Source organism: Cololabis saira, chromosome 9, assembly GCF_033807715.1.
Source record: "Cololabis saira isolate AMF1-May2022 chromosome 9, fColSai1.1, whole genome shotgun sequence".
In the NCBI taxonomy this organism is placed as follows: Eukaryota; Metazoa; Chordata; class Actinopteri; order Beloniformes; family Belonidae; genus Cololabis; species Cololabis saira.
Window position 1 is genome coordinate 10,926,305 of NC_084595.1, and position 50,960 is coordinate 10,977,264.

The following is a 50,960-nucleotide window of genomic DNA, read 5'->3' on the forward strand; positions in this document are numbered from 1 at the left end:
GAAATATTGCAAGCCTTTTATTATTTTAATATTGGTGATTATGGCTTACAGTTTAAAATTAAGATTCCCAGAATATTCTATTTTTTTTAGATAGGATATTTGAGTTTTCTTAAGCTGTAAGCCATGATCAGCAATATTACAATAATAAAAGGCTTGCAATATTTCAGATGATTTGTAATGAATCCAGAATGTATGACATTTTTGCATTACAGAAAATAAAGGACTTTACCACAATATTCCAATTTTCTGAGACAGTCCTGTATGTATGTATGTATATATATATATATATATATATATATATATATATATATATATATATATATATATATATATATATATATATATATATATATATATATATATATATATATATATTTAGTTTAGTTTAGTTTAGTTTATTTCGGTTATGACATCACAAAAAAGAATACAAATAAGACAAACATCAAAATAGCTTTTAGAAAATTAAAAAATTTAATAAAAATGACAACAAGCAAAAAAAAAGAAAAAAATGACAACAAGGAAACATATATACTTTACAAAGAAAACATTAGAAAAAAGTTTGCAATATACAAATAACATCTTGACCGAAAAAGGTGTAGGCTGAAGCAAAGCTTATTCATTGCCTATCCTCAAAATGATTATTTACTGTAAATAGAATAGAATGAATAGAATGTCTTTATTGTCATTTGTACAGGTACAACGAAATTGGATGCAATCTTCTTTAAGGTGCATGGTTTAAATATATATATATATATATATATATATATATATATATATATATATATATATATATATATATATATATATATATATATATATATATATATATATATATATATATATATATATATATATATATATATATTAAAACAATAACTATACAAATAAATAATCTCTAAAAGGACACAAACAGGAAAACAATATACAATATTCACCTTTGGCAGGTATTGCACGATTCTATGGCAGGTATTGCACGGTTCGGTCAGTATTGCACACGGAAAAAGTCAGTTTGAGTATTTAGTAGTATTGAGTTTAGTTATGGCTCTGGCGTATAAACTGTTCTTGAGTCTGTTTGTGTGTGATTTCAGTGGCCTGAAACGTCTGCCTGATGGCAACAGTTCAAAGAGTGAGTGTCTAGGGTGAGATGGGTCCTTCCTTGATGATTTTTCTCGCTTTCCTGAGACACCGGGTGTTGTTTTATTTCATTAAAGTTAATTAAAGTAATAAAATAAAAGCAAGAAGTAAGAGATAAGACTGCCAGTCAAACAAATTGCCTCCATGGGGATAACAAAGATTCCTCAAAAAATAAGAAAGGAAAAAAAAAAGGTGCAGTCTACATGTTTCCTTCATCCTCGAATTATCAAATCAAATCACCAATTAAATGAATACCCAAATCAACATAGTAAGCATCACCACTCATTACTTTGGTAGAGAGAAATCATCCTTCTTTTCAATGTTTTTTGAATAAGGTTAAGGTTCTACTTGATTTCAAATCCCTCTCCAACTTATTCCATACATCCACCTCTAAAGAACTCAATTTGCCTTCGATATGTATTTCTTTCTATTGTTATTTTGTTCCTTATGGGATGGATCATATACGATACAAATATAACTGCCTGCATTCATGGCTGGTCATGGATCATCGTAGAGGGGACTGGGAGATTGGATTTTTGAATTTAGGATATTGTAGGAGACCGGTTTAATTATGCCTTGATCTTGTTTATTGGTGGTTTGTGTTGTATTTATTTTTTGTTATTTTGTCTTTTCTTTTTTTTCCTTTCTTTTAATTTTAAAATTTTTATATGGCATATATGATATGATATAGTGAGAAAGGGACAGTCACAGGACTAAGCGTTCTGCTTCCTCCTGTTCCCTCTGGAACAGATTGCTTGTTTTGTTGTGTTTTATTTTTGGATGAGACTGTTAAATTGTTTTCCTTTTTTTTATATTTTGATGCTTTTAATTTGATGGGTTTTGTTGTGTCCGAGACAAAGCCAACAATAAACAATAAATAAACAATTATTCACTGTTTTTTGTTTAATGAATCAAAGACGCGTGCAGCAAAACAAGCTGAGCGGTAAAGAATGAGGAGTTTAGGGGAATTGTAGTTGTTTCGTATGTGTTTTTCCATCCGCATTTCTAGGGAAATAAAGACATGCAATCAGTGTCGATCTAACAAAAAAAACCAAGTGCGCCGCCCGGGAATCGAACCCGGGTCGCAAGAATGGGAATCTTGCATGATACCACTACACCAGCGGCGCCTGATGACAGTGCCAAGAAAGCGTTCATCATACCTACACCACATCACACACTATAAACGTATATTTACGTGTATAAACGTATGTATACGTATATAAACGTATATATACGTATATAAACGTATATAAACATATATATTCGTATATAAACGTATATATACGTATATAAACGTGTATACGTATATAAACGTATACCGGTATATACGTATATAAACGTGTATATATATGTATATAAACGTATGTATACGTATATAAACGTACATATACGTATATAAACGTATATATGTATATAAACGTATACATATATATATATATATATATATATACGTATATATACGTATATAAACGTATATATATGTATATATACGCATGTTATTTATAAATACTTATATTTATACATATTTATATATTTATATATATATATATATATATATATATATATATATATATATATATATATATATATACATATATATATATATATATATATATATATATATATATATATATATATATATATATATATATATATATATATATATATATATATATATATATATATATATTCATATATATATATATATATATATATATATACATATATATATATATGTGCTTTCTAAGTTGCTGTTCTCATGCCCACACCTCACTGACCAGGAACTACACTATAAAACCTATAAACCTTCCCTGGTGTTGTGTAAATCCACATTAACCAGTTACTCTGCAGAAGTTTGAGTCGAGTACTGACAGTTTGAATCCGTAGCCACGACACAGACTGCTTCAGGGAATAAGTCTTCTATGACCTCTTTGCAGGCATTGGATTTTAGAAAACTAGACCCAGAGGAGCCCACAAATGAGAGGCTGTGTAATTTGGAGATCATGCCTTTGCCAAAGTCAACCTATTATCACCTTCAGAATATGTCAAGGTTAAAAGATCTGAGGTCTCAGCAGGACCTTGAAAAACTAGTCCATGCATTCATCGTTAGTAGCTTGATTATTGTAACAGCATCTTTACAGTCCACCTAACAAATCAGTTAGACAACTGTAGCTCATCCAGAACCCTGCTACTCGAGTCTTCATGTGGTCCAGCAAAGTGAACCACATCAATCCAGTTCTGAGGTCTTTACGCTGGCTGTCCGTCTGTCAGAGGATAGACTTTAAAGTTCTGATGCTGGTCTATAAAGCTCTGAATGGTGTAGGACCAGAATGCACCAGTGACCTCCTGATCCAGTATTAACCCTCACGGCCCCTCAGGTCATCTGGATCCAGTTTTTCATCAATTCCTAGAGTCAGAACCAGACATGGAATAGTTGCATTCAGCTTCTATGCTCCACATAACTGGAACAAACTCCCAGAAAGCCTCAGATCAGCAGAAACTTAAGTGTATTTAAGTTCAGGTTGAAGACTCACCTTGTTCTCAGCTGCATTTGAATGAAGTTCTAAATCTGCACTGATACTTTTCAAGACTTAATCATATTTTAACTACTGATTTGATCTGATTTTTATCTATTGTTCTTGTTTCTTAGTTTTTTGTTTACATTTTAAATCGTGCTTTTTATTTATGTTTTTCATGTCTTTGTAAAGCAGCTTGTTGTTGAATTGTGGTATAGAAATAAACTTGCCTTGCCTTGCCTTGCCTTGCCTTTGCCAAAACAGTCCTTTTGATTTTTTTTCTTCCAGATTAGACAATAAAGGCATCGATAGACATTGGCTTTGATGGAGGGGTTTGTTTGTTGTTTGTTCAAATATTTCTTGACCTTGTGCCATGCTGTAATCATATTTTCTACAATTGAACTTTTGTTTTTTCTTTTCTCTTGGTATCCTTCCATGGTATGCATTATTTCCATTACTTCAGATTATTTCTTTTCATACACTTTATAAGTTCATACTTTTACAAATATGTATAACAGAGTATGTGTGTCAGAGATTTGAGTTTTCCAAGTTTTTTTTGTTTGTTTTTTTTTGTAGAAAAAGAATGACATCATCGGCAGATAATGCAATTTTATGTTGCATTGTTCCATTTGTTAATATTTCTTCATATGTGTTGTTATACAAAAATGTAACCCCACCACATAAATGAAGCTGCACATAAATCTGGGTGACTACTCCACCTGATCAAAAGCCTTTTCTAAATCATAATTTGATGTTGAATGTCTGGACTTTTTCCTCTGATGCTGATTTAAGGAAAACAGAACAAAATGTAATACATTAAAGTAAAGAAAAACTTCTGAGTGATTTACACAGGGAAAATATTAGTTGCAAAACTATGTTAATACAGTACTGAAAGTCTTCGCACTCTTAGTTTGTTTTATCAAAGTTCTAATGATCATTCATGAGATACAAACAAGACATACTGTGGGAATATTACAGAAGTAGATAAAAGTAGGCCTGGTGTTTTTTTTTTATTATGTGGAATAAATAAACCCATATCAGTCGACCTCAAGATAATATGTACACAAATTATAGCCACACAATGTTCAAGTACAAAATTACTTTAGGAGGAAATTGATATTGACCTTCCTCAGAACTAGGCACAGATTTAACTCTTTTCAAGGAGGGCACCCCCCGTTCCTGATGTTCATTAGGATTCCAGGCCGAAGAGAAGCATGTTTCTTTATTTTTGTTGTATAAATATTTTTGGTTGTATTTTATAGACGGGTAAACAAATAAGTAATTAAAACTTGAATAAAACAACAAGAGTAAGGGTGCCTAAGACTTCAGTGCAGTACTATAGACAGTGTATAGGTTTGCCTATATCTGTGTGTATCTGTGTACAAATATTCTTTGCCTCAATCTTATCTAAAAGTATTTGTCAGATGCATTTTTTATGTGAAAACATTTTATTTTTATTTCCTATATTCATGGCGGATTACATTTTCATAGTTTTGGCAGGTCATGGGGGGGGTCATGTTTCGTCTCTGAAAAGCACCAACATACCATTTATATTGAAATAGATCCTTTATAAATAAAATTGAATAATCTGTTTTGTTCAGAAGGTAACATATTCAATTGTTTGTGTTTGTATTCAATCTACCTCTACTTTCTCTGCTAGGTGCTTTGAGATCACTTTTATTGAGAATAGGTTTCATCAAGTAAACTGAATTGAGTGTAATGAAATATCAAATTATATGTGCAAGAAGGGAAGAAAAAATGCATTATAAACTAAGTGTCACCCTGATCTACACTTAATCAATGCATTGCTTATTAAATACTAGCAAAACTCAGGTAGGAGAAGTAAAGCAAGCAATAAAAGAGAAGATGAAGAAGATGTCAAAAGGGAGTTGCATTTATTATACCACCATTTCATATTAAACAGTGTAAAAAGGATGAGTATTGGATTGTCTGTATACTCTGGAGAAATGTTGATAAGACTGTACCCACTGCACTGGATTGAGAATACAAGGTTGTTCTAATCATTAATCTGTTTAGACTAAAAGTTGTCATGTTCACTTTATAAACAAGTCTTTCCGATAGCAGCCCAGACATCCCAATGGAAATACAACAGATAATAATATAGAATAAGGGTTGACACCAACATATGCAGAGTAATAGTGGTAAGACATGTTATTATCAAGTCTGATAGCTGCAGGGACAAAATGAGCCCCCGTAGTGCTCCTTCTTGTAATGTGGGTTGCATGCAGCAGTCTTTGGTTGAAGGAGCTATCTGTGATGTCACCACTTCATGAGGCCAACATGTAGAGAGTTGCTTATTCAACCACTTGCAGACTCCAAAAGACCTCAGTCTTCTCTGCAGATGGAGGTCGCTTTAACCCTTAATTCAGAGGACTCAGATGTGGTTGGACCAGTCTAGTTTTTGTTAAGGTATCTGTACACATCCATCCTTTCAAGTCAGTCACGTCTCCTTTCACTTAGATGCACTGATTGGAAAGTTGGAAAGTTCACACCAGTTGACAAAGTACTCAATCACTCTCCTGTATTCCAGATTGTTTACATGCCCAACAATGGCTGCAGCCTCTGAGAATTTGATGTGACAGCTGTTTGTGTTGTTCCCTATAGACCCTCTGTATACCACACACAACGTCATCAGGCACATGGAAATAAAAGTACATTTTGATTAAGTTGATATTTTACAAAAGGGAGAGCTAGACACCAAATTAATTAGTAGTTAATTAATTCATAAACTGGCTCTGTGAGAGGCTGCTCCTCCCCAAGTGCAGGACCAACAGAGTTAGGAACTCCTTCGTCCCCCGTGCCATCAAACTGTTCAACTCCTCACTGGGGGGGGTCAAGAGGAACAAGAAGAACTTTTATTTTTATTTTTATATCTTTATATCTTTATATGGGTGTTTGGTTTTTGGAGTGTTTTATTTGTGACAGTGCTGAGTGAGTGAGATGGAGATGTCAATTTCCCCGAGGGAACCTCCCAAAGGGATTAATAAAGTCGTCTGAATCTCAATCTGAATCTGTCCAGGTAGTGACCGCTGTGCACCGGCCGTACCAGCAGATGGCGGTAATGCGCACCTTTTAGTTACCTGCTAACTAAACAGAAGAAGAAGAAATCGACGATCCTTTATGACGTCAGTGGTGGGGGCGGGGCTTCAGGGATACGGGGCGGGGCTTCTGGGGTGTGGGGGCGTGGTTTCAGTGGTGTGGGGGCGGGGCTTCATGGATGCGAGGAGGAACGTGAGGGAAACATGGCGTCCTCCACTGGCTGCGAGCATTATGCGAGGAGCTGCTTGTTAAAAGTAAGTGAACGTCGTGGTGGCGAATCATTTATTTTCCCTACAAACCTGAGGTAAATGCCGAAGGCGGCTGAAGGCGCCCACCTGAGCGAGCATCCTCGTCCCTCAGACCCGGAAACGTTGTCTTTGTTTTTTTTTTACGTGTACAGTTGCATTATTTTTTTACCTGAGCTGGTGTCGGTCATACTTGAACGTAGCTAAACATTTATGGTCGCAATGCGATTAAAACGTCACTGAATTTCCCGTCTCGCACACCTGTAACAAGGAATAATAGTTCAGGTCGGAAAACACAGTCCCAGCAAACGGTTCACAGTTTGAAAACCGTAATTTTCTGTCTTCTGGTGAGCATTTGTGCGTGTAAATCACCAACATGTCCTTATTTCAGCACTTATGAAATCGTTGTTGCGTTACCTGCCGTTTACAAAGGCAGGTGGGGTTGTAACATCACACAAAATGTACCTGCAGTTGTCATTTATTGCCACGACACAACCATTTTGAGGAATGCAGCCTGAACCACGTCACTGGTCGATTGTACTGCAGTTAAAAGACATTTTCATTCATAAAAATGGCCAATAATATGTCCACTAAAGGTCAAACGAGGTAGCAGCTGACACTGTATCCCTTCAGGTTGCTCTTAACTAGAGAACATCTGTCTTATCTCACTGTCCCAATGCTTGTGCTACTCTTTCCTGCTGTCCAAACAACAATAATAATAAAATAAGGCACTCTTCATCCAAAAGTCTCAGTGCCACAGAGCCAGTTCAAGGTTCCTTTATTTGTCACACCAAATATATTCAGACATACAAGGAATGAAATTGCGTTTCCCTCTCATCCACGGTGCAATAAAAGCAGATAAAAACAATACATAAAAACAGACAACAATAGTGCAACACGTTGTGGCAATAAAGTGCTATGAAGAGTTTCTGTTTAAGTTCAAGTGCCTTAGACCAGTGTTTCTCAATCCTGGTCCTCGTGGGCCCCTGTCCTGCATGTTTTAGTTGTTTCCCTGCACCAACACACCTGATTCTAATTAAAGGTCCTCATTAGCTTGTCACCAAGGTCTGCACAACTCTGTTGATGACACAGGTACTTGTATCACGGCGTGTTGAAGCAGAGTAGCATCTAAAACACGCAGGACAGGGGCCCACGAGGACCAGGATTGAGAAACACTGCATTAGACCAAGGACAGTAGGACCAGACTGGGGGGGAGAGCTGGCAGAGAGTTCAGCCTCCTAACAGCCTGCTGGTCCCTCGGCCTGCTGGTCCTCGCCTGAAGGCTCCTAAGTTAGTCTCCTTCCTGATGGCAGAATAGTGAAGCAGTTATGGGTGGAGTGGGTGATGCCTGTGATCTTGAGGGCTTTGCAGGTCAGGCGTGTATTGTAGATACATAGTTAAAACTAACAATAATAAGTCATAATAAGTCACCTAGGACACAGACTATTCCAACTCCTCCCCTCTGGACGGCGCTACAGAGCACTGTACGCTAAAACCTCCAGACACAAGGACAGTTTCTTCCCCCAAGCTGTTGCTCTGATGAACTCTCACAATTGATAGAGTCTCGGAGAAATCCATCACTGTGCAATGACAATAACAGTAATTTAATGGCACTCTCACGTGCTGCAACAATGCACCTTCCAACAATAATCATGTCTGCCTCATTCTGCTGCACCTTTCACTTTAAAAAAATTGTATATATGTTATTTTATTTAGAGCCGTCATTTTTCTACCTCATACTGCTGCACTTTTTTTTTGCTGCACCCAGTTTTTTGACTATATATATGTTAATAAGTGCCACATCTGTTTATTTACTGTTTTCTATTTTTAAATCTGGTACAGTGAGCGAAATAACCGGAGTCAAATTCCTTGTTGGACAATGTTCAACTTGGCCAATAAAGCTGATTCTGATTCTGATCAAACTCAACTTAAAAACACCTTCCTGAATAGAAAAGGTTTTTAGGCCAGTCATAAGAGTCCAGTGTCTGTGCCGCCCTTAGAGGGTCAGGGAGACTGATCCATAAGCGGGGCGCTACTGAGCCAAAGGCCTGGTCCCCCATGGTGTAGAGTTGGGTGTTGGGAACCAGGAGGAGCGAGCAGTTTGTAGATCTGAGGGTGCAGGTAGAGGTTTGGGGAGTAATGAGTTCTTGTGGGTACGGAGGTGCATGTCCATTTATGCACTTATTGGTGAGGAGTAGGACTTTGTATTCGATCTGGGTTGAGACAGGGAGTCAGTGGAATGAGTGGAGGACGGGTGTTATGTGCTCATATTTCCGGACTCTCATTAGGATCCTGGCAGCTCTGTTTTGAATGTATTGTAGTTTCTGGATGTTCTTGCCAGTGATCCCAGTGAAGAGTGAGTTACAGTAGTCCAGTCTAGAGGAGATGAATGTGTGGACAAGCTTCTCTTCATCTGACAGGGTTAAAGTGGGGAGTTTAGTTAAAGGTCACGTGAGGGTCAAACCTAACTCCCAGAGTAGTGACTGTGGAGGAGAGGGAAATGACCTGACCCTCGAAGGTGAGATGAGTTATGGAGGATGACTGAACCTGGTGTGGACGAACAAGGAGGGCTTCGGTTTAGCTACTGTTTAGCTGGAGAAAGTTGTTGCTCATCCATGTCTTTATCTCCCCAAGACAGGCGGAGAGACATGAAATGGCTGCAGAGGGGCAACAGACAAAGGGCAGGAGACCTTGTTGAGTTTATTGATATGAACGATATTAGTCATTAAAACAAAATTGTTCTGAGATAGTGGGAATCTATTAATGCGTCTCACTCCTACTAGCACGTGCCGCCCTTGCATGCACACTAATTTACTCACTTTGTTTGAATCATATACCAACTTACGTGATGATGTTTGTGTAAGGAAAAATAAATCTTTTGGAGTTTGGCAATGTCCCTTTTGCATTTCGTCGTTGTGTGCTACCCTTCCTCTTCTTGATCAAAACTCTACAGGTTCTCCCTGATATTTTCTCATGGCCACGTTTATGAGATGTGCACATTTATCTCTCCACTTGTCAGACGTTTACACGTCACAAAAACAAAGAAAGAGATAAGAAAAAAAACGTGGGTTAACAGACCAATTGAAGCCAGGCGAACAGGGAATGTGGGTTGCAGTCCAAGGGTGTGTGTGTGTAACTATGTTAATGTTTCTTCATGCTGCAGGCACCCTGCTGTGGGAAACTGTATGTGTGTCGGCTGTGCCACGATGCAGAGGAGAATCACCAGATGGATCGTTTCAAAGTCAGAGAGGTGCAGTGCTCCAAGTGCCAGACTTTGCAGCAGGTACGTGTGAAACATCAACTGTAACTGATGGATTCCAGTTTACATTAAGCAGCACTATTCAGTCCTCATGAATGTTCCTTTTGGTCTTTTTTGCTGTATGCTGGTATGTCATTCCTGGTACCGGTAAATGTTTAGTATCCCTCTTTTAGGCACAGCAGATCTGTCAGGAGTGTCAAGAGCAGTTTGGGGAGTATTACTGTGATATTTGCCACTTGTTTGACAAAGATAAGAAGCAGTATCACTGTCATCCCTGTGGAATATGCAGGTGAGAGATAGTTTAGGTTACATAAACACACCTAAACAGCTTTTTACATTTAATATGGATTCATTTTGTAACTTCAAAATTACTTCAACAATCCCTCAAGAGGAAATTAATCAACTTTTGTGGACGATTTTGCCACTGTAATTCATGTTTAGCTGAAAGATAATAAATGACAATCCAATACGGGCAACCTAAGATCTGCACATCAGGTGAGGGGGCGGCACAGTGGGTTTCGCTGACCTAAGCATTTCCTGCCTCTCTTCAATAATTAACGATGTGAAGATGAGTTGAAGAATATTTTAGGATCAACATGGCTTTGAGAAAATTTAGAAGAGATTTAGAGGCGAAAGGGATTAAACAAGACTTGGAGGAATTTGTTGTGGCTGCAGAGCAGAGGTGTAAGGACTTGGAAGATTCTTCTTTTCTCTTCACTTTATGAGGTAACCCCCCCATGCCCCCTCATGTGATGTTTTGCAGTTCTTGGGTTGACAGTGTTGATTGAAATTTTTTTTTTCTCATCCAAAAATTGTTCAATATGCAGTCGGTACTAATCAATACATTGCATATGTTTTGAGCTCTGCAGGATTGGGCCTAGCGAGAAGTATTTTCATTGTGAGAAATGCAATCTCTGTTTAGTCAAGGAGCTGCAAGGAAACCACAAGGTAATTTTGACAATGCATCTGTTCCTGACTCACTCTGACCATGTTCTGTTTGAGCAGATAGTCCTTACTGCTTTCATTTTCTTTTCCTCATGTGTTTCTTTCTCATGTGTTTTAGTGTGTTGAAAATGTGTCAAGGCAGAACTGCCCGGTGTGTATGGAGGTAATGACACGTATAATACATAAAGGCAGAGGGGTGTTTGATGTTCATTGCAATCTTTTTGTGTGCAATTTGATGTGATTTCATTCTTTCTTTTTTCGTACAGGATATCCACACATCCAGGATTGGCTCTCATGTACTTCCCTGCGGCCACCTTTTACACAAGTATGACCCATGATTCTCATCCATCATTGATTGTTTTTGTTCAGATTGTGCAGCTGAAGCATGTAAATATCTGTTTATTTTCTGAAAAAGTGGGATGGGAAATGTGACTAAAAGCAATGAGTAACAATTTGCACATCAGTAATTCAATGAAGTTCATTGTGTCTTGGCTTATAATTAATTTAGCTGTTTCTTTTATCTCAGACTAGGTTTTTAGGTTATTGTTTTTTTATTTTTATTGACATGTTTCGGATGAAAACTTCCGCCTTCATCGGTGTCACATGATGGTGTTTGACTCATCATTTATCAGCTGATGCAAGCAATGCAGGCGACTCATCCGTCACGCCCTCTGCTCTCCGTTCGCCCTCTCACCATCATGTGACACTCTGATGAAGGCGGAGATTTTCCACCAAAACATGTCAGGTAAACAAAAACCTAAAAACCTTGTCCAAGATTTAAAAACAAAAAGACAGCGAAGTTAATTTGCATGTCATTTAGACGATATTTGATTGATGGGGCCACAAAGACAACATTATTACATTTTGCAGTTAAGATTTTATTTTATTTTTGTTCCAATTGCAAAATTAATTTGAATTTTATGGCAGCATAACATCTCCATATCTGGGACAGGAGGAAAGGCTAAAAGGTGTATTATGTAAGGAAAAATGTATTTGCAGACAGACTTCACTCAGTATGGTATTGCTGCATCAGAATAGTATGTGTAAAATATGAATAACATTATGAAACCAGGATAACAATGTGTCTTTGCTCACGTCTTCTGCAGGACCTGCTTTGATGACATGGCCAGAACTGGGTATGAACAAATAAACATCTTTTCCCCCTGAAATATAATTTAGTATTTAAGGAACTGAGAAACGGACAGCTTTCTCCATTTAGTAATTTTATTAGATAATGAGCAAACAAGAATCCTGATATTTGGAAGCAGGGCATAGTTTGTTCCCGATCAGAGGTCTGATCAGGTTTTTTGATTTAAAAGTGAATATGTGTATTTTAAATTAATTAAGACTGTGAAAATGATTCCTGAAGCAATGATTAAAGGAGATCTGCTGCTGTTTTTGTGCATTTATTTATTAGTTTGTTTGTCTGTGTTCAGAGCGTACCGCTGCCCTCTGTGTATGCACTCTGCTTGGAACATGAAGGAGCACTGGGACGAGATAGACAAAGAGATTGAGCAATCGCCAATGCCCCCCGAATACCAGGGTGCAACTGTTAAAGTGAGATTACATCATAATTTGCATTTCATTCTTAATTTTTGTAATTTATTAATTTTCTTTAATTCTGCACGGAAAGTCCAGCAACTGCCACAATTGCTACAATCAACTTTTTTTTTTCAGTGTCCATTAAGATGGGAGGATTAAAAATTTAAAAAAAGTTTAAATGTTGACAGGCACCCCCATGCATTACTTTTTCTTTTTTCTTCCTCATTCTAGATTATTTGTAATGACTGCCAAGCCCATTGCATAGTACCCTTCCACGTGTTGGGGATGAAATGCACTGCCTGTGGCTCCTACAACACAGCACAGGATGGAGGACTCATCCAGCTGCAGGAGGATGCTGACGACGGGGACGACGTGGAGATGGAGCCAGAGCCAGAGCCGCAGCCACAAGATCAGCCTGAGTCACATGTGCCACAGCATTAGTACCCTCTCCAAAAGCTGTAAGATATTTGCACCGCTCGCATTTGACACCACGACTTCATTGTATTAACTTAAATCCGGCATAATGGTGTGTTCAAAACAAAAGCTGAGCAAAACCTTGCATTATTCAGGGTTGCATTCTCCAGGCATCATATATTCACCATTTGGAACGGAGGGGAAGAGGTTGCCTCGTAGGAATGTTTATTTTCACCATCAACGAAAAATCGCTTCTGTTGCTGCTCTGTGCCTGATGTGGACGTTTTCTTACCTTCTTGAAACACGATAATTTTCTCATAATGTAGCTTTTAATACTGAATGTACCATAAATTTCATAACTTCATAACTGTGTTTTATTATGTAATATTTCCTTTTCTGGGCTTTTATCATAATTAGCGAAGTAGGGAGAATTTTTGATTGTTTGTCGCAGTGAATTTTGTGTGAGTGGTAAAAAAAAAAATACTCATTGTAATTTCTTACTATGAAGTAAGTAGAGCAAATGATGGATGGATGAAAAGATGAGTTTAAAAGAGGTGGGCAGTAATGTAGTGTGGAGGTGAGATCACCTCTCACATGTGTGTTCAAGTTTATTTTTAAAGCACTTTAAAAACAACAGCTGACCAAAGTGCTGGACAAGGGAAAGAAAAATAAAAGCAACACAGGACAACGTAAAACATAAAACAATCATGGCGAGTTAAATGCTAGTGAGTAAAAATGAGTTTTAAGATGAGATTTAAAAACAGCCATAGGCGTCTGTGCAGCGGTAGCTCAGTCCAGGGTTTGGGGCCAGTTACTGCAAAGGCCCCTGCTCTTTAGCCTGGAGGGGGGAACTGATGGGTGGAGTTGGTCAGCTGACCTTAGAGCCCTAGAAGATCTATGGACATTTAAAAGACCTGAGAAATAAGAAGGTGTAAGACCATGTAAAGATTTCAAAGAAATTAAATAATTTTAAAATTGATCCTATAACAGACGGGGAGCCAATGAAAAGCTGCGAGCACAGGTTTAATATGGTCCCGCCCAGTACTCGAGTTGAGGGGGGATGAGGGGGGTTTGGCATCCCCCCTGAAATAAAAACGGTCAAAATCATCCCCCCTGTAAAACTGCCATCCCCCCTTTCCATCCCTTATGTCATTTAATCAATGAATGTGGTTTTACTGCTATTTCAACATTTAGAGTCATCACCAGAAAAATAACTTATTTTCACCTGTTTCAAGTAAATTTTCACTTGAAATAAGTAGAAAAATCTGCCAGTGGGAGAAGATTTATCTTCTCCCACTGGCAAAAAAATCTTGTTCCACATGCAGATTTTTCTACTTATTTTAAGTGAAAATCTACTTGAAAAAGGTGAAAATTGTTGTTTTTTCCAGTGATGAGTCTTGTTTTAAGTGTAATGAGATTTTTTTTACTAAAATGAGACATTTTAAATAGAAATAAGACATATATTCTTGTTAAGATTTTGAGTTTTTGCAGTGTTCCGTTTTACTTATCCTGTGAAGGACAGAGGCATATTGATAAGTTCAGAAAACTTTTTATTTTTGTGTTTTGATGTATTTCACGTAAGCCAAGTGGATATTTAAAGCTTACAGAAGGCTGCATTTAACTGCTGCTATGTCATTCCTGCAGTATTTCTGCAGGTGTTTTGGCCAGTGCTATTATTTGTAATATATGATATTATTTGTAATCAGCACAAATGATCTGTCCCCATATGATAAAATCCACCATCCCCCCTGATTTTCTTTTTTTACAACTTGTGGTGAGGAGGAGAGCTGCAGACGGGACGGGGAGGGACAGCTAACGCCTGCATACAGGGCATTGCAGTAGTCTAGGCGGGATGACACAAAGCAAACAAACAAACAAAAGAAAGATAAAAATGATTTAACCTTGGCCAAATCCTCAACTGGAAGAAACTCGATTTTACAACTGCATTAATTTGTTTCAGTGCAAAATTACACCAAGGTTTTTGGCAGTACCTTTGACATGTGGCTCTAGGGGCCCTAGATCTACATATGAGTCACAGGCAGCACTGGGATGAAAAACTAGGACCTCAGTTTTATTTTCATTAAAGTCTAAAAAGTTTAAAGCCATCCAGGCGTTGATGTCCTCCAGACAGTGGAGTAAACAGTGGGAGTCGTTGTGTTTTAATGGCATGTAAATTTGCGTGTCATCAGCATGGCAGTTAAAAGAGATGTTATATTTTCTAAGAGTGGATCCCAGGGGGAGCATGTAAAGGGAAAAAAAGTATAGGCCCCAGAATAGACCCTTTAGGAAGGCCAAAAGGGAGAGGAGCAGAGGGGGATACCGATCCCTCCAGGCAGACAGAAAAACGTCTGTTAGGTTATGATGTAAACCATTTCAGAGCAGCGCTTATGATGCCAGCATAGTGTTCCAGACGGGAGATTAAAATGCCGTGATCTACAGTGTCAAATGCAGCTGTAAGATCAAGGAGGATCAGGATGGCAGAATCTCCAGAGTCAGTGATTGACAACAAATCATTAAAACCTTAAGTAGTGCTGATGCAGTGCTGTGGAGGGCTTTAAAACCAGATTGGAGAGGTTCCAGGATACCATGTGTATCTAAAAAGACTGTAGTTGTTGCAGCACAAGTTTCTCCAGAATCTTGGATAAAAATGGATGTTTCAAAATAGATATGTAGTTGGAAAGTACTGAAGTGTCTACATTGGGTTTTTTAATCAATGGCTGAACAACAGCGTGCTTAAACTTCTTAGGCATGGCTACGTAGACAAGTGCTATTGTTTATAATTGCTAAAATGCTGGGACCTGTACTCTCAATTGTCTGTTTAATGAGAAGTGAAGGAACACTATCTACCGGACCCAATGAAATTTTCATTTGGCCCACGGATTTGCTTAAAGCTGAGAGAGATATTGGCTCAAACTGACTAAAAGTGACAGGGCAGGAGACAGAGATGGAGGGGTCGATAGAGGGAGGGGTTATCAGAGCTCTGATGATGGTCATTTTGGATGTAAAGCACTGCTGGAATTTTTCACCACTAACTGAGGAGGTGTCCAACTCAACAGGCTGGTGGATATTGAGAGCAGTGTTAATAGTATTAAAAAGAACACAGGGTTTGTTACAATTGCCTGCAACAATATCCGAAAAATATTTATTTTTTTCAGATTTAACAGTTTTTTTTATACCAGTTTCCTTTTAAAATGTCAAAAGATACATGTAATTTATCTTTTTTCCACCTGCGTTCCGCCCTAATACACTCTTGAAGTGTCAGTTAGCCATGGCTCTTTTTTTGTTTAAAAGGTGCAACGCTGTCCAGGATGTTTTCGCAGGTAGAATAAAAAGCAGAGGTGAGTCGTTCAGTATCAAAATGAACGGGTATTCGAACCTCAGCAGCACTTTTAAATGCAGCAGAGAAACGAGTAGCAGTAGTAGGATTTATAATACGGCACCTGCGCAAAAGCGGTATGACCGTCAGAAGGGATTTCAAATGTGATCATGTGATCAGAGAAAACCACGTCATGGACCTTTAGGTTTTGCACAGGTAGCCCACAGGATAGCACTAAATCTAACATGTGCCCCTGTATTTGAGTGCAGCCAGACACATGTTAAACAAGATTAAAAGACTATGAGGTTAATAAAATTGTTTGAAAGAGGTTTGGAGGGGCAGCAAACATGAATGAACCATTAAACCACGATCATATTTAGTCGTGATCTGCGACAGAAAGTGAGAAAAGTCCTGAATGAAATCCTTATTTTATTTCTTGTGTGTGGATTTATATACGGACTTGTTGTTGATGGGAGGAATGATTTCTTGAATCGTTCTTTGTGACAGCAGAGCAGCAGCAGTCTCTTGGAAAAAGAGCTCCATTGTTCCTCCAGTGTCATTTACTGGCTGGGATGGACTGGCCATGATGGAGACTTCCTAACTGTCTCCAGTGTCTCCATATTGTGGCCAAAGGGTTTTTTTCTTTCAGTCTTGTAGATTAGTTTGTTGATCCTGCCAGGATATCTGGAGCTGGTGCTGCTCCCCCAGAAAACCACAGCAAAAGAATGTTTGTCTTGTGTTAATTTCCAATTATGGAAACATATTACACTTTTTGGTATGAAAAGTTTTCAGATCATACTGATGCATCATACATGTCTGCTTGCACCACTGCGGTGGGACATTAACTTCCTGTTTAGTTGTTTGGTTTGAACACGTAACAGAGGAGTGTGCCAGTGTTTGCAGTTTGTTGATATATTTTAATTATAGTTTGCTCTTCAGGCTTGGAATCCATCCCAGCATTCCCTGGCTGAGTTGAAGGGGGGCACTATGGCCAGGAGGCCAGTCAATCGAAGGATTTCTGCATTGACAAGCACAGATGTTTTAAAGTCAGTCATTCTGATCTGCATGCCTTCAGACTACAGTGGGTGACCCACAGAAGCCTTGTGATGATTTCAAACACTGGAAAGTCTCGTGATCACCGACTGGGTGGCAGACCAGCACTCATCTCATGGCTGCAGGGACCGTGCCATATGTTATCTAACTGGTTTCAGCAGGATGTAACAGATTTGTTGTTTATGAAGTGAATTATCTCTTGGAAGTTTCACAGAAGACTGCTGGCTCTCGTTTGTCAGGAAAAAGGGAAGGATTCGGAGTTGTTGTGGTTTCTCTTTTTTTGTCTGTTTTATTGTATAAATCTTCTGTGACTCAGATGTTTTCTGCTTGTCTGCTCTCAATCTTTTAACATCTGATGTTAGATCCCTCTCCATGATTTTTACAGGTGAGAACTTTTTTTTGGACAAAGTTTAATTTCAGTTAAAAAGCTCTGTTTCAGACCATGATCCTTCATTTGAATGTAAATTAAGGCCAATCAATTGACAAATAACTGAAATGAGATACAATTTGCATTATTCATTTTAAAAAAAAGCTTGTATTATGGGTTAACTAAAAATGTATTAAAATCTATTCATTTGTACATGTGATTGAACATTGATTTGGATGGTCCATAAATAGATTTTTTTAATCATTTATTGCAGATTCTTAACAGATGTCACTGATTTCCAGGATCAATCACCTGCTGGAATCAGTTAACTGTAATGCAAGGCAAGCCCTCTGTTCAATATAACTTCACAAGGCTTTTTTTTTTTTTTTTTAATTCAGCCTGGAAAGCTGTTTAGTTTTCCCTTTTCAAGAATTCAAATATTCTCATGTTCATACAGCAGTCAAGTACATAAGCACCATTGTTACAGAATTACCACTCATGCAAATCTAAATAAAATCCAAGTGTACTTTGATGACAAAGTGGTCCGTTATCAAGCCAACATGTTTCCGTACAACCGCAAGCCTGCAGCTGACTGGAGTTCTGCTTGGGTCAGATGCTATCTCCCCTCGCTGGTGCTGGCTCAGGCGTTGTGAATTGGATGGTAAAACACACTGGGGCACAAGTCGCAGTGGCTCCAGCTTGGATCGTCAAAGGTCTATCTGTGGAGAAAGATAGAGTTGGTGGCGTGGCACTCTCAGGGAGATGATTGGGAACTGCAGGGACTTCCGTTTCTCTTGTTCTTTGGGTTTTATTAGTTTCTGGATGAAGCAAGGGTCCTGGTTCTGGTAGAATAACAATCTGAGTGTCAACAGAATTCCCCGCAGCATCTGAATCGGGGATACCCAGAAGAATGTCTGCACCCAGGGCAGTCTGACCCAGGCCAGTCTGAGAAGTATCAATGTCTGCACCCAGGCCAGTCTGAGAAGCATCAATGTCTGCACCCAGGCCAGTCTGAGAAGTACCAATGTCTGCACCCAGGGCAGTCTGAGAAGCATCAACGTCTGCACCCAGGCCAGTCTGAGAAGCATCAACGTCTGCACCCAGGCCAGTCTGAGAAGCATCAACGTCTGCACCCAGGGCAGTCTGAGAAGCATCAATGTCTGTGGAAGTTTGTGGATCCTCTGGGTTTGCAGGAGGTTCGACATCTGACGTGTGAAGGACGTCCAATGCTTCATCCTCCTGCTCGCTATCAAGCCCGCCATCCCCTGGTACTTTGTTCTCAGAGTGAACCAAAGTCTCCTCCGATGAGTCGGACTCTGAAGATTTGGATGAATCTTCACCCACATTTAGACAAATCTGTTTAAAGAAAAAACATTTTTTTTATAATAAAGTGTTTTAAATTTGCACACATTTCTATAACGTGGTGCGTTGAAGCCAGTGGAGATGTAACTCACAGGTTTACATTGTACCACAGTCATCATGACAATAGCACACAGTAGGGTTCCCAGAGCTGCCATTGTGGGTATTCCTGTAATTGCAGAAACATGTAATATAAGCAATTAAATTTTATTTATATAGCGTCTATTCCAACAAGTTGTCTCCTGGATCTTTCCAGAGACCCAGAACATGACCCCCGAGCAATTATTACAAAAACATAAACGATGGCAGGTAAAAACTCCCCTAGTGGGAGAAAAACCTTAAGCCAAACAGTGGCAAGAAAAAACTCTGCTTTAGGAGGGAAGAAACCTGGACCAGGATCATAAAGGGGAGACCCTCCTGCCAGAGGCCAGCTGGGCAGAGCAGGAAAAGGGAGATCAGAAAGAGAGAATAAAGAACAATGGTTAACTTGTGCAATACAGGGACGACTATATGAACAGATGTAGACAACAGACACTGAGGTCAGTAGGTATCCAGAAAGGTGGAAGCAAGCAGTGGGATGATACGAATCCTTTATTTTCTCCCTCAATGGGGAAACTCACTTTGTTGGCAGCAGTATACTTAACACACACATGCAGGGGAGGGGTAAAAAAAAAGTAAGATTACAAAATATGAACAGTATATTAAAAAAAAGAAACTGTGCAAATAAGCAGGTAGAATGTGTGTGAGGTAGACAGGCAGATATTGCACATCTTGAGGGTGTTTGATACACAAAGCAACCCTCAGACAAGCGTACATGCAGTATTTACATATACTTAACTGCAATATTTACTAGAATTAAGGACTGGTTATACACATTTTAAGCACGATATCACCTTATATTTTAACAAATTAAAACAATCCTCTAAAATAAGCGCTTAGAGAGCAAAGTCAGAAAGCTTTGAACTAAGATTATTCCTGTAAAGCGCCGGTGGTAACCACTGCACTGCTCACTTAGACTTGACCTCTCCCAAACCGCATTTCTAAATATTGATCTGCAAAAAGAGTTACCTTGCTTTCAAACTTACCTCAAGAGCTGTATAGCGTCACTCTAAAAGCAGGTTTAAAATTTGCCAATCCAGGCTAAAGCATTGAGATACAGCATGACTTCTTGAACTGCTTTGGGCCTTTTAAAGGACTGCTGATACTTTACGTCATCCAGCTCAAGTTCCGGGGAGGTTTACAAAACTAACCGAAGCGGAATTAGGCAACACCAAGATAAACTGAAATTATAGTGCTAGGGATTCTAGGACAATGGCAGTAAATGCATCAAAAGTGGCTTTATAAAAAAAACATGTTTTATAGTTTGTAAACAGGAAGAACCCCATCTAGACTACAAGTGGGAGGGAGTAATAGTATAGTACTATCAAAACAGTGCAAAGCACCATACTTTCTGTAAGTGAAAGTTGTTTTGATTCTGTAGTTCCTTGTTGAGCTTTCTAAACTTGAAATTGTGGGATAGTGGTCATCTGGGGCTTTAAATTTTCTCAAAAATTGTTAAGATGCCATGTGGTAAATATGCTGCTGTTTGTTTTGGCTCGTCTTGCTCAGTGTTTGATTAACTACTGTTGAGTCCAGCACTTCAATGCATGCCAGCTTGTGTGGTGACAGACTGCCAAATAAAAGCTTTGAAACATGGAACAGTTGAAAGTGCATATCATTTATTTAAAAAACCCACTACATAAATCAGCTTTAGTCCACAGAAGATACAGCTCCCTGTGAAGAAAACCACACACACATAATCAGAATCCTGCAAGTGCAGCAGAACAGAGTCTTGGTAATGCAGACTTAGTCCACCTCTGGTTTGGCTGCATCTTCCTGAGCAGGTGGTGCGTTGGTCTCGGGTTTGTCTTCCAGGTTAGCCATGCCCATTCCTTTAACTGCCTCTCCTCTAGCAGCCCTATTAAAGAAAGAAGCATTTGTTCAAGTGCTACCAAGTATATATGTATATATATATACACACACATAATATGTAGACATAAACCACTTTGGTCTCGATTAGTGCTCATTTATATCTCGGAGATGTAAATGTGATATAAATGAGATCTCATCTTCAATTTTGCTTTGCTATGGGTATGTCTAAAGATCGATTTTTAAAAAAATGTATTTAGGTTTTTTTTCCCCCATCAATTACAACTTTAGGTTATTTTTTTGTTTATCCCCAAAAAAGGAATGTTTTGTTGGACACGAGAATAACTGGTTCCATGTTTTTGCCTTTAAATATGTTTAAAAGGTATGAAAACATTAAAGTGTTAGGTTATAATTGCATAAATTGTCTATATTTCATTACTTTATATACTGTCTTGGGGTTACATTTGCAAAAAACCAAATGCTCAAAAATTAAAACCCAAAATAGACCGAAAATGGAACAAATAAAAACGGAATGTGGGAAAAAATAACAGATTTCATCCGTCTGTTTGGTAATTCTGACCCACATGATGTTTCTGAAAGCAGTTCTATCAGCATTCTGGGAGCCGATTGGTCCTTATAGCATCCTTAGCTGCCAATACTTGCCGTTTAATCTCAATATTTTGCATAACTACAGTCATAATTTATGCAACAGCTCAAAAAACAGTTTTAATAACCCTAACCCAAATCAATATCTGAATCAAATCTTGATAATCGATTCTGAATCGATCCCCAGCCCTAGCTAAAGAGGCAAATTAGCTCAATCAAAACATCATACCTTGAATTAGTCTTCTTTTTAACCACCACTGTCACCACACCAACGACCACAAGGGCTGCACAGAGACCCACTACACCATAGATGATGGGACCTTGGATGTTTTTGATGTGGTTCTCACACGAGTCGCCAGTATAACCCTCTGAACACACACAAGCAGTCGCTTCATTCATTGCCACGCAGTGTCCATTGCCACTGCAGCGCTTCTGGCTGCACTGCCGTGCCTCCAGATTCATGAGGTGACTGGAGTTAAGGCCATCATCATCCAGAGCCGGCAGAGATGGTGGGCGAGGGGAGGATGGAGAGGAGCCGTTAGGCTGGAGGGAAGTAGGGACCTTGGTTCTTGACCACTGCTTCAGACCAACACCTTTAAGAGAGGATGCAATCAAAGCACATCAGCTTTTCCCACCAATTTCTTTTCAAAGTGCACACATACTCACAGTTCTCATCCGAGTGATCAGAGCAGTCAACGAGCCCGTCACAGAATTTCTCAGTAGGCTGGCATGAGCTCTGATCCAGACATGGCCTGCTGCCAGCTGGGCAGCTTTGCTGTGGGCTGCAATTTGTGCCTTTTACAAGAATGTGGTCATGTGCACACGTGCACGTCCGACCTGCCGGCGTGGGGAGGCACAGGTGCTGGCAATTACCATTGTTTTCTGTGCACGAGTTAGAACCTAACAAGCAAGAAAGCGGGTGGAGTTTCAGACAGGTATTGCAGTTAAAACTAGGGTGATCATTTTAACAAAGTACCATGGGAGGATATAGGTCCGTGTACTTCACGGCCATCTGTTTTTTGTTTTGAAATGACAATAAAATAGAGAAATCCGAAATAATCAGTTTCCCCATCTTTTGTTTTGATAATAAAAAACGGATCGTTATCCATTAATGTGTTTGAAAATCGAAATTGGGAATTAAAACCGAGTGGGAAAACTCTTCTCCATTTCCTATTCGTTTCCAAGGATACTGAAAACAAGGATTGGACAAATGGGGGGGATTGCACATGCGCAGTAATAAATGAAGAAAGTCGTTTCTGGTTCTTTTGTTCAGATTGAAAATTAACAGTTTTAGATTTTTTTTTTAATGTTGAAACAGAAAATAATCAAATATGAAACCTGGGAGTGAAACATGAGTTTAATCTGTCTTCACTTCGTCATGAAACTGCAGTGATGTGACAGTCCGTTCAGCTGCAGCGTTCATATTTCTGCATTTTTATTTTGTCATTTCAAAACAAAAAACAGATGGCCGCGAAGTACACGGACCGATCTACATGTCCTGTGTGGTTCTCACCTGCCTGACTGGACTTGCTGAAGGACTTCATGTTGAGCACTTGTGTACCAACCTCAAACCACAACCTCTGGTTCTGATCGTCCGTGTACCAGACCCTAGTCGCATCTGAGGAAAGTACACTGAAACATAACTCTGGACCTACAGTTTGATGGCTACAACATGCTTACAAGATTAAAGTCCAAAGAGGGAAAACTATTTAGAAACTACATTTGGAGGAGGAATTCAGCCTTACCACCGGTGGTCATCCAGAGCATTGTGTAGTCATCCAGAGTTACCGCAGTCAGGCCAGCGCCAGCCTCCACCTCCCTGTATCCAGAGCCATTCATATGGACAGAGCCAATGGTCCCCATTTCTTATGGGAGGAAGAAAATTCCAAGATTAAAGCAGAAGGGAGTGGGAACTATCCTGTTCATAGAAGAAATCAACCTTACTTGTGTCAGCCCAGTAGATGGTATCTCCATTACTAGAGAAGACCAGTGATGCAGGCTGGACAGCATCCTTCCACACAACTTTCCGGTCTCCACCATCCATGTGAGCACATTCTACTGTTGCCTTGGTATTTAAATCCAGCAAATCTTGATTTGTGAAACATATTTTCCCACTAGGAGGGTGGAGGGCAATACACCCCACTCTACTGATACCATCCTTTATGACAACAGCTGTGTATGCCCCAGTGTTTGAGGTGACCTGCACACGGGGCTGCTTGCTGCTGCTCCAGTACACATTACGGGTAATCCAGTCAAGGGCCATGGCAGTAATGGAGTCATCCAAAAGACTGAGAAGCTGGCGATGAGACGTCAAGAGGGAGTCCTTTACCTTGAAAGAGTGCAGTGAATTTGTGGCATCATCTGTGATGAGCAGAGTGTGTTCATGCAAGCTGTAGTCCATGATGGCAGCTTCATTGACATTGGGGACCTGAAGAGCCAAATGTTCAGGCCAGCCCTTCAACTCCACTGCAGCTTGTTGGGGTTGCAGATAGATCTAGAGATTAAAATGCATTTTGTCACTCAAGATCACGGATCACAGTAGGCTATAAATGAAGCTGTAGGTCAAAACAATTTTCATGCAAAGGTCTGATAGAACAACTCATTGAGAGTTGTTAATACATGCCTGTGTGACAGAGGAAGGCAGCAGCAACATGAGGACAGTTGATGTAACCAGGTTGGAGCAGGTCAGGCCATCCCTAGCAAGTAAGACACCAGTGGGACACTTGCATACAGCCTTGGGTCCTGGGGCCAAGACACACATGTGGGAGCAGGCCATCTTTTGGCAGGGGCTCCCAATATCCATCTGGAGTACTGGGTGAACAATCTGGAAATGTGATCAAGTGCCTCAATATTAGGGGTGAGGACACTACCATTCAGTTAAGTTCACAAATCACCAAACATCATTTACAAGAAATGTTCAACATGTCAAAACACACAACATTGTGCCTCTAGTCACATTGCTCCAGCCAAACATTAAGACTGGCCTCACCTTCACAGCAAAAGGTTGCCTGAGTCTTTTAAGGAGAACCTGGCGATTTTTACCAGATGATTTATTAGCAGCCTGCACCACTTGCTTCTCTGTATCAGACCAGTACAGCATGTCATTGAAGACTGCCACAGAGAATGGGTGAGTGGTCTCTTTAATCTGAAAAATCTAAAGATAAAAAAACCAGAACATGTTATTTTTTCCAAAGCAACTTTAAATGAAATGCTTCCATGTTCCCCTCTGCCATGTTCCAAAGTATAACCATTTTGGTTATGTGTAACAGGAGTATTTTCTGCAAGACTTTGAGTATTTCCATTGTCGTGTTTAATATTTCAAAACTAAAAGCAAACCCTGGAAGAGTTCCAGAGTAAAGCAATTTACCTTAACACTGCCACCATCCAGTGTAGCTGATCCAATGGCTCTCAGTCTCTCATCTGTCCAATAAATCTTGTCAGAGATTGTGTCCACTGCAATGCTACTTGGCCAGCCTAAGCTAGAGTTGACCACTACCCTCCTCTCAGATCCATCCATTCCAGCACGTTCAATCTTCACCACATTGCCAATTTCTGTCCAGAACATTAACCTAGGGAGGAGGACAGTGTTAATATAGTCCAGGTTTTAAATGGACATCAAATTCATACCAACCCTTTTTGTGGCAGCAGGGCCAGAGAACGGGGCTGATCCAGATCTTCATCCAGGATGATGCTTTTGTCCAGTGACTTCATAGGGGGTTTTGCCAATCTGATGGCAACAATCTGGCCATGCATCCCGTCAATCCAGTACAGGTTCCTCCCGAGCCAGTCTACAGCTACAGAGTCAGCCCGGACACCTGTGGAAAGATGCATTGTTTCTGCACCATCATACCTGCTCAGGACCACCACCTGCAAACTTCAGTTTTTTTACCAACCTTTAAGGAAGGTTCCACTAGTCTTCAGGTCTAATGAGGACCACCTTATGGTTTCTGTGCCTACACTGACCCAGAACACTTTATGCTCTCTCCAGTCATAGTCCAGACACAAAATGGCTTTCTTGGCTGTGGATGACAGCAAATCCAGGCTTCCACTGCGCAAACCATACAAGTACAGTTCAGTGTGGACTGAAGACAACAGGAAAGGTTCACCTGAGAAAAGGGGAACCAGGCAAATCATTGAGACTTGGTGTACCACCTCATTGAGCATCAGTCCAAACACTGCAAAGAAGGGTTGCTATGGTGTAGAACACTTAGGCTTTCCCAAGCAAGCAATTCATTCAATTAACATCTATTTTTGCCCCCAGCCATTGGCAGTAGATCCAGCACTGCTCCAACTGGAGCAGTTTTTAGCATAAAAAGATTTACCTGTGACCTTGCACTGGTGTCCACCTGCTTCCATGACAAAACCTGGATGACAGTCACATTGGTAGGAGCCTGGTGTATTGATGCAGAGGTGACTGCATACACCTGGTGTCAGGTCACACTCGTCAACATCAGTACAAGAGAACCCATCCTCCATGAGCTTGTAACCTGCTGCACAGTGACAGCCCTAAAACAGGAAAAGTGGGGGATTATATAAATTGTCAGTTCAAGTGGCAAAGTTAAGCAGCATGTTCAGACCCAACAACTTGACCAAATTTCTTGGGGGGGGGGGGGGGGGGGGGGGGAGTAGGAATAAAAACCAACTCACAATTCCCTGTGGCGTGCTGTAGCAACCCTGAGAGCAGCGCTCGTCATCTGCCTCTGTACAGCCCATTTGGCAGCTGCCTCCCTCGTCTGAGCCATCTGCACAGTTGGTAATGCCGTTGCATACCAAAACTGGATCCAAGCACTCCTGACTGCCACACTGGAACTCATGAGGAAGGCATTCTACTGGCCCACCTATTGGTCACAAGTATTCATTCATGGGTAGATCTTTTTTTGATAAGTCTTTTACAGCCAACTAGTTTCATTTCAGACTTAGCTGAACATTACACTTACAGTCAGTCTCATCACTACCGTCTTCACAGTCCTTCATGCCATCACACCTCCAGACTTTAGGGATGCACTTTGTTTCGGACTTACACAGCCACTGGAAGTCACCACAGTTCCCTGGATCCATGGGACAATCCTTAGGGGGGAGAAAAGGAAAAACTGAGGTGAGATCATGTAGGGTCAGAGTCAAGGATCCTCCCCCAGAGATTAAATCTTTGTTGTGGCAGAAAGTTCTACCTTCTCATCAGTGCCATCTTTGCAGTCCTGGTCTCCATCACAGAGCCACTCCTCTACAAGGCACTCCTTGCTCTGTGGGCAGCGGCGTTTGGTGGTGCAGACTGGCTCTTTGGTGCAGCCCTCTTCATCTGAGCGATCCCAGCAGTCTGGGTGACCGTCACAATGCATTGTGGCAGCCACACACTGGCCACTGGTGCACCTAAAGTCAGAAGTACTGCACTCCTCGTCAGCTAATGGGAGAAGGTTGGTGTAAAAGGCAGCAATCAAGATAAGTCATTAATGAGAAGCTAAGAGGGGGAATTGACAGTTATCCAAACGTACCACAGGTTGCTTCATCACTGCCATCTGCACAGTCCCTCTCCCCATCACAGAGGAAACTGCTGGGGATGCACCGCCTCTTGTCGTCACACTGGTGAGCACAGCTGTCCGTGCGCTTGGAGCATTCTAGTTCATCTGAACGGTCCTGACACTGAGGCACACCATCGCAGACCTGGCTCCTCTCTATGCACTTCTTTCCATGAGCACACTGAAATTGGTCTGCAGAGACATACAGCCACCAAGTTTAAAAACTTTAAATACCCCAAGAGCTGAAAGCAGATGGGGAGGGTAATCCTTAATTGCAGATATTTTACATTAACTGAATGAAGAGGCTTTACACAACCAGCCAAACAGGTTAAAAGTTACTTGCATTGTGAAACAGGCTTCATTATGGAACAAAATCTAATGTCTTTACCATCTGTACTTAGATGAGCAAACTATTCTTGGCAAGCAGGACAGTAAACAAGAGTCAAACTGTTGACCCTTTGCCATTCCGCCTAGTACGTTTCAATATTTAGAGTAGAGAGGCGCTATGGCCAAACACTGCATTTTATAGAGCGTTTGACATCTTGTGTCAATGAAACAATTGTCTGATCACTGAGTTAGTGTAGAGTCCAGCTTCCTCATTTGCCTCTTTACCTGACTCACTTCAGACTCTGGCCTTTTACTGCAGCCAGGATATTTAGCAGTCCTCCAGACTGTTGACCATATGCCATTTTAGAGTAAACCTTTATGGTGATGTGAAGCTAAAATTCAGGTACCATTTTCACATTCTGATGAACAGTCTTCCTCATCGGACCCATCTCTGCAGTCAGCTTCACCATCACAGATGTAATTGTAGTGGACGCAATCTGTGCCGTCTTTGCAGAGTTTGGAGCCCAAACTACACCTGATGGGAAGAAACGCAGAGGGAGCAGCCACAGAAGGCGATGGGATCTCTTCTTCGTCTGGGTCTGGACAATGGAAGAGTTAAGAGCACACAACTCAAAATAGACTATACTTATCCCAAGTCAAGCAAAATGATGAAACTCAGCTGAAGTACCACATATGTCCTCATCAGTGCCATCGAGACAGTCTCGCTCCCCATCACAGACAAAGCTTGCAGGCAGGCAGCGAGTCTTATCACAGAGATGATCACAGCCTTCTGATTGCTTCATGCACTGCTCATCAGAGTGGTCCTGGCACTGAGGTACACCGTCACACACCTGGTCCTTGGCTATACACTTCTTTCCATGGGCACATTGGAACTGATCTGAATGTATGTAGACATTTGACAAGTCAGTGGCAGCCAAACTGGCATTACACAGTCACTAATTCATTGCATATGCACACATTGACAGTTGCTCAATAAACATTTAAAACCGCTCAACTGGATTATTATTTTAACTGTAGTTTTATGCATTTTAATTCAAATTCCCACATCTCTGAAAGAGAACCCCACAGTGTTGCATAAGAGTACTGGGTAGGTACCTTGTATTGGCCAATAAGACAGGTGGGGAAGTAATTTATAGGAAATATGTACATAAGATTAAAACAGATAGCACTTTGTACAAATAGAGGCTATAGTACTAAAAATGAATGCACCCTAATATAGATCCATTTTGTGTTATCACAATGCTTTTCATCTTCCTCAGAATTTGAAGTTCAAATCATGCATCTACAGGACTGTCTCAGAAAATTTGAATATTGTGATTTTCTGTAATGCAATTACAAAAACGTCATACATTCTGGATTCATTACAAATCAACTGAAATATTGCAAGCCTTTTATTATTTTAATATTGCTGATCATGGTTTACAGCTTAAGAAAACTCAAATATCCTATCTCAAAAAATTTGAATATTCTGGGAATCTTAAACTGTAAGCCATAATCAGCAATATTAAAATAATAAAAGGCTTGCAATATTTCAGTTGATTTGTAATGAATCAAGCATGTATGCCATTTGGTTTTTTTTTTTTTTTTTTTTTTTTTTTTTTTTTTTTTTTTTTTAAATTGCATTACAGAAAATAAAGAACTTTATCACAATATTCTAATTTTCTGATTAGTCCTATAGTTCTAAAACTACACAAAAAAAGCACAAAAGGCTCACTCAGCAAAATATATTTAAAGTTCTTTTATATTCTCTCTTACACTCACTTCAGTTGACTTAAACTAAGGTTACACTACCTTCAGTACATCCTGATTCACAGTCTTCTTCATCCGAACCATCCTTGCAGTCATTCTCTCCATCACATACGTGGCTGAAGGGAATGCAGTCTGAACCATCCTTGCATGCTGTTGTGCCCAGGTTGCACCTCATGAGCTTGCTTCCAGCTGAAACAACTGCTTGCATCAGATGAAAAGGCAAAATACAAAAGTGTTTTCACTACACCAGGAATTAGAAGTGATAATCAGAACTAGTACAACTAACTCACCTTGCAAGGGCCCAATCAATAACGCCAAACAAAGAAATAAACACCCACCCATCGCCTCCGATAAAACAAAAAAGACCTGATGTCACTCTGGTTGAAGTGGGGCATTTTATAAAGGCAACAGGTGAGACAAATGCTCCTTAATTGAACACCTGAGGAGGAGGAGGGGCTAAAATTCGTCTTGAACATCTGAAGTGTTTACCATACTGTCAAGTCTCCCCTTCTGGCCAGGAAACTACAGTATTTTACCGTATTTCCCGCCGTCCCGTTCCCGTTTTATAATATAATAATTTTTAAACTGCAAACTGAATTGTCACTAGTCTCGCGAGAACTACCACCTGCTGTAGCCTGGGTGGCAGTTCTCGCGAGGTTAGTGGCGACAACGGGAGCAAACTCGGAAAAAACAAATCAGAGATGTAAGGATGTAACAAGAGAGAAGACATTTATCCCCCCAAAAAGCGAAGACTTGGTGTAAATATCTCTAAAAATGGAAAACCGAATTTACTTTCCTAAAGAGGAGCAGGATTGGGCTCAGTTACTCGTTCTGAAACTTATTTCAGTTGGAGACACAGAAACATGCTTATGTGTCATCAGTCATTAATACCAGAGAGCCACATGAGTGAAAATGACAAATTAAAATAAAATGTAAATGTTTCATTTGAAGACAATCAATGCGTATATAAACTGAAAATATTTAAAATAAATAAAAGTGCTTTAATTCACTTGTGTCTTCATTTAGGCTCTATTATAGGAATTACATACATAGGAATGTCCACAGCATTTCAGTGTCAACAAAGGTCACTATCAGGTTCTGAGCTCATAGTTGTAGTTTGTGAGTGGTTGACAGGTAGAATATTTCCAGTTGGTTGTATTTAAACTACAGTATTACTTTTCTTTTCCGAGAGCTCAACAAGAACCCTGTGGAGGGCTTTTCAGCTGGTCTGATAGATGATGATGACATATACAAGTGGGAAGTTGGGATCATTGACAAGATACCCTTTTGTAAGTGAAAAAATATTTAAAAAGATAATATTTTTCATGAGTGTATTCCAAAACGTACATAAATGTAAAAAAAAAAATGCTGTCTGTACTTTTGTTTTTCCTGCAGTGAAGGAGGGTTTTTTTTAAAGCATACTTAACCTTTCCTTATGATTATCCACTACAGCAGGTTATTTTAGATTTCTTGTAAATCTATTTTAAAATGTAAGATACTGGTCCTCGGTTGGGCTGGTGGGACAGCGGGTGGCGGAACATTTCCCGTATTTTTAATTCCTTGACAGGTATGATCTGAAGCGTTTACATAAAAAAATAATGGTAATTCCTGAGAATGTAAATATCAATAATAATATTTTTTGTCATAACATTGCGAAGTACAACTTTGGAACAGCCTGAGCATAGATCTAAAACAAAGTCAAAACATATCACAATTTAAAAAAAGATATAAAGAAACTTTTTCTCAAAATACAGTGGCGAATAAAAATGTATATATATATAGATTTATTTAATATGTGTAGATATATAGATTAATATTATGGAAATAAACATGTTATATATGTATGTATATGGATATATAGAGATATACAGTATTTATGTATGGGTATATCTCTGTTAATATATATGGATATATAGTTATATGTAGATATGTTGATAAATGGATGTATATTCATGTTGATATATAGACTTATATTATTCTTTTTGTGTTCTATAAGTAAGCTCATTGATTCTCTTGCTATTTGGAAAAATGCATATAAGATTCAGGGGTAGGACCTGATAAGTATATACTTCAATCCTTCAATCCTACTCCCTTTCGAATATGTTGGTGGATCTAAGAGGTCTGCCCAAGAGCTGCCTTGTCTTTTGTCTACAAACACACACACACACACACACACACACACACACACACACACACACACACACACACACACACACATACACACACACACACATATATATATATATATATATATATATATATATATATATATATATATATATATATATTTACATCCACTATGTTTACATCCACTGTCGACACTTTGCATTGACACTTTATACTTTATATTTTTACTTATACCACTACAGTCACTCTGCTGTAGATTTTTTTGACATTCGTATATTTATATATTTTTTTGTACATAAGGAGACATGCCCTGTTCATTTTTATTCTATTTTATTTCTTGTTCTATTTGAGATTTTCAACATCTTGCTGCTCAGTTGTCCTGCAATTGCCCCTCGGGATGAATAAAGTTTTCTGAATCTGAATCTGAATCTGAATATATATATATTTGTATTTATTTATTTATTTATTATTTATCCTATAATAGAGCCTAAATGAAGACACAAGTGAATTAAAGCACATTTATTTATTTTAAATATTTTCAGTTTATATACGCATTGATTTTCTTCAAGTGAAACATTTACATTTTATTTTAATTAATATGCATATTCGAAATAAAAAAAGTAAAAAAAAAAAAGTAACTATTTATGTAAAATGAGTCATTGTTCAGTACAGTCTAATAAATGACAGGAACACCAGCCAGAGTGGTTCGGAGTGGGCGGGGCTTAGAGCTCCTGCGTGGCCATCAAGGTTGTTTCGCTGTTCCGGTCAACCTAACTTTGCTAACTAGCGCTTGTAGCAGCCTTGTCAAAACTAGTCGCCGAGCTGCATCGTGTTTACACGTGAACAAGGTGTCCAAAGATCCGGCACATCTCCTTCCCTAGAGGTGGACACTGTACTGTAAAACTGGGGTAACTATGGAAGGCCTCCGTGCTGCTTTTGGCGACTTTAAAGCGTGTTGTTTTGAGCAGAGAGCACGTAGCCCCGCCACAGATGCTAACTCAGTTTGCTGCATTTTACTAAAATATCAGCAAACTGCGGGATTAAACCTTGCACCGGTTAGAGTAGGGCTGTGTAATGGCGGAGTGGTGTCAGCCTGGGGGTTTCTGACGAGCTGCCGGTGGTAACTAAAGCAGCGACGTGACTTTTGCGTTGAGCAGGTTTTTTCACAACAAAAGGATTTTTTGATAACAAGCTGAGCTAGCGGAGCTAGCGCGGCCAGCGCGGCGGGCTGTGTTTTCATGAGGTTCTGTTCTGGAGCAGCAGTCAGGTTTACTGGGGTTCTGCTGGGTTTAGCTCTGATGGGAGTAGAAATAATGTAGTGATTAGAGCTCTGCAGCTGCTCTTCCTCATCCTCATCCTCTTCAGGTTCTTCCTCATCCTCCTCTTCATCCTCTTCCTCCTCATCCTCTTTTCCTCATCCTCCTTTTCCTCCTCCTCCTCTTCTTCCTTTTTGTCCTCTTCATCATCCTCCTCATCCTCCTTCTTACTCATCCTCCTTTTCCTCCTTCTTCCTCATCCTCTCTCCCTCATCTTCCTCTTCTTCCTCATCCTCCTTTTCTTCCTCTTCTTCCTCATCCTCCTTTTCTTCCTCTTCTTCCTCATCCTCCTTTTCTTCCTCTTCTTCCTCATCCTCCTTTTCTTCCTCTTCTTCCTCATCCTCCTTTTCTTCCTCTTCTTCCTCATCCTCCTTTTCTTCCTCTTCTTCCTCATCCTCCTTTTCTTCCTGTTCTTCTTCATCCTCCTTTTCCTCCTTCATCCTCCTCGTCCTCCTCTTCATCCTCATCATCTTCCTCATCCTCCTCTTCATCCTCATCATCTTCCTCATCCTCCTCTTTTTCATCTTCCTCCTTTTCATCCTCTTTCCTCCTCTTCTTCCTCATCATCTTCCTCCTCGTCATCTTCCTCATCCTCCCCTTCTTAATCTTCATCCTCATCCTCCTCTTCATCCTCCTTTTCTTCCTCCTCATCCTCCTTTTCCTCCTGTTCATCCTCATCATCTTCCTCATCCTTCTCTTCATCCTCATCCTCCTTTTCCTCCTCTTCATCATCCTCCTCATCCTCCTCTACTTCCGCATCCTCCTTTCCTTCCTCTTCATCATCATCTTCTTCCTCATCCTCCTTTTCCTCCTTCCTCATCCTCCTTTTCCTCTTCTTCCTGATCCTCCTCTTCACCCCACCCCCCTTCTTCCTCCCCCTCCTCCTCCTCATCCTCCCCCTCCTCCTCTTCATCCTCCCTATCAGGTAGCTAGCAGTTGGCCTTCTCAACCCAGATGATGATTTGGGTCACAAAATGATCTGCTTGTTCAGACTAATTTGAGCTCCAGCTCTCTGAGTATCCTGTGGTCTTCAACCCTGTCCTGCATGTTTTAGATGTTGCCCTGCATCATCAAACCTGATTCAAATGAATGGTCGTCATCAGTGTTCTGAAGCAGGGAAACATCTAAAACATGCAGGACACAGGGGTCCTGAGGACCAGGGTTGAAAACCACTGACCTGGGCTGTTTTTATCAAGAGCTGGCCGTGATTGATTCTGACAGAAGCAGCCAGTGTGTTTGTTCTGGAAGTTTGTGTGTGCTGGTCAGCCTGGACGTCAATAACTACATGACACGCTGATTTAACGTGGCCAGATTGAAATAGTTACAAACAGTAATAGACAAATGGCTCTTATTAACATATATACAATGTACAAGTGAAATGTGCAGCAGTATGAGGTAGTCATGGTTATTGAAAGGTGCATTGTTACAGCATATGATTGTGGTTGTTATTATTATTATTATTGCACAGTGATTGATTACTCTGAGACTCTGAGTGTTGAGAGTTCATTAGAGCAACAGCTTGGGGGAAGAAACTGTCTCTGAGTCTGGAGGTTTAGTAATATTTCTATGATTAAAACATTTTTGATTCTTTAAAAATCTTTATTTTATATTTATCACTTCCATTGAGAATTTTTTATAATTTATCATTATTATTAGTAGCATGTAAGACAAGAGTTGTTAATAACTGTAGTTTGTACATTTGTGGGATTATCAGTGTCAGTTTTTGTCAGACCCAAACTATAATAAAACTTATAGAAGTTAGAAATGCTGCAGAGTACTTGGAAGCAGTGCTCTGCCAACACCGTTTACGGTGCAGGTGGGGAACTGTTGACCTCGACTGGGGACATCGTCGGACGGTGGAAGGAATACTTCGAGGATCTCCTCAACCCGACTGACATGCCTTCCATTGAGGAAGCAGAGGGTGTGGACTCAGGGACGTGCTCGTCCATCACCCGGGCCGAGGTCACTGAGGTGGTTCGTAGGTTCCTCAGTGGCACCGGGGGTGGATGAAATTCGCCCTGAGTACCTCAAGTCTCTGGATGTCGTAGGGCTGTCTTGGTTGACACGCCCCTGCAACATTGCATGGAGGAAGGGGACAGTACCGCTGGAGTGGAAAACCGGGGTGGTGGTGGTCCCTCTTTTTAAAAAGGGGGACCGGAGAGTGTGTTCACGCTTCTCAGCCTCCCCGGGAAAGTCTATGCCAGGGTACTGGAGAGGAGAATATGGCCGATAGTTGAACCTCGGATTCAAGAGGAACAATGCGGTTTTCGTCCCGGTCGTGGAACACTGGACCAGCTCTACACCCTCCGCAGGGTGCTCGAGGGTTCATGGGAATTTGCCCAACCAGTCTAAATGTGCTTTGTGGATCTGGAGAAGGCATTTGACCATGTCCCGCGTGCCATTCTGTGGGGGGTGCTGAGTGAGTTTGGGGTCCGGGGCCTTCTATTAAGGGCTGTCCGGTCTCTGTATGATCGGAGCAGGAGTTTGGTTCGCATTGCCTTGTAAGTCAGACTTGTTCCCAATGCATGTTGAACTTTGGCAGGGCTGCCCTTTGTCACCAATTTTGTAACGGTAACGGATGAGAGGTAGAATATGGATGGATGGATGAATGGAAATGCTGTATTAGTGCTGAAAGAAGCAACCTAATGCTGTTTTGGTCAGTGGTGGTCTGGTATTTCTTTAGTTCAGTTGGTAGACTTGGTGGTTGTTTTCATGCACATTTTTCTATGAAAAATCTGTTTTAGAAATGTTGAGGAGAAATTTGCAATTGCAAATTGTTGAAAAGCAGAAAATATCTGCGCAAATGTTGAATGTGTAACTTGAACTATGGGATCTATGGGAAATTTAGTTGAGCATTGAATTAGTCGTTTTTTGTATATTACCTTAAGACTGAACAACAATAATGTTCATTTCGGGACTGTACATGATACATTTGGCTAGTGTTTTCATTTGTTGTATTGTTTTGATAAGAATTAAAACTAAAAATATTCATTTTTCTGTCATGTTCTCCTTGTAATTATTTTTTTTTTCTTTTTTTTCTTTTTTTTTTTTACAGGTATCCATATCCTTTGATTGTGTCCTGCTACGGCTGCCTTCCACTCCGTGACTCACTGGTCACAACAGGGCCTCCTTAGAAAAAGGACCCAAACTGTAGCTCCAGGTCCCCTCTGGTAGTGTGTGAGACGGTTTGCACTGAATTGATTGGGGACCCCCGAAGTGACAAGTCAAAATGTCGTCCATTTTGCCGTTCACCCCTCCTGTGGTGAAAAGGCTTTTGGGCTGGAAGAAGTCAACCAGTGGACAAGGCATAGCAGGCGGCGGAGAGCATAACGGGCAAGAGGAGAAATGGTGCGAGAAGGCGGTGAAGAGTTTAGTAAAGAAGTTAAAGAAGACAGGACAGCTAGATGAACTGGAGAAGGCTATCACTACGCAGAACTGCAATACAAAGTGTGTCACCATCCCCAGGTATAGAGACATCTCTTAATCACTGTTTAAGCTGGTGGGGGAAAAAAGACAATGGCAAATAGGAAAAAGTAAAATGTACCATTTGTGGAATTCTGATTGGTTTCACCTATATATTTCTGTGTTCCTGATTTTCTTTGTTAATTACCAGACATTAAACTTAAACACTTGAGAACAGAAATGGTTTTGAAAATGTCAAAGAGTAAAGCAGTATTTGTTCATTTAGGATGAGCGGAGTTTTCATCAGTTTATACAACTAAACTGACAGCTAGACAGCCTGAATCCTTCTCTTGGGAAAGGGAAATATATTAAAAGTAAATAGGAGATGTTCTCCTTATCAGTCTGCCAGCCTTGATGGCCTTGACTCATTTTCTGTGGGAACATGGTGTTAGCAGGTTCTTACGTGCTGAACAGTCCCTACTCAGATATTTGTATGTCTATAGATAGTGGGCCTGTTTATGTTGCACGTGAAATGTTCTAGACCACACTATTATGTTTAAATTAGAGTGCCTCAATGTAAAGTTAGTTTTATTTATTCATTTTTATAGATAGGGAGGGTAAAAAAATAAAAAATAAATAAATGAAACTTGTATAGAAACTCGGCTTGAACTTGGTTAGGTGAATTGCCACAAGTCATACTGACAATGCATGCATACGTAATTAGTGGGCTTATTAACATTACCACACTTGCCACTTTCAAACATGATACTGCCTTGTTTCTTGTAGTAAAAAGAAAAAGCTATTAGCTGGATTTTAAGTCTTTAAAAGCTGCTACAATCAGTGGACATGAGTTAAACTGTCACAATCATGACAATTACAAGTTCACTTTAGAGGCTACTAGGACCTTTAAGTTTGGCAAATGCTGTAGTATATTTGCAGCATTTATCATGTGAAATTTGTTAATCTCCTGTTATACAGAAGCAGCGACTCTTTTGTTTTTCTTTTCAAAACTTTTTTTTTTATTCCACTTCATGAATGAACCCTTTTCAAGGTTGTCTCCTCCCTTTCCCCCTCTTGTGCCATTGCTTTCCTGTGTTTGAATGTCTTCAGATAAGTTCTAATATAGACAACAGTAGTAAAATGACGCAAGTTGTTTTTAGTATGATACAAAGTCATCACGCTCTTTGTCTCACTCATTGTGTCAATTTAGATATTGCAGTATTTTCCATCAATTTAGTTAAAAAGCTTCTCTTATTTGAATGTTTCATCTTACTTTTCCGTAGCTGAAAGGGAATTTGGTGTCTTTATTTTTCCATAAGGCTCAAATAAAAGTGGCCTTTTAATGTCCACACAGCCATACTGTTATTTTTGAATGAACCATAGTCCATGTTTATGATTTGTATTTGTTGTTTTCTCTGTGCACAGCAATTGCTCTGAAATATGGGGGCTGAGTACACCAAATACGATAGAACAGTGGGATACATCAGGCCTATACAGCTACCCTGACCAAACCAGGTGACTATCCTTAACTAATCTATGGTGTTGCATACAACTTTGTGGGCCACTTGTAATAACAATCTTTGAGGTGACAGACATAGAAAACATATTTTTCTCATCACTTCCAAATCCAATCTTCATAATTTGCTGTAACATATTATGTGTTATCCCTCCCCTCTTTTGTCTTTCTCACCCCCACCCCGTTCGCCCCTCAATCAGATCTCTGGATGGCCGCTTGCAAGTCTCCCACAGGAAGGGGCTTCCCCATGTTATCTACTGCCGCTTGTGGCGGTGGCCGGACCTTCACAGCCACCACGAGCTGCGTGCCATTGAGTCCTGTGAGTATGCCTTCCACCTCAAAAAGGACGAGGTCTGCATCAACCCGTACCACTACCAGAGGGTGGAGACCCCAGGTGAGGCCAATCTGTCCAGTACATTTGTGTTACCTGTAACGTACACATATTTGAAATGCATGTTTCATTGTTGAATGCATGATTGTTTTTACCTGTGTAAGGTAAATAGAAGATATTAAGCAGATATATTTTAAATCTGTTTTCATTTAGCCTCACTGCACCGTTTAGTTTTTATGTTATTGTCAACTTGTTTTTTTTTTATATGAAACTAAGCCTGTTTTTTTTTTTTATTTTATTCTGAGTGTGGGAAATGTGTTCATTCACGGCCTTGTTGAGGCTTAGATAAGAAAGTCATTGGCGACCCCCACGCGTGGATACAGTCAGATGTATTCTCTCCCCATTTGAGGACTATTTAATTTTTATTTTATTTTAAAGTTATGTTTTGTCAAATGCTAATAAGTAGTTGTTTTTTTTTATGCGCTGAAAGAGCAGCCTTTCTTACGTATGAGCCGACCCAGCAACCACTGAAAGTGAAGAACACATTTAAAAGAGTGCTGTATTCAATGTCACTGTTACATCAGTTATTTTTCATTACATTTTTCTCAACCAAAGTGCATGTTTGTTGCTGTGCTTTATTTCATGGTTGCTGCAAAATAAATCCTGCTGCTGTTTCACTTAGACCGTCACCTTTCATGTCAGACTTGTTGGTTAGCTTACTGCTGGGCACTGCTGTCTCACAGTTTTAGTTAGTGGTACTTGTACAGACTGCTGTTCTTTTATTCTTTTGTGAGCCGAACGATTGTGTCATTCAGGGCCGATTGGCAGCAGAATAAATTGCTCAGCTACTGCTTGCAGTAATATTTAAAGTGACTGACAATTAAAAGGTTTTAACTGACAGGGATCTAACTCCTATTTTCTGACACTGTAGTGCTGCCTCCTGTTCTCGTGCCAAGACACTCAGAAATACTACCGGACCTGCCACCTCTGGATGACTACACTCATTCTATACCTGAAAACACAAACTTTCCTGCAGGTATCGAACCCCCAAACAACTACATACCAGGTAGGAATTTATTTGTATTTGACTATAACTGCACTAATGTTACAACTGGAATCTGGAAGTGAAATATTTTTTTTATGTTCACCCATTCAGTAGTTGGTCAATTTTCTGTTTTGTTGATTTTTTTGCTCTTAGTTCAGACGTGGTTGTAAACGTGACAGAGTGTAAAACAATTGAGAGATATCCCTAAAGTCCTCAGAGTCTTGGTATTCTCCCTCTGTCATTTCACGTTTTGCCATTACAAATTATATTAGCCCCAACTGCAGTGGTTGTGTAATACCCAGCAGAACATATATCTTTGCTACATATTTAGATTTTCTTTTTTTAAATAAACATAATTTAAAATAAAAAACAAAGTTCAGATTGGCATCTTATCAGTCATGATAACTTGATTGGAGTACATTACCTGTATTCCTAATAACTAGAGAGCAAAATTGATGATCTTTACTGCACTTGAGGACAACCTCACTGCTGTCACTGCTGCACCAGCAGCACAATACAGCATTTTAATTACTCTTATGTTTTCGTTTTCTCATGACAACATGTTTTACCGTATCAAACCAACAAGCCTACACTTGTTATATTTTGAATAACAAAAATCAGTGGATGGGTGGGAGCAACTGAAATTATTGTTAATGTAATAAGATGCAGCAAAAGCTTCAGTGGCAGCCCCATTGCTTTTTAATAGTTTTCTCTCCATATCTTGATTTAAACAAAGATAGGAGAAAAATTGGATTATTATAGGTAAAGGAGTTTGCATGTTGTCCTCTTGCTTGCGCGGGTTCCCTCCAGGCACTCTGGCTTCCTCCTGCAGTCCAAAAACATGCAAACTAGGTTGATCGATGATTGTTAATTGCCCCTTAAGCTGGGCATACACTGTGCGATATTTTAAATCGTTTGATTCAGCTCCATCTCAAACTGCACGACTAGATCGCTGAGTTCAAAAGTTCACAGCCCACGACTTATGGTCTCACACTGTACGCCCCGATGCTCTGATGCGACCCGTCTGCTCACACTATACGTTCATAATCCTCACATCGGACTTCTGTTACTGGAACTGCAACATCAAAAAGAAGTGGAAGAGGAGGAACCCCGAAGTGGGAGACACCGAAGATGCTCAGCAAAAACAAACGCGCTGCCTTAAGCCTGAATTATGGTTCCGTGTTAAATCGACGGCATAACCGTACGGTGCGGGTCGCCGAGTACCGTAGGCTCTGTGTTGGTGTAACACGGAACCATAAATCAGCCTTTAGCAGTTTGTGTGTGGCGATAAATGAAAAAAGATTAGACAACGTCGTGATTGGACAAGGAATTGGTTGGGAAGACGTGGGAAATGCGGTCTTTTTTCTGCTATTAATACATGATTTGTAATGTGAATTTGCAACACTTTAAACTACAAATAATAGTTTTTGACGTGACATCAGAGATTGCGCCTGCTCTCTGCGAAAGGATGAGGCAAATCTGGTCGTAGCTGCTTCAACTGTGCGATTCCTTCACGAGGAGCGACCAGGATTTCAAACACGTTTTGATTTTCTTGCGAGCACACGATTCGTGATCGGGAGCTCGTCGTGAGGTGTTAATCTCTCGTCGTTACCCCACGTATACTGCACGAGGCACGACCAACGATTGGGTCGAAATCCGGCCTGATCCAAAAAATAGTTGCACGACTGGAAAATCGGTTCAAAACGAGCCGACAATCGCACAGTGTCTGCCTGTCTGGATGGACGGATGAATGTTATATGTAAAATCAAAGGGGAGAAAGTTTAGAAAGCTCTGTTAATAATTTATTCATTAATTACTTGTTGCATTGCTGTCACATATTATTAAGGAATAGTAGCAGGCTGGTCAGACATGATACCAGTATAATCAGTTGCCACCAGATTAATAGGAAGTGGTGCATGTCTGAAAGGGAGCAGGGACCTGAAAGGGAAAGGGATCTCATTTTCTTTTGTGTGTGGAATAGTTCTGTTATTACAACTTGCCTTTCTGTGAATTTCTTTCCTGTGTATTAATTTAACAGAAACGCCCCCACCAGGCTATATCAGTGAGGATGGGGAGGCCAGTGATCAACAGATGAATCAAAGTATGGATACAGGTACTCTAGACTAGTGCACCCTTCTTTTGTTTGTCTTTCTCACTTTCTGCACCTTAATTATGGTATAAAGTACAGCTTGGAGACGGAGCATCATTGACTTTGTTGTCCTTTTGTATAACTTGCTATGCAGCTGAAATATGCATTTAATAAGTGAGATTAATGTTCAACAAAGCCATTTTCCAGTGGTGTTTTCAGTCAACATGCCCAGTGAGCAGTGGTTAGCATTTATGGAGGTGTATTGTGGATAGAGACACCGAATTAAAACGCTAAGATGACTGTAGATTAGTTTAGTTTCAACATGAAAATCAGCTAATGTGGACGGCCTCAGATATCACACCTGTTCATAGCTGCAGTCAGTCATTAGTTTATACGAACCCTTTTAACTCTCAAGCCAGGTACAGCGTACACTGACACTAATATCAGCTGAATTTTGTGTTTGCCAATCAATTTTCCACATGAAAGGGGAATCTGTGTTCGATCAGCAGTCAACAGTCAGGTTGACAAAATGCTTAAAATCAGATTCCTGAAAAAAATATCTGCCATATTAGATCTTTTGGAGGGGTCAGTCAGGGACAAGTTGTCTTGTGAGGAAGAATCAATAAGAGTGCAAGAAACGGTTTCGGATATCTAGAAGAAGAATGCAAGCCTAGAACAAAGCAGAAATCATGGCAAACAGATTGAGCTGCGCCTAAAAACAGATCAGAATTCAATTAAAATTCAGCAAGAACTCAGATTCCTTCTGTATTTTCCGGCCTAGGTTGCCATAACAGATTTGAGAGAAAGAAAGTATAGAGAGAAACTGCCAGCTCTCTTCAACCATCAAGTGAGCAAACCGGGGTGCTTCAGCAGGAGCTTGTCCTGTGATATTTTGACGACACTACAGAGACTTTGCTAACAAATGTTGTAATTGTGAACCCACTGCAACTTAAAAACTCCAAATCACAGGGCAAATGTATCATATATGATGGAACCAAACTGTTGTGGTCTGAACTTGGCTTGAGGGTAGACGTACCGGTATACGTTAAAGGCAAACTGTATAATCTCTTGAAAACTATGCGAGTTGGAGGTATTCAGACAAGCATTCTGTTCCGGCAACTATAAAGAAACTTCTCTTCTTCAGCCTTTAAATGTAAACTAAGGTGTTTCAGTTTCATTTCAAGATGAATGCCAGCTTCTTCATAGCACCTGAAGCACCTATGGCCATATGATGATCTGCTGTGAAGCCGATCACATCCATGACTTCCTGCTTTCTTTGTCAGGCTCTCCGGCAGAGCTGTCTCCTAGCACGCTGTCCCCAGTCAATCACAATATGGGTAAGTCTTGTTATTAACAAAGCATTGGTGTGGGAAGCAAATCCATCATTATTTGAATACAGATTACAAACACAAACAGTGAAGCAGTTGTGTTTGCAATAATGTAAATACTGTTCAGTTGTTTTAAGTCTGTGCTGGTTTGAATCGTCCACTCGTTTACTCATTCGCCAACTCTGTAGTGTTATCCATATACAGGACTGACAAGGTAGTCAGGGACTGATTGATTTTGCATCCTAGTGGAATTAAACAATGCGTTTATAATTTTGGGACAGACTTTGATGTTAAGTGTTGCAAAAACAAACTAACAAGAAAGGTCTACACCAAATCTGATGCTATGGACTGCATACCTTTGCCGTTTATTGTTTGGGGACATGTTAAAATTCACAGTGCCTCATCAGCACTGACATAAAAATTCAATGTTTAGTGTTTTTAGTTGTGCTGTATCTGCCTACACAAGCATGGACTGCGTGTAACTAAAAATAAGCTTCAATATGCTAGCGATGACTCATTTGATCCGAGGAAACCTATTAAAATGTTAGCAGTATTGAATTGATGTTCTTGGGGAATTTTGGTGGTTAATAAATTCACATCCCCAAGCTGCAGATGTGGGCCTTGGTGGGCTCTGACAGCTCTCTAGCTCATGCTTTAAAGACATAAGGCATAACTGCAAGATGATCCGTTTTGAGCAATAAGGTTTACTGCTTCTGCACGTGTTGAGGTTTTCATACACAATAGTAGATGGAAAGTTTTTAAGATGTAAATATTGAAGAGCACTACACGGCTACTGATGGATTTGATCATGAATGAGTGAACAAGGTAAACAGTAGGGCTGGGGATCGATTCAAATGTCAAGAATCGATTCGATTCCGATTCTTAAGATTCAGAATCGATTATCAAGATTTGATTCGATTCTATTCCGATATTGATTTGGGTTAGTGTTATTAAAACAGTTTTTTGAGTTGTTGCATGAATTATATGACTGTAGTTATGCAAAATATGAATACTAGTATTATATTGAGATTCAACAGCAAGTATTGCAGCTAATGATGCTGTAAGGACCAATCAGCTCCCAGAATGCTGATAGAACTGCTTTCAGAAACATCATGTGGGTCAGAATTAGTGTCCGACCGATCAGCCTTTTTTTCGATCACCGATTAGGGGGAAATCAAAAAGACCGATAGCCGATATCAGCCGATACGATTATTACCCTTTTTTACCTTTTTGGGAGAAAACAAATTTCAATACAAGAATTCATTTAAATGAATGGTGAGCAATTTATTACTTTAACTAGGAAGGACAGCAATATTCACTTCGCACGGCTCACACATCAAAAGTGCAAATTATGGAACATCAAACAAAACAAGCAGCATTTCAGTTATTAATAATAACATTAAGTGAATTTTCTCTTTACATAAAATAAAAAAGCTGCCTATAAAAAAATAACAAATTAAGAGGAATAACAGCCTCAATTTTAGAACAGTCAGGCACAATACTCCCAATTCCCAGACCCAAACCACAGCAAGTGCCTACTTGGAGGTAGTAACAGTAAGCTAACTAGTACACATGACAAACAACCAAACAGTACAGGTTGTGAAAATGGCTACACAGGTTGTTTTTTTAAGTGCAAATATTTACTTAAGTTTACTTAAGTTTGAGCATGTTGAACATTCTTAATACAAAAAGAAAATGCAGTATTTCAGTAAATTTCTTAATTTCTTCTTTTTCTTTAAAAAAAAAAAAAAAAAAAAAAAATTATTTATTTTCGATTTTTTTTTGGGGGGGGGGCCGATACCGATTATTAATAAAATTATGAATATCGCATTCGATAATCGGCCACGGTTGATTATCGGTCGCCCACTAGTCAGAATTACCAAACAGATCCAGGGCAGCAAACAGACGGATAAATCGGTTTTAATTTTTCCCACGTTTTTATTTGTTCCATTTTCGGGCCAATTTTGGTTTTTAATTTTTGAGAACTTGGTTTTTAGCATTTTTTGCAAATGTAACCCCAAGACAGTGTATAAAGTAATGAAATATAGACAATTTATGCAATTATAACTGAACACTTTAATGTTTTCATACCTTAAACATATTTAAAGGCAAAAACATGGCACCAGTTATTCTCGTGTCCAACAAAACATTACTTTTTTGGGGATAAACAAAAAAGTAACCAAAAGTTGTAATGTAATGATGAAAAAAAAAAAATACATAAATAAATAAAAGAAAATAAACCCCCCCAAAAATAAAAAATAAAAAAAATCGATCTTTAGACATATGAATCGATTTTTAGGAATTAATATGAGAATCGATTTAGAATTGGGAAAACGATTTTTTCAACACAGGCTTAGTAAACAGGCCTATATTAGTGCTTTTTAGTGGATAATGTAAATATGAATGGTGGATATTTGGTTTGAGATTCCTTACCGATGTGCTTCTTATGCAGACTTGCAGCCGGTGACTTACTCGGAGCCGGCATTCTGGTGTTCGATAGCCTACTATGAGCTGAACCAGCGTGTAGGGGAGACATTCCACGCATCACAGCCCTCGTTGACAGTGGATGGGTTCACGGATCCATCAAACTCTGAGCGCTTCTGCCTGGGCCTGCTGTCTAATGTTAACAGGAACGCCACTGTGGAGATGACGCGAAGGCACATAGGTACGGCACCACAACTCCAGCTGCCCACTGATGCATTTCTGTCCACCATCTGTTTCAGTTTGTTTCAGCCTCCATGATGTGTCTTGTTTTCCTTTTTATAGTTATACATTTAGTTCAAGTATGGTCTTATGTTTATTGAACTTTATTAACAAACTGAATCTCCTTGTTTGTCAACAGGAAGAGGAGTTAGACTTTACTACATTGGGGGGGAGGTGTTTGCTGAGTGCTTAAGTGATAGCGCTATCTTTGTCCAGAGTCCAAACTGCAACCAGCGATATGGCTGGCATCCAGCGACAGTGTGTAAAATTCCACCAGGTAAGACTGAAGATGCCACCTTGTTGCAATCAGGGGAAATGGTGATACAGACTGCTTGTGTTTGAAAATGGAGTCTGCTTTATTAGTAAATAAGTGATATTGAGGACCAATCATAGTGTCACCATGTGGGTCAGAAAAGAATTAAAGGCACAAGCCACAAGGTGTGTATGTTTATACATACACACACATATCTATCTCTTTTTTGCAATAACTGCTGACAGATGTCAAAGCATACATATAATTGTGGCTTTCATCCAAAGCAAGTTCTTTTGATAATGGCTTAGTGTCAAATGATGAAAAGGTGTGAATGCAAGCAGTTAGAAAGAGGTGAGGCACCAAAAACCAGTTTTCTCTTTTCTTTTGCACGTGTGGTCCTTCACACACTCCTTGTCATTGTTGGCTCATGTTGGACTTCTGGTCTAAAGCTTGAATTATGGTTCTGCGTCAAACAAACGCTGTGCACACCCCGTCACCGTGACGCCGTCATGAACCCTTCGGACTTCTCCGTCACTCCATTTCTCCGCGGTGCAGTACCCCGTGACCGCTAATTTGCGATCTTTTCCTGAATGGTTTATCCGACTTTTTCCGGTCACAGTGAATCAAAGAGACAAGGACAACTATTGTGCAAAAACCAAAACAAAAAAAATCACACATACACGAAGAAAAGAGCGCTGAAAGTTCACGACTGCTTCAAACCGGAAATGCGTTGCTACCAAGCGAACCAATCACAGCCCTCTCGTCTGCGTTTGGTCTGCATCGCCTCGACGCGTAGTTACAATTTTCGGGAGGTGCAGGGCAGTGACGGCGTCAGTGACGGCGTCAGTGACGGCGTCAGTGACGGCATGTGGTCTGCGTCGACGTGTACCACACGCCATAGGCACGGCGTCGTTTTGACGCAGAACCATAACTCAAGGTTAAGGCACAGTGTTGTAACCCATCTCTCTCGCTACCTGGTGTATCTGGGGAGGAAGATTAAGAATTAGATTATAATTGCTATAAGTCGCGTTTCCATTACACTTTTTTGCACAAAAGAGAATTGAAACTCTGCGTATCTTGTCCTCCAGAACTTCGCTTCAAAACAACGAAAAAGAAAACCTGATAACCTGATAAATTACCGTAGTGTGATTGCCGCTACCGCTGTTGAGAAATTGCCAGATGATGACATCAACAGATGATCATTCAAATGATTATTCAGAGGCAAACCCCTTATGTAATGCGTAATGATTAAGTAGTGTTACAGGACAACTAAATCCTATTAAAGAGGCCGAAAACAGCTGGGAACTAGATTTTGATTACTTTTTATTGACCGGCTACGTCACATCCAGAGCTTCCAGAGACGTGGAAGTAAAATGCATTTTCATTACACTTTTGCAAATAGGTGGATTATCGAATTGCCTGAAAACCCACCTCCTGGAAGCGTAAAAAGGTTTATTCAATATTCAGGAGTTTTTTTTTCGAATTGGGGCCATTTCCATTACATGATTCGTTTTTCAATATTTGGTTTTGCGCAAATCTAGGGGTAATGGAGATGCGCCTAAAGTCGTGGGTTTTTTTTTTTAAACTTGTTATAATAAAATGTCTTAGAGAAAGGACAGTCATCAAGTCAAAGGCCTAAAGGGCAGGTGCCTGAGCGGCATCTGGAGTCCCTGTGCATGTCCCTTTTTTTTATTTTATTAATTGCTGGTAAAACACACATCCCTGTTTTGTCTCTGTGCTTTCAGGTTGTAATCTAAAGATCTTCAACAACCAGGAATTTGCTGCCCTGCTAGCTCAGTCAGTCAACCAGGGTTTTGAGGCGGTCTACCAGCTCACCAGGATGTGCACCATCCGCATGAGCTTTGTCAAAGGCTGGGGAGCCGAGTATAGGTGAGCAATGACTCTGAAATTATCTTTAACTTCTCACTGGAAACACAAGAATAGGGGGCATTGGATGCAATACTTTAACCAACCTGTGTCAAACTTAAGGCCCACGGGCCAAATCTGGCCCAACATAACTCTTTATGTAGCCCTCTAGAGATTAAAAGTCATCATGCAACAACATTAAGTACTGCCTCAACCGGCCCTTTGAGGCCAGTCACGATCATGATGTGGCCCGAAATGAAAATAAGTTTGATGTTGCTGATTTAACCCTTTCTCAGTGTTTCTTGACTGGAAACTGGATTCTTCATCACACATTCAGTTTCACACTTTTTGTTCACAATACATCTTAAATAGACTACCAAACCACTGGCTACAGACTTGGATACATTACCAAACAAATCAAATCTTGAAGTGTCATAAGTTACATGATGTGCAAAATCTAGCATTAAAATGCATATCTTTATTTTTCAGGCGGCAAACGGTTACAAGCACTCCCTGCTGGATTGAGCTGCATTTGAACGGTCCCTTGCAGTGGCTGGACAAGGTTCTCACCCAGATGGGTTCCCCATCTGCACGCTGCTCCAGTATGTCCTGAACAGCTAAGGAAAAGCCCCAAATAAGCCGATAACAAAGATCATGTAACTCCTAAACTTGTGAGTCCTTTCATGGAGGAAAAAAGGAAATCCTGCAGAATCAGTTTCTGTTAACACACTTCATAATATCTGTGGCCAAGTTCCACATTCCTCTCTAAAACACACATGCAAACACACACAGAAGATCAAATGCACCCACACTTTTACAACCACATATATTCAGATACAGACTTTTCAGTAAATAAAACAAATAAAGAAAATAAAGACATAAAAAATTGGCACTTTGTTACCCATCTATGTCATGCACCTTGTTGAATTGCTTTGCCCCAAATCCTTAATATTAGATCTATTTGTGGTACAAATGAAATGTATATTGGTTTTTAGTCTGGGAAGAAGGGGAAATACCAAAAATATCTGTGAATAGTTTCTCAATGTTGAAGATTGCTTGTATAAGTAACACGAGCTTGAATGCTAAAGTGATTTTTGTTCCAGCCCACCACAGCCATTGTTCTGAATCGAAGTTTACTTTTCTCTTGGAAACTTGGCTCCATATTCTGTCAGAAGGAGGTGGCTTGGTGAAGAAACGATGGCGTTAGTGGCCATTTTTCCTTTGAAGGAAATGCCACAATGTGTTTATGAAAATTTGATTGAATTGGCTTTGCCACAATAGCTCTTTCTTTTTCTTCTTCTTTTTTTCTTTTTAAGTCGTGTGTCGTTCAAGACATGCCTTTTTAAATAGACAAATAGGAATGTTAGTAAAATATTTCCACAATTCTAGTCAAACTGCAGTCTTAGTGTTTTTTCTTTTTTTTTTTTTTCTTTCTTTTGGTGTATGTGTGTCATTATATGGCACTTCTTGTTCAAATGTAGTTGATTTGCAACCCCACTGACGCTGATCAGCCTGGTAATGAAGGTATTGGCCAGGCTTTGCAGGGCACGCTGGGCAGGGACCAGAGATCAGCTGTTGTTTAAACTTTTTCTTCTTTTTTTTTTTTTTTTCTCTCTTCTTTTTTTTGACACAACACTGGGAGTCCTTGGGCTCTTTTAAGGTGAAGCATTAAAATTCTTACCAAAAGAATTTTGAAGGTATCACTGAATTAATTCTGTTCTTAGCCTGTATCCCCATTGATTTGCTACTTTTTTTGTATTATTGTGTATTTTTATATATAAATATACTTAAAATTTCTGTCATTCACTTTTTATTGAAATATTTTCCAGACCACATTTGTTTGTGATGTGGCATGGAGGGCATGTATCATTCCTGTGTTTTACCCCAAATTTCCAATAGCATATCTTTTTGTTTTGGTTGATCATCATAACCACTGCCCTACATGATGTGTAGCCTATATCTAACCTTGTTTTTTCCCTAGAAATCTGTTGTATTCAAAGTACACAAAACAACAGATTTCACTGAAACCCCCAAATCTACATCTCTCTTAAGGTTTTGATGATTCTACAGGTAAAAGATTTGTAGCGCATTCATTCATTTCCTTTTTCAACGCATGACCTCTTGTAGCTTTTTGGTGCTTACTCAAGCAATTTAAAGTCAGTTGGACTCAATTGGCTTTCCAAATGTTACAGAAACTGGTTGGAGAGTGAATGTGTCTGCGCACTGGGACATCCTGTGTTGATGTGTGTATTGTATTTGTTCATTCTTCATAAAATACAGTATGTTGAGCAAGGCTTACTACCTTTTTTTTAAGACCTTACTTGGCTTTTGAAAGTTTAATTTGACCCCCATGTCTCCCTCCCAAATGAAGTTAGAGATTGTCTTTGAGTGAAGTTTGGATTTGGGGAACTGAACCATGTTTTAGGGTCCAGTATTACATTGTTTTTAATCTTTGACCTACAACATATGAATGTGAAGAAAATACATTACAAAATCTGATGTGGACCAGACATGCATATTCATAACAGTAGTACAGTATGTGTGTATTTAACAGTAATCTTTTTGCAAAGCAGTCAGTACAGTAGATGTCGCAGTTGTTTTATCAGTAGGGGGCAGTATTGATAGAGCAGTTTTGGTTTGTTTTTTTGTTGTTTTGTATTTTATTTTATTTTTCTCTGACCATAAGCTTCTCAGGCGTGTGGCATATTATGCAGACTTCATAAAACACTAATAAAGATTTTTATTCTCATGATTCTGTCTCTTGTTTCTTGAAACTGGAGAAATAAGGGGTATTTGAACATGATTGAAATGGTATCCAACCTAAAATCTGACTGCACAAGTGAACACGGTGCTTTAAAAAAAAAAAAAAAAAAAAAATATATATATATATTTATATATATATATATATATATATATATTACATCTGTATTTAAATTGTCAGATCTATTTCCTGATGTTAGACGGATAACGCAGCCGGTGACGGTGGCACCCCATCACTTATGAAGTTGCAGTTAAAGAATTATGTGCACAAGTTACTTTGCAGCTCAGATTTTGCAATATTTTTTTAAAAGTTCATTGAATAAGATATATTTTTATACAAACCCAATTCCAAAAAAGTTGGGACACTGTACAAATTGTGAATAAAAATAGAATGCAATTATGTGGAAGTTTCAAATTTCAATATTGTATTCAGAATACAACATAGATGACATATCAAATGTTCAAACTGAGGAAATGTATAATTTTAAGGTTAAAATATGTTGTTTTTCAATTTCATGGCATCAACACATCTCAAAAAAGTTGGGACAGGTAGCAATAAGAGGCCGGGAAAGTTAAATGTACATATAGGGAACAGCTGGAGGACCAATTTGCAACTCATTAGGTCAATTGGCAACATGATTGGGTATAAAAAATGCCTCTCAGAGTGGCAGTGTCTCTCAGAAGTCAAGATGGGCAGAGGATCACCAATTCCCCAAATGCTACGGCAAAAAATAGTGGAGCAATATCAGAAAGGAGTTTCTCAAAGAAAAATTGCAAAGAGTTTGAAGTTACCATCATCTACAGTGCATAATATTATCCAAAGATTCAGAGAATCTGGAACAATCTCTGTGCGTAAGGGTCAAGGCCGCAAAACAATATTGGATGCCCGT

General features: G+C 39.6%; 4 protein-coding genes and 1 non-coding gene across 6 annotated transcripts; 2 read left to right on the forward strand and 3 right to left on the reverse strand.

Annotated features, from left to right (window-relative positions):
- Positions 1-2,190: 2,190 nt before the first annotated feature.
- Positions 2,191-2,261, reverse strand: trnag-ccc (transfer RNA glycine (anticodon CCC)). The gene has a single exon. It is a non-coding gene; the product is annotated as a tRNA-Gly (tRNA).
- Positions 2,262-6,880: 4,619 nt separating this feature from the next.
- rchy1 (ring finger and CHY zinc finger domain containing 1) lies at positions 6,881-18,388 on the forward strand. Its single transcript, XM_061730445.1, has 10 exons — positions 6,881-6,964; positions 10,119-10,238; positions 10,388-10,503; positions 11,084-11,162; positions 11,278-11,322; positions 11,426-11,484; positions 12,266-12,295; positions 12,596-12,716; positions 12,933-13,159; positions 17,371-18,388. Exons 1-9 carry the CDS (start codon positions 6,914-6,916, stop codon positions 13,140-13,142), a joined length of 831 nt encoding a protein of 276 aa, XP_061586429.1. The 5' UTR covers positions 6,881-6,913; the 3' UTR covers positions 13,143-13,159; positions 17,371-18,388.
- Positions 18,134-20,322, reverse strand: LOC133451417 (uncharacterized). Its single transcript, XM_061730446.1, has 3 exons — positions 20,296-20,322; positions 19,306-19,379; positions 18,134-19,207 (listed from the first exon to the last, which is right to left on the reverse strand). Exons 2-3 carry the CDS (start codon positions 19,366-19,368, stop codon positions 18,461-18,463), a joined length of 810 nt encoding a protein of 269 aa, XP_061586430.1. The 5' UTR covers positions 19,369-19,379; positions 20,296-20,322; the 3' UTR covers positions 18,134-18,460.
- Positions 20,323-20,926: 604 nt separating this feature from the next.
- lrp13 (low-density lipoprotein receptor related-protein 13) lies at positions 20,927-45,004 on the reverse strand. Its single transcript, XM_061730447.1, has 21 exons — positions 44,922-45,004; positions 29,377-29,532; positions 28,253-28,462; positions 27,972-28,157; positions 27,214-27,429; positions 26,893-27,122; positions 26,662-26,791; positions 26,372-26,562; positions 26,047-26,230; positions 25,618-25,830; positions 25,356-25,539; positions 25,092-25,293; positions 24,714-24,878; positions 24,348-24,548; positions 23,669-24,218; positions 23,470-23,589; positions 23,238-23,342; positions 22,391-22,624; positions 21,954-22,317; positions 21,065-21,167; positions 20,927-20,983 (listed from the first exon to the last, which is right to left on the reverse strand). The coding sequence occupies exons 1-21, from the start codon at positions 44,971-44,973 to the stop codon at positions 20,960-20,962; spliced, it is 4,020 nt and encodes a 1,339-aa protein (XP_061586431.1). The 5' UTR covers positions 44,974-45,004; the 3' UTR covers positions 20,927-20,959.
- On the forward strand, positions 32,233-50,062 carry LOC133451420 (mothers against decapentaplegic homolog 2). 2 transcript variants are annotated; one of them, XM_061730448.1, is made up of 11 exons: positions 32,233-32,369; positions 35,833-36,242; positions 37,605-37,694; positions 37,896-38,089; positions 38,958-39,092; positions 41,110-41,184; positions 42,444-42,497; positions 44,941-45,153; positions 45,331-45,468; positions 47,190-47,334; positions 47,800-50,062. In XM_061730448.1, the coding sequence occupies exons 2-11, from the start codon at positions 36,007-36,009 to the stop codon at positions 47,921-47,923; spliced, it is 1,404 nt and encodes a 467-aa protein (XP_061586432.1). In that variant the 5' UTR covers positions 32,233-32,369; positions 35,833-36,006; the 3' UTR covers positions 47,924-50,062. The 2 variants fall into 2 exon arrangements, with proteins under 2 accessions (XP_061586432.1, XP_061586433.1); XM_061730449.1 differs by having other exon boundaries at positions 41,110-41,172.
- The last annotated feature ends 898 nt before the right edge of the window (positions 50,063-50,960 follow it).

Excerpts from the sequence above, each read along its gene's own strand:
- LOC133451420 (XM_061730448.1), top strand. The coding sequence starts at position 36,007 with ATGTCGTCCATTTTGCCGTTCACCCCTCCTGTGGTGAAAAGGCTTTTG. Across the intron at positions 38,090-38,957 it reads CCAGAGGGTGGAGACCCCAG|TGCTGCCTCCTGTTCTCGTG; the intron begins GTGAGGCCAATC and ends CTGACACTGTAG. Across the intron at positions 39,093-41,109 it reads CCCAAACAACTACATACCAG|AAACGCCCCCACCAGGCTAT; the intron begins GTAGGAATTTAT and ends TTAATTTAACAG.
- LOC133451417 (XM_061730446.1), bottom strand. The coding sequence starts at position 19,368 with ATGGCAGCTCTGGGAACCCTACTGTGTGCTATTGTCATGATGACTGTG. Across the intron at positions 19,208-19,305 it reads CTGTGGTACAATGTAAACCT|ATTTGTCTAAATGTGGGTGA; the intron begins GTGAGTTACATC and ends TTCTTTAAACAG.
- lrp13 (XM_061730447.1), bottom strand. The coding sequence starts at position 44,973 with ATGCCGGCTCCGAGTAAGTCACCGGCTGCAAGTCTGCATAAGAAGCAC. Across the intron at positions 23,590-23,668 it reads CATCTACTGGGCTGACACAA|AAATGGGGACCATTGGCTCT; the intron begins GTAAGGTTGATT and ends TCCTCCCATAAG. Across the intron at positions 22,625-23,237 it reads CAGCAAGTCCAGTCAGGCAG|GTTCTAACTCGTGCACAGAA; the intron begins GTGAGAACCACA and ends CTTGCTTGTTAG.
- rchy1 (XM_061730445.1), top strand. The coding sequence starts at position 6,914 with ATGGCGTCCTCCACTGGCTGCGAGCATTATGCGAGGAGCTGCTTGTTA. Across the intron at positions 10,504-11,083 it reads CATCCCTGTGGAATATGCAG|GATTGGGCCTAGCGAGAAGT; the intron begins GTGAGAGATAGT and ends TGAGCTCTGCAG. Across the intron at positions 12,717-12,932 it reads ACCAGGGTGCAACTGTTAAA|ATTATTTGTAATGACTGCCA; the intron begins GTGAGATTACAT and ends TCCTCATTCTAG.